This window comes from Triticum aestivum, chromosome 6A (genome assembly GCF_018294505.1).
Source record: "Triticum aestivum cultivar Chinese Spring chromosome 6A, IWGSC CS RefSeq v2.1, whole genome shotgun sequence".
NCBI lineage: Eukaryota > Viridiplantae > Streptophyta > Magnoliopsida > Poales > Poaceae > Triticum > Triticum aestivum.
In genome coordinates this window covers 223,050,665-223,117,186 of record NC_057809.1, presented here as the reverse complement: position 1 = coordinate 223,117,186, position 66,522 = coordinate 223,050,665, and the positions used below count along the sequence as shown (strand labels likewise).

Below are 66,522 nucleotides of genomic sequence, written 5' to 3'. Positions count from 1 at the left end.
GTTCACTGTTCATCCCAGAGGCAGCATCGATCGGCTTAAGTTAGTAGCAGTAGCGAAGGAATCGCTTGATCGGGTGCAGTTCACAGCCATCGATCAATCGCTCGGGTTCAGTAACGCGTAGCCTGCAATGCAATCGCTCGGGTTCAGTTAGAGCCAACGCCTCGCACACACGCGCGTACGTGTACGAGAGAAACGCGCATCGCTCGGCCCCCGACCTCCCACCGTAACCGGGAACTCACCGAAATTTTCCTCCCCCTCGCTTCTACCACGGTTTTTTCCGTCATGGACGGTCCAAAGAATGTCATGCAGCTGCGTCTCCGGCCCACCAAGGAAGAAAAGCCCATTTTTTGTCATGATTTTTTGTCATAGAAGTAGGAGCCCACCACATCTATGATGATGCCGGGTTTTGTCACAATTATCGTCATAGAAGTGTCATATGTATGACAGAGAAAAATTTCGTTCGGCCCAAAATGTCATGGATGTGTCTTTTTTTGTAGTGTCATGACAAGTAATGGTGCCATGTGTGCCCTAATGTAGTAGGAGGTGATACCGGCGAAGGAGGGAAACATCCGGGAAAGTATTCCCGGTGGTTCGCATTTTCGGGTAGATAAACCAAAAAGTTGCGTGTTTGCTATTCTAGAGATGCGTGGCGGACGAACGGGCTGCAAAATCAGATTCGTCTCGTCGTTCTAATCTACTTTCATGTAGAAAACATTTTCATCGGAGTTACTGTTTAATTACTATGATTTTTGCAAGTTTTAACATTTTCTGAAAACCTGGAATTTATTTAATTAAATAGGTCGACGTTATGTGTACATAGTGGCTTACAAGTAGGGTCATTGGACCCTGTTGACTACCCAGTCAGCGGTCAACACTGACTAGTCAACCGGTGAATAGTGAATGGTGGGACCCCTATGTCATTGACACGGGTACAAAACAGAGTAGTTAATTTAGTTTAATTAAAAGTGGGGCCCGTATGCAATAGTCTCATGCCCTTTTTTAGAGGGTGATTATTGTAAAAGGGGGATTAGGCCCCTAATTAAACAGGGGAGGGGGATCCATTGATAGCCGGCCACGACTGGGCTCACGCGCGCGGTGTCTCAGAGGAGCGCCGGCGGCTAGCAAGCAGCGCCCCGGGGTTGGGGGAAAACAGGGAGCGGCCGGCATCGGGCAGGGCCGGCGGCTGGCGGGGCCGACGGCGAGCGGGAGCGGGGCGGGCGCGACCACGCCTGGGGCTGCGACGGCAGCAAGCAGCAGCGGGCGAGGCCGCGGGAAGCAGCGGCGTCACAGCAATACTGCAGCAGAAGCAGTTCAGCGGCAGAGAGCAGCTGCGGCGACCAACAGCGTGGAGCAACAGAGGGCGGCGGTGGCCGAGCGTGGCAATGCGGCGGCGGGCGCGCCACGACACGAGGAGGTGAGGCCAGGGCGGGAAGCAGCAGCGTGGGCACGCATGGGAGGTCGAGCTTAGCCATGGCGGCCACGAACTAGGGGACGACGACTACATCGACGAAATCGAGAGGGGAAGAGGGGGGATTTGGAAGAGGTGCTCAGAATGGTTCCAACGGAAGCGACGGGGAGGCCGGAGGTTGACCGGAGACGAGGCAATGGACGACGGAGGCCGACGATGTACGCGATGAATAGAAGCTCGATGTCGAGCGCATGGGAAGGCTCCGCTCGATTTGATGCTCTGGATGGACGAAGTCAACGGTGGTAGTCCTCCTGGACTAGTCGGTGCGGCGAACGGTGGCCGGTGGCCACGGGATCGACGGCGAGACGGCCATGGAGGCGTTCGGCGAGGCGAACAGAGAGGGCACAGTGCGAGGAAGGGGAAGATGCAGGGGATTTGGGGGCTAGGGTTTGCAAGGGGTTGCGATGCCCGTCTTAACAACCAAGGGGGGCAAGGGATGAACGACACGGCGGCCATGGTGCGGGTGGATGGCTGCCACGCCGCCCTCTGCCTCTCCTGCCGTGAGGTGGGAGAAAGGCCGTGGGGTGCTGGGCCGGGCTGTATTGTGCTGTGCAGCCCCAAGTGCACAGTACCACTTGTGACTTTTGTTTTTCTTATTTTACCTTTTTGTTTTATATTTCTATTCGGTTTGCACTTGTAATAAATAGCAAATGAGTTTTGTTTTGATACAAACCGTGCACATAAATACTAGGCAATGTGATGAGTGAGTACAACAAGTTCCATTTATTTTGGACGGTTTTAAATATTTGTCTAAATTGAAATGGTCCAATAAATGTTGTTGGCCCTGTTTTATATATGTTAAGGCAATTTAAATATTTCAAAAAAATGTGGGTTTCTATATGGTAATTACTTAGTGTAAATTTGTAACTCATCGAACATTTCTGTTTTACTTCCCGAACAAATAATAATTTATCTTTTCTTACAAAAATTGAATTTGAGGTCGGTTTGGAACAAAGTGGTTACCAAAAAATTAATTATGATGACTTGGCACCATTAACAGGAGTTTACTATACCATGACACCCGGGGTGTTACAAATCTCCTCCACTAAAAAAATCTCGTCCCAAGATTTAAGAGGTAGAGTTAGGGGAAACGATTGGTTTCGAAATTCTAACGAATCTTCTCGGTCTTGGTTGCTCTTCTCGAAGAGGTTGATCCATTACATTGACGTATTCATTCCTCTATTTCAGATCAACAACGTACTTACGAATCGGTAAAGGGGCAGCTCGGCTACGACAGAATGCTTATGAGGGAAACAATCTGGGGTTAACCCATGAATGAGCATAAGAGTATCTCTCGAGTTAAACATATAAAATACATCGAGAGTAAGGTATGCAGGTACAATAAGAGGTTCCAAGCGGATAGATAGTTGCTTGAAGTCTGAATCAGAGTGAGAAAGGGGTTCAGAGCAGCGAGAGTAAGTATTGCGTCTCATACCAGAATAGAGCACTAAGAAGGTGGATCGTGAATTAAATACGAAGCCAAGCGCGAGGAATAACCATTAGAAACAGGGTTGTACAGGAGAGTCAGGTTTCGATTCTGTGGACCTATGGGTTATGGGCCCACCATGTGGGTTAAAAGTAGGAAGGGCGGAGACGTCTTGCGTGATCATGTAAGCAAGGCATGTCAGAGGATAGCATGTCATTTATGTCGGCAACAATATCGGTACCAAGGGCGAGGGACAAAGAGAACCATTTTCCTGCTCGTCGAAATGAGGCGGACCAATAGGCAAAGTTCTCGTCCATCCGTGGTTACCGGAATATCATCAACAATAGTAACAGGGTCTTACTGACCGAGTTGTACACCATGGTGTTTACCTAAGCAGGGAATTATCACTGCTCAGCTAAGTCAGATTTCAAGAAAGGTTAAACAAAATAATGGAATGGAAAATGTGTTTAAACACATATTTCATGGGTATATCCTTCTAAAGGACAAGTAGAGAATGATGTCCATGACAGGGTATAAAGTAGTAAACCCTTTAGGTAAGGGGACAGAAATTTCTTGGCATTACCCATACAATGATGTTTGAATAAGTGATAAAGAAAAATTAGCATTGTGCTTCAGATGCTCTTATTGAAGATCGGAGTACCACATACATGCTTCGAGATAGTATAGACATCGTATTTAAGCAAAGATCGAACTTGGATACACAATGGATTTATCAGGAACAACATATAGAATAAGTCTTACGATTTCCTCATGGAAGAATGGTTAACCTTGCTAAATAGGAAACTATAACAATAGGTTCTCCGGCCAGGTGTGCTAGGCATGACATAACCTTACCGAGTCATATAAAGACCAGTGTTATAACTCTTGCAAATATGTTCCAATCATCATATCTGACTAAGATTCAAATATGATTGGTGTCAGGATACCTCAGACTCAGGATGCCTGAGAAGGAAGGGGGTGCAACACAATTTGACGAGATGTAGTTGCAAGATTCTGAAGGAAATATGCCCTAGAGGCAATAATAAAGTTATTATTTATTTCCTTATATCATGATAAATGTTTATTATTCATGGTAGAATTGTATTAACCGGAAACATAATACATGTGTGAATACATAGACAAACAGAGTGTCACTAGTATGCCTCTACTTGACTAGCTCGTTAATCAAAGATGGTTATGTTTCCTAACCATGGACAAAGAGTTGTTATTTGATTAACAGGATCACATCATTAGTTGAATGATCTGATTAACATGACCCATTCCATTAGCTTAGCACCCGATCGTTTAGTATGTTGCTATTGCTTTCTTCATGACTTATACATGTTCCTATGACTATGAGATTATGCAACTCCCGTTTGCCGGAGGAACACTTTGTGTGCTACCAAACGTCACAACGTAACTGGGTGATTATAAAGGTGCTCTACAGGTGTCTCCAAAGGTACATGTTGGGTTGGCGTATTTCGAGATTAGGATTTGTCACTCCGATTGTCAGAGAGGTATCTCTGGGCCCTCTCGGTAATGCACATCACTGAAGCCTTGCAAGCATTGCAACTAATGAGTTAGTTGCGGGATGATGTATTACGGAACGAGTAAAGAGACTTGCCGGTAATGAGATTGAACTAGGTATTGAGATACCGACGATCGAATCTCGGGCAAGTAACATACCGATGACAAAGGGAACAACGTATGTTGTTATGCGGTCTGGCCGATAAAGATCTTCATAGAATATGTAGGAGCCAATATGGGCATCCAGGTCCCGCTATTGGTTATTGACCGGAGACGTGTCTCGGTCATGTCTACATTGTTCTCGAACCCGTAGGGTCCGCACGCTTAAGGTTTCGATGACAGTTATATTATGAGTTTATGAGTTTTGATGTACCGAAGGAGTTCTGAGTCCCGGATGAGATCGGGGACATGACGAGGAGTCTCGAAATGGTCGAGACGTAAAGATCGATATATTGGACGACTATATTCGGACATCGGAAAGGTTCCGAGTGATTCGGGTATTTTTCGGAGTACCGGGTAGTTACGGGAGAAGCAATGGGCCTTGATGGGCTTTAGTGGGAAGAGGAAAAAGGGCCAAGGGGCTGCTGCGCCCCCCTCCCCTCTAGTCCGAATTGGACTAGGGAAAAGGGGGCCGGCCACCTTTCCTTCTCCTCTACTTCCTTCTCCCTTCCTCCCCTCTTGGTGGACTCCTACTAGGACTTGGAGTCCTAGTAGGACTCCACATCCTGGCCGCACCAATTGCCTTGGCCGGCCTCCTCCTCCTCCATCCTTTATATACTGAGGCAAGGGGCACCCCATGAACACAAGTTGATCTTCGTGATCGTTCCTTAGCCGTGTGTGGTGCCCCCTCCACCATATTCCACCTCGGTCATATTGTAGCGGTGCTTAGGCGAAGCCCTGCGATGGTAGTACATCAAGATCGTCACCACGCCGTCGTGCTGACGGAACTCTTCCCTGATACTTTGCTGGATCGGAGTCTGGGGATCGTCATCGAGCTGAACGTGTGCTAAAACTCGGAGGTGCCGTAGTTTCGGTGCTTGATTGGTCGGGCCGTGGAGACGTACGACTACATCAACCAAACGCTTCCGTTGTCGATCTACAAGGGTACGTAGATCACACTCTCCCCCTCTCGTTGCTATGCATCACCATGATCTTGCGTGAGCGTAGGAAATTTTTTGAAATTACTACGAAACCCAACAGATTCTTGGGAAATGAACTATGGAAGCAAGTTCTGGAACAAAAGTTCGTCATTAAACCAAGGAGAGAATGAGGAGGTGGCTGATGAACTCAGCGACAATCCATCGAGATTTCCAAAAGATAGATTTCCACCATTATGTGATCAAGGAGATAACATTTGTCATATCAAATGTTATAATGATGTATGCTTGAGGAAAAAAATACACAATTAAACATTGGTTGAAATGAGCACCTGAAGTATGGGCTTAGGTAGCATGATCAGTGTTAGAATGGTGATTCAATAACCAATAGTCTAAGAATGAACAGTCGGCCATTAACTTCAAAGCAATAGGGTTGTTATAAGTTTTTAATCCACACATCATAGTTCAACTGTTGGTATCCCGGTTACAAACAACACAGGGACCAAGAAATGAACGGAAATGATGGGAAGTATTACTTGTATCAGGAATTTCTTAACCGATGATGAAATTCCCACGACATTCTTCACGTAAAATATGGTAATACTCCAAGGTAGAACATAACATAAGGTAGATAGAAGAGAACTCAATGTACTACACAAAACATGAACATGTTTGTGTTGGAGGGAGGGCAATAACATTGTCGATGGTAATGCAAACCATCGGGAGGCAAGGATGGTATTCCTCATCAAGAATTCGATAGATATCTTGGAAGAGCTCAGAATGTTGATGACGATCACGAAACATTTGCCGAGAGAGTTCATGAAGATGTAATCGATCGGCGATGACACCAAGTCAAATGAATGATGAAGCGAAAGGTTATCAGAACCAAGGGCACGACACAAACTCAAACTCAAGCTTGCTGTTCAAGTTGAATGATATGACGAGGAAGATCGACGTAAGCTTAGTTCTTTGTCGAAAGCTACGAGGACCAGGAAGTACAGTTAAAATCATCATGATAATGATATAGCCAAACAGGCAAGGAATGGCGTGATCGGGTACAAACTCGTAAGTAAAGAAGATTACTAAGAGTTGTTGAATTGTAGTACGGAAACGATTTAGTTATCGGTGTCCTTGAGTGTTTAACCACTCAGAACTCGTGGAAAATCTAGAATCGGTGAGAAGTAATACTAGATGAAAAATCATAGGAAGCAACATAGTTCTTTGATATTCTAGAGATACCAGAGGGTAATACTCAAAGGAGGACCGAAATAGGGATTGCAGAGATGTATTGATCTACAGAAGGCAAGTGCTTTGACTTGTATGAGAAATGGAATCGAAGGAGAACAAAAATGGTTGAAACCACATATGTAAATTATCAAACCACAGATACAAGATGAACTTATAACAAGGGGGTAATTGTATTTTTATGAGAAGCTTCCATGATAAGATATGCATTGTGTCCATGGGCATGAACACAAAGTTCAAGGTCGACTACCACTTCTTTAATGCATAACCTTTCATTCAATTCTCGTCTTCAAAGAAGTTGCAGGGTAGAAAATTATCTGGTAAAACACCAGAAGGGTATAACTTGTGAAAACTTTCGGGTTCATACGGTTTTAGGGAAGGTATAGGTTCAATCCATCAGGGCATCTTAGGAACATATACCACGAACTCCAGGAGTAAATAACACAAGCTCAAAATAGAGCATGGTTGAAAAAAGTAGAGGATACAATTTACTAAAGGCATTATGTATCATGTAAAGAACTCACAAGAATTTTGGTTGTGAAGGACATTGTCGGGTAATAGTCCATTAATGGGTATGGCGGTCCACAACAGGGCTGATGTGTGTATGGGTTCTCAATCAAAGAAAGAAGGAATGCAAAGGCATCATAATATAGAAGCAATTGAGTAATTCAAAGCTCGATGCAAAGAAACTTATGATTTCCAAATCAAGGGATAAGAAGCAATCGTCTGACTGAAAATGAATAAGTTCAATAGACTTAGAAGCACAACCATTCAAGCCATTTATTGGTCAAAAACCAGCTCATACCCAAATGACGTCTGAGCCGGAAGGATAATCCTAGGATTCGACTGATGATTGTGAACATTCACAACATATTGAATCAATAGACTCAAGAATGATAGTGACAAAGGATGCCAATAAGATTACTATACTTATGGGATTAACCATAATGCAAGCAAGCAAGAATTTCAAGAACAATAGGTTGTTGAGGATTTTCGAAAGATCAAATAGTATTTCGAAGACGTTGGTGAAACACATGAACTGGGGAGAAACAAATCCTCAGTGTGTGTGTGTGTGTGTGAGAGGATTAATTTGTCGGCGATTCAGGTGACAAGGAACTGCAAGGCAGTAGGCACAAGGATTCTCGGAACAACGAGTATTTTAGGGTATCTTGTAATAACAAGAGCAACTAGGGACTAATGTAAGAATGGCAAGTGCATGTAGTTACCCATAACGATATAATAGTGGTAGGAAATTTGCAAAGGCGGTGGCACAAGTGTCTTGAGAGAACGTCGGAGATTATCTTCGAAATCTTCTGGTGCAACAGACGATCATCGGTAATAAGGTGCTCTCTAGGTGAAAGTGATCACGAGATCCTAATGTTAGATTAAGTAAAATTCATTTAACCCGAATAGAGAGAGAGAGAGATCAGAGTCCCATAGTATAGATGAGGAATAAAAGATCCTAATACCACCCAATGGCGAGGAGGGCCCATGGGCCGCACAGCCACGTTATTAAGAGTTTTCATCGACTAGACTCAACTTCGGCCAAGGAGTGTGGAGGGGGATTCATATAGGAAGTTGGCTCTGATGCCAACTTGTGACGCCCCCGATTCAATCGTACACTAATCATACATGCAAACGTGTACGATCAAGATCAGGGACTCACGGGAAGATATCACAACACAACTCTACAAATAAAATAAGTCATACAAGCATCATATTACAAGCCACGGGCCTCGAGGGCTCGAATACAAGAGCTCAATCATAGACGAGTCAGCGGAAACAACAATATCTGAGTATAGACATAAGTTAAACAAGTTTGCCTTAAGAAGGCTAGCACAAACTGGGATACATATCGAAAGAGGCGCAGGCCTCCTTCCTGGGATCCTCCTAAACTACTCCTGGTCGTCGTCAGCGGCCTGCGCGTAGTAGTAGGCACCTCCCGAGTAGTAGCAGTCGTCATAGACAGTGGCGTCTGGCTCCTGGACTCCAACGTCTGGTCGCAACAATCAAATATAGAAAGGGGGAAAAGGGGGAGAAAAGCAACCATGAGTACTCATCCAAAGTACTCGCAAGCAAGGAACTACACTACATATGCATTGGTATCAATGAAAGGGGGTAGTATATGTGGACTGAACTGCAGAGTGCTAGAATAAGAGGGGGATAGCTAGTCCTGTCGAAGAATACACTTCTGGCCGCCTCCATCTTGCAGCATGTAGAAGAGAGTAGATGGTAAGTTTACCAAGTAACATCGCATAGCATAACCCTACCCGGTGATCCTCCCCTCGTCGCCCTGTGAGAGAGCGATCACCGGTTGTATCTGGCACTTGAAAGGGTGTTTTTTATTAAGTATCTGGTTCTAGTTGTCGTAAGGTCAAGGTACAACTCCGGGTCGACCTTTTAGCGAGGGACACGGCTATTCGAATAGATCAACCCCCCTGCAGGGGTGCACCACATTTCCCAACACGCTCGATCCCCTTTGTCCGGACACACTTTTCTGGGTAATGCCTGGCCTCGGAAGATCAACACGTCTTAGCCCTACCTAGCCACAACAGAGAGGTCAGGACGCCGGTCTAAATCCTATGGCGTAGGGGTCTGGGCCCATCTCCCATTGCACACCTGCACGTTGCGTACGCGGCCGGTGAGCAGACCTAGCAACCTCCATTACAAAGGAAGTTGCATTACGTGGTCCAACCCGGCGTGCGTCGCTCAGTCGCTGACGTCATGAAGGCTTCGGCTGATACCATGACGTCGAGTGCCCATAACTGTTCCCGCGTAGTTGGTTAGTGCGTATAGGCCAGTGGCCAGACTCAGATCAAATTCCAAGATCTCGTTAAGCGTGTTATTTTAAAGTAACCGCGGACGCCGACCAGGGCCAGGCCCACCTCTCTCCTAGGTGGTCTCAACCTACCCTGTCGCTCCTCCACAAAGATCCACCCAAAGGGCCATCGGGATAAAGGTCTTTTCAGCCCCCAATTTGTGAATCACTCACGGGTACTCTACGAGCCGACCCGTCTTTAGTCATCACATGTATCATGTATATGTATATAAGTATATACCCTTGATCACCTCCCTAGTGATCACGGCCCGATATATAGCACGGCAGACGGACAAGAATGTAGGGCCACTGATGATAAACTAGCATCCTATACTAAGCATTTAGGAATGCAGGTAAGGTATCAACAACTGTAGCAGCAATGATAGGCTATGCAACAGAATAGGATCAACGGAAAGCAGTAACCTGATACACTACTCTAATGCAAGTAGTAGAGGGAAGAATAGGCGATAGCTGGTGATCAAGGGGGGGCTTGCCTGGTTGCTCTGGCAAGTACGGGTCGTCAACAACATAGTTGATTGGGGCACCAGCAGCGGCGTCAGTCTCATAGTCTACCGGGGAGATGAGGGGGGAGAAACAATGAATACAATGCAAACAGATGGATATCGATGCATGACATGACAACTAACAGTGCCATGTGTTCCCTAACGTAGTAGGAGGTGATACCGGCGAAGGGGGAAAACATCCGGGAAAGTATCCCCGGTGTTTCCCGTTTTCGGGTAGATGAACTGGAGGGAGAAAGTTGCGTGTTTGCTATTCTAGGGATACGTGGCGGACGAACGGGCTGCGTATTCAGATTCGTCTCATCATTCCGATCTACTTTCATGTAGAAAAAAAATTCATGACAGTTACTGTTTAATTACTACAATTTTTGCAAGTTTTAACATTTTTTGAAAACCTAGAATTTATTTAATTCCAAAATTAAATAGGTAAACGTTACGTGTACACACTGTGAGCTAGCCATAGTGGCTTACAAGTGGGGTCATTGGACCCTGTTGACTACCCAGTCAGCGGTCTACGCTGACTAGTCAACTAGTGAATAGTGAATGGTGGGACCCCTATGTCATTGACACGGGTACTAAACAGAGTAGTTAATTTAGTTTAATTGAAAGTGGGGCCCGTATGTAATAGTCTCATGCCCTTTTTTAGAGGGTGATTAGTTTCAAAGGGGGATTAGGCCCCTAATTAAAAAGGGGAGGGGGATCCATTGAAAGCCGACCAAGACTGGGCTCAAGCACGTGGTGTCTCAGAGGAGCGTCGGCGGCTAGCAAGCAGCGCCCCAGGGTTGGGGGGAAACAGGGAGCGGCCGGCATCGGGCAGGGCCGGCGGCTAGCGGGGCCGACGGCGAGCGGGAGCGGGGTGGGCGCGGCCACGCCTGGGGCTGCGACGGCAGCAGGAAGCAGCGGGCGAGGCCGCGGGAAGCAGCAATGGCGCAACAATACTGCAGCAGAAGCAGTTCAGCGGCAGAGAGCAGCTGCGATCACCAGCAGCACGGAGCAACAGTGGGCGGCGGCGGCCGAGCGCGGCAAGGCGGCTGCGGGCGCGCCACGACACGAGGAGATGAGGCCAGGGCGGGAAGCAGCAGTGCGGGCACGCATGGGAGGTCGAGCTCGGCCATGGCGGCCACGAACTAGGGGACGACGACTACATCGATGAAATCGAGAGGGGAAGAGGGGGGGTTTTGGAAGAGGAGCTCACAATGGTTCCAACGGAAGCGACGGGGAGGCCGGAGGTTGACCGGAGACGAGGCAATCGACAACGGAGGCCGACGATCTACGCGATGAATAGAAGCTCAATGGAGAGCGCATGGGAAGGCTCCGCTCGATTTGATGCTCTGGATGGATGAAGTCGACGGTGGTAGTCCTCCTGGACTAGTTGGTGCGGCGAACGGTGGCCGGTGGCTACGGGATCGACGGTGAGACGGCCATGGAGGCGTTCGACGAGGCGAACAGAGAGGGCATAGCGCGAGGAAGGGGAAGATGCAGGGGATTTGGGGGCTAGGGTTTGCAAGGGGTCACGGTGCCCGTCTTAACAACCATGGGGGCGAGGGATGAACGACACGGCGGCCATGGTGGGGGTGGATGGCCGCCACGCCGCCCTCTGCCTCTCCTGCCGTGAGGTGGGAGAAAGGCCGTGGGGTGCTGGGCCGGGCTGTACTGTGCAGGCCCAAGTGCACAGTACCACTTGTGACTTTTGTTTTTCTTATTTTACCTTTTTGTTTTATATTTCTATTCGGTTTGCACTTGTAATAAATAGCAAATGAGTTTTGTTTTGATACAAACCGTGCACATAAATACTAGGCAATGTGATGAGTGAGTACAACAAGTTCCATTTATTTTGGACGGTTTTAAATATTTGTCTAAATTGAAATGGTCCAATAAATGTTGTTGGCCCTATTTTGTATATGTTAAGGCAATTTAAATATTTCAAAAAAATGTGGGTTTCTATATTATAATTATTTAGTGTAAATTTGCAACTCATCGAACATTTTTGTTTTACTTCCCGAAGAAATAATAATTTATCTTGTCTTACAAAAATTGAATTTGAGGTCGGTTTGGAACAAAGTGGTTAGCAAAAAATTAATTATGATGACTTGGCACCATTAACAGGAGTTTACTATACCATGACACCCGGAGTGTTACAAATCTCCTCCACTAAAAAAAATCTCGTCCCGAGATTTAAGAGGTAGAGTTAGGGGAAACGATTGGTTTCGAAATTCTAACGAATCTTCTCGGTCTTGGTTGCTCTTCTCGAAGTGGTGGTTTGTTTTGTTATACTAACGGAGCTCATGAGATTTTCTGTTGATTTTTGTGTTGTGAAGTTTTCAAGTTTTGGGTAAAGATTTGATGGATTTTGGAATAAGGAGTGGCAAGATCCTAAGCTTGGGGATGCCCATGGCACCCCAAGGTAAAATTTAAGGACAACCAAAATCCTAAGCTTGGGGATGCCCCGGAAGGCATCCCCTCTTTCGTCTTCATCCATCGGTAACTTTACTTGAGGCTATATTTTTATTCACCACATGATATGTGTTTTGCTTGGAGTGTCTTGTATGATTTGAGTCTTTGCTTATTAGTTTACCACAATCATCCTTGCTGTACACACCTTTTGGAGAGGCACAAATGAATCGGAATTTATTAGAATACTTTATGTGCTTGACTTATATCTTTTGAGCTAGATAATTTTGCTCTAGTGCTTCACTTATATCTTTTTAAGAGCACGGTGGTGGTTTTATTTTATAAAAATTATTGATCTCCCATGCTTCGCTTATATTATTTTGAGAGTCTTATAGAACAACATGGTAATTTGCTTTGGCTATAAAATTAGTCCTAATGTGACGAACATCCAAGTTGGGTATAATAAAAACTATCATATAAAGTGCATCGAATGCTATGAGAAGTTTGATTCTTTATGATTGTTTTGAGATATGAAGATGGTGATATTAGAGTCATGCTAGTTGAGTAGTTGTGAATTTGAGAAATACTTGTTCTAAAGTTTGTGATTCCCGTAGCATGCACGTATGGTAAACCGTTATGTGATGAAGTCGGATTATGATTTATTTATTGATTATCTTCCTTATGAGTGGCGGTCGGGGACGAGCGGTGGTATTTCCTACCAATCTATCCCCCTAGGAGCATGCGCGTAGTACTTCATTTCAATAACTAATGGATTTTTACAATAAGTATGTGAGTTCTTTATGACTAATGTTGAGTCCATGGATTATACGCACTCTCACCCTTCCACCATTGCTAGCATCTCTAATACCGCCCATCCTTCACCCGTATCATACACCCACCATATACCTTCCTCAAAACAGCCATCATACCTACCTATTATGGCCATAGCCATTCCGAGATATGTTGCCATGCAACTTACCACCGTTCTGTTTGTTATGACACGTTACATCATTGTCATATTGCTTTGCATGATCATGTAGTTGACATCATATTTGTGGCAAAGCCACCTTTATAATTCTTTCATACATGTCACTCTTGATTCATTGCACATCCTGGTACACCGCCAGAGGCATTCACATAGAGTCATATTTTGTTCTAGTATCGAGTTATAATTTTTGAGTTGTAAGTAAATAAAAGTGTGATGATCATCATTATTAGAGCATTGTCCCAAGTGACGAAAGGATGATGGAGACTATGATTCCCCCACAAGTCGGGATGAGACTCCGGACGAAAAGAAAAAAAAAGAGAAAAGAGAAGAGGCCATAAAAAAGGGAAAATGCCCAAATAAAAAAAAAGAAAAAAAAGAGAAATGAGAGAAAAAGAGAGAAGGGACGATGTTACTATCCTTTTACCACACTTGTGCTTCAAAGTAGCACTATGATCTTCATGATAGAGAGTCTCGTATGTTGTCACTTTCATATGCTAGTGAGAATTTTACATTATAGAACTTGGCTTGTATATTCCAATGATAGGCTTCCTCAAAATGCCCTAGGTCTTCGTGAGCAAGCGAGTTGGATGCACACCAACTTAGTTTCTTTTGTTAAGCTTTCATACACTTATAGCTCTAGTGCATCCGTTGCATGGCAATCCCTACTCACTCACATTGATATCTATTGATGGGCATCTCCATAGCCTGTTGATACGCCTAGTTGATGTGAGACTATCTTCTCCTTTTTTGTCTTCTCCACAACCACCATTCTATTCCACATATAGTGTTGTGTCCATGGCTCATGCTCATATATTGCGTGAAGATGAAATTTTTTTGAGAACATCAAAAGTATGAAAAAATTGCTTGGATTGTCATCGAGGTTGTGCATGATTAAATACTTTGTGTGATGAAGATAGAGCATAGCCAGAGTATATGATTTTGTAGGGATAACTTTCTTTGGCCATGTTATTTTGAGAAGACATGATTGCTTTGTTAGTATGCTTGAAGTATTATTATTTTTATGTCGATATTAAACTTTTGTATTGAATCTTTTGGATCTGAACATTCATGCCACAATAAACAAAATTACATTGAGAATTATGCTAGGTAGCATTCCACATCAAAAATTCTATTTTTATCATTTACCTACTCGAGGACTAGCAGGAATTAAGCTTGGGGATGCTTGATACATCTCCAACGTATCTATAATTTTTGATTATTCCATGATATTATATTATCTGTTTTGGATGTTTAATGGCCTTTGTTATGCATTTTTATATTATTTTTGGGACTAACCTACTAACCAAAGGCCCAGTGCAAATTGCTATTTTTTGCCTATTTTAGTGTTTCGCGGAAAAGGAATACCAAACGGAATCCAAACAGAATGAAACATACGGGCGAGTTATTTTTGGAACAAACACAATCCAGGAGACTTGGAGTGGACGTCAAGGAAGCAACAAGGCGACCACGAGGTAGGAGGGCGCGCCTAGGGGGTAGACGCGCACCCCACCCTCGTGGCTCCACCGACCTACTTCTTTCGCCTATATATACTCATATACCCCGAAAACATCCGAGAGCGCCACGAAACCCTATTTCCACCGCCGCAATTTTCTGCACCCGTGAGATCCCATCTTGGGGCCTTTTCCGGCGCTCCGCTGGAGGGCGAATCGATCACGGAGGGCTTCTACATCAACACCATAGCCTCTCCGATGATGTGTGAGTAGTTTACCATAGACCTTCGAGTCCATAGTTATTAGCTAGATAGCTTCTCTCTCTTTGGATCTCAATACAAAGTTCTCCTCGATTCTCTTGGAGATCTATTCGATGTAATTCTTTTTGCGGCGTGTTTGTCGAGATCCGATGAATTCTGGGTTTATGATCAAGATTATCTATGAACAATATTTGATTCTTCTCTGAATTCTTTTATGCATGATTTAATATCTTTGCAAGTCCCTTCGAATTATCAGTTTGGTTTGGCCTACTAGATTGATCTTTCTTGCAATGGGAGAAGTGCTTAGCTTTGGGTTCAATTTTGCGGTGTCCTTTCCCAGTGACAGCAGGGGCAGCAAGGGACATATTGTATTGTTGCCATCGAGGATAAAAAGATGGGGTTTATATCATATTGCTTGAGTTTATCCCTCTACAACATGTCATCTTGCCTAATGCATTACTTTGTTCTTATGAAATTAATACTCTAGATGCATGTTGGATAGCGGTCGATGTGTGGAGTAATAGTAGTAGATGCAGAATCGTTTCGGTCTACTTGTCGCGGACGTGATGCCTATATACATGATCATGCCTAGATATTCTCATAACTATGCACTTTTCTATCAATTGCTCGACAGTAATTTGTTCACCCACCATAGAATTTGCTATCTTGAGAGAAGCCACTAGTGAAACCTATGGCCCCTGGGTCTATCTTCCATCATATTATTTTCCTATCTACTTGCTATTTCTGCCGCCCTCTATTTTGCAATCTTTATTTTCCAATCTATACAACAAAATACAAAAAATACTTATCTTATTATCTTTATCAGATCTCACTTTCGCAAGTGGTCGTGAAGGGATTGACAACCCCTTTATCGCATTGGTTGCAAGGTTCTTATTTGTTTGTGCAGGTACGAGGGACTTGCGTGTAGTCTCCTAAATGATTGATACCTTGGTTGTCAAAAACTGAGGGAAATACTTACGCTACTTTGCTGCATCACCCTTTCCTCTTCAAGAGAAAACCAACGCATGCTGAAGAGGTAGCAGGATCCCTCCCCCCGCCTCCTCCCCTCTCCTCCCCTCGAGCAGCTGCCATCCCCGCCTCTACCGGGACTCGCCGCCGGCGACCGAATCTAGCTCCTCCGCCACCGTCCCCTCTACCACCGTTGCCGACCAGATCGATCTCCGCCCCCTCCATCTCCGCCCCCTCCATCTCCACCTCTTGTCCGACAGCCGGGCCGGGCGACCGAGCGATGATGGACGTCGGTGCGAGGGAGCCCATGTCGCCTGGAGCCGGCGAAGCCGCCAGATTTCTGTGGCGAACGACCGCCATGGACTTCTGGAAGCCTCCTCCTCGGTCCATCCTCACCGCCCAATGGCTTAGCAGAGCTCGCGATGACCAAGGCGCAACCTATGGTGAACGGCGCGGCCAAGGAAGCATCTCGGCGGCCGAGGCCGCATCAGCGGCACCTTCAAATCTACCAACGGTACATGAACTTCCTCACTCTTCTTGCCTTCTCCTTCAATCTTGCCTTGCCCGTACTTCTTGCTTCGTGCAGATGAACTTCGCGCCCTCTGCAAGACATGGATTGCCATGGAATTCCTCTCCTAGCTCCTCGACGAATTGCTCTCAAGGTGGCCTATCTACTGCTGGAAAAAGGTTGGCTGAACTTCTAGCCAGGGTATGGTTGAACTTCCTTCTGTCTATTATTTTCTTATGGCCAGATGAAGTTCTGGTGGTGTGTGAGCCTCAGTCCAGGCTACAAACATTAGAAAATCTGCATGCATTCATATGTAGAAAACAAATGTGAAGTTCAACTGGTAAGTCTGCTAGAGTTCAGGTTAGTATGTATCTGGTTTTGTGCAAAATATAAAAGGAAAATAAAACATACAAATGATCACATGAAGGTCAGTTTGGTATGCAGTAGTGGTTCAACCATTCAAACTCATGAAGGTCAGATTTTTTAACTGTATGTGGAGAGTGCTCAGTTCAGGTACATAAGAAAATCAAAAATAGTGTAGAGTGCTCAGTTCAGTTTGTGGAGAGTGCTCAGTTCAGGTACATAAGAAATCAAAATAGTGTAGAATAAATAATTGTGAGGTTTATTCTGTGAAGAGTGATCAGTTCAGGTACACAAGTATGGGCAGATGCTCACCTCAGTTCAGGCTGTACATGAACACCACTTTTATATGAGAAGTTCAGGCTATGAATAATGCTTAGTTCAGTACAAAGGTATAGGTAGATGTAACTTGTGTGCTAATAAACATTTTTTCTTTTATGGCAGCAAGACGAGAGGCGCATGAAGAAGCTTAGAAGTTCCCAAAAGCAAGTACACAATCCTAAGCCTATACGCGTTGCACCACCCCCTCAACGGGTCACACCTCAAATGCACCAACAACATCACCAACCTGCTCCACACCAAAATTGGATGACACCCGAAACATATGGAGACTTCGAAGATGCTGGGTCATGGCCCTATCCGCTCAACTTTGCGCCTCCACCTAATTGGGTGACGCCGGAAATCCCCCGCGGATTCTTTGTATCCACCAGCAGACTCCCAAGCATGCCGATGGAGGAGGGGGTTAGCTCAAGTCCTGCATGTAACTCTGGAGGTTATCCTGGTGTGCCTCGTCAATGCCAAAGGGAAGCAACTAAACCGGATCCTAGAAAAAATCCAACAGGAACACACACACACACACACACACACGAAGGAGAGTGCTCTGCACTCTACCGCCGTTGGATGCTGCAGCTACAACTTAGAATTGTACGGGACATAAGGTAGATGGATTGCTTCACAAAACAAAAGAGCAAATCGAAACCAGGATCGCAATACCTCCACAACCAGCTCAAGCAAAAAGGACGCAAACAAGAGAGAGGCCATCTTCAGCCCTCCTTCCTCCTCGTGATCCACTCCTGCATCCTGCTATGATAACTCCGCTGTGCCCCATCCCAGAGGGCCAGCAGCAGACACCGGTGGAGTTGCGATCATACATGCATGTAATTGAAACAAAAATTTAGGTATTTATATATGCATCTTGTATTATCTGCAAATTTTCCGCTCCCTCCAGGATAACAAGTTCATAAACTACATTTTAACATGACGTTTGGATTATTTTTTATTTTTCTATAGATGCCGGATCTCCCGGATTATCTAATACCAAGACTAAAGATGGGATTCCAGAATGTAGAGAAAGCAAGGGTATGTTATAACAGATATGCCAGACACGTTGGTTTTGGAATCAGGAAGACGGGAGGGAATGACAATCACAAGTAGTTTGTTTGCGTGTTCCAAGGGAAACACACAACTTCTGTTTCAGAGGCTGACAGGAAGCGAAACAAAACATCACAGATGACAGGCTGCAATGCAAGAATGAGTGTGAAGGTGCAGGAGGATAACACATGTGTGGTAGTGGACATTGAGTGCAATTGTAATCACCAGCTCATGCAGAATGATGACATGCTGGTATTCTTGCACTCACACAAGAATTATGACCCACTATTTTGGAGTACGTAAAGCTCCTACAGTACCATGATGTCAAGCATACAACAATCATGTCCGTGCTATCCGAAAATGAAGATGGAAGCACTTCCTAAGCATGGCCGGCCGAGACCTACTAAACTAGTAAGTATTCAAAAATGCACATACTACAAATGTACATAGCATCCTAAGTCACCACCCTTTGCTAGCAAAAATAACAAATGCATGTTTGCATATAATTTGCAGGAAAGCCATGAATGCAAAGAAAGATGATTTGGATGATGTATTGAAACTTGTATCTTTCTTCAAAGACATGAAGGCAATCAATGATGAGTTTTTCTACGACAAAAAAGTAGACAGCGACAAAGCAATTAAAAAAATCTGGTCCAATGCAAGCTGTCGAGGAGCATATCAAGGCTTTGGTGATTGCGTAACATTCGACACAACTTACAAGACCAACAGATTTCATATGCCGCTTGGAGTGTTTGTTGGAAAAAAATCATCATTTGCAGTCAACGATATTTGCTATTGCCCTGATCAGAGACGAAGATGCAAAGTCATTCAAGTGGCTGTTCGATACATTTGTCGTGTGCACGAACAACAAACACCCAACTTGCATTCTAACAGGTAAGTTAAAAAAACTCTACAAGTTTCATCATCTTTTCAGTCCATGGATCTGTACTCGGTACACTGGTTTTATCTAAAAATAATGTAAAGCAAGCAGTTCAACCATTGTTAGCACAGAAGTCCAACAAACAGTATAAGAAGCAAAATTATATGTCACATGTTTAGAAAAAAAATATAGTTCTGGATGTGAAGTTTAAATAGAGGAATCATATAAGTTCAAGCACACTGCTGTAAGAAAAAACATATGAAACATGTTCAGGAAAAATATAGTTATGTATGTGAAGTTCAAACACTGGTACCACAGAAGTTCAACAACACTGCTGTAAGAAAAAAATGGGTTACATTATTAGATAGTCCTACTGCTACCTGTGAAGTTCAAGTACTTGAACAACATAAGTTCAACAACACTGTTGTAAGGAAAAAAATATGTGACATTATTAGATAGTCCTAATGCTACCTCTGAAGTTCAAGTAATTGTACAACATAAGTTCACCATCAGTGAAAATAAGCAAGTTTCATTTTTTAAATTCATGCAGACAAGTGCCCATCGATGGCGAAAGCTATACCACAATCATTCCCAAGCACCGTCCACAAGCTATGTCATTGGCATATCCTGAAGAAGTTCAAGGAATACCTCGCGTTGCTATACAAAAAGTATAAAACATTCAAAGAGGAATTCATAACAATCTTAAACTGGCCGCTAATGCCAACGGAGTTTGAAGCTGCCTGGCCTGAACTCGTGCAAAAGTACAACCTGCGGAATGACCAGATGATGATGTAGTTGTGGAATGATAGGAAAATGTGGATATCAACATATTACAAGAACAATTTATGTGCTAGAATGACTTCTACATAACGAAGCAAGAGCATGAATCACGCGCTCAAGAGAGGGTTTGTCAAGGGGACCCAGAACCTACACAAGTTTTGCTAGGCGGGTAAATGCTTGCATACAAACTTGTATGCAGAAGGAGAACGAGCAAACAATGACCAGCATGGTATTAAGACAAAAAAACACCCCCATCATATAGTGACTTCCTTCAACATGTGCACACTATATTTAAAAAAATGAAACCCATGACTCTGCTTTGACTAATACTCCCTCTGTAAACTTTTATAAGAGCGTTTAGAAATTGTAGTTGAAATTTCGTAACGCTACGAAAATGTTGTTGTTTCCCATTTTGCCCCTCCGCAGTCTGCGCTCACTTGTCGTGACTCTCCACACTCACTGTCTCACCAGTCGCTCCCTGAATCCCTAGCTCCTCCGACGTCGCCGCCCAAATCCCTAGCTCCTCCGACTCGTCGCCCAAATCCCCAGCTCCTCCGACGTCGCCGCCCGCATCCCTCTCGCCCGCGTCGCCGCCCGCATCCTTCTCGCCCACGTCGCCGTAGCCCTCGTCGCCTCTTCCGCTCGCCCCGCGTCACCTCTCGATGGAGTTAAAGGTGCCTTTTTTAGTCAAGCCGAGAGGAGCGTGGGCACCAACGGCGGCGAGGACCAGCGGGAGGAGCTATGCTGCTGGCTGGATCTGAAGTTGTTGTATACTCAGCGGGAGTATGAAGTAGGAGGCCGTCGCCCGTCGCCGTGAGCTGGAGCAGGAGGAGCGCAGGCACGGCGGCCTGGTCGACGACGACAACATGTCCAGCCCGTGCAAGGCCAGCAAGGGCATGTGAATCAGCAGGACGTCCTACTCGACGACGGCGGCAACGAACACCGGCGTTCCTCGCCGCCCTCGACCCCAGCATATCGAGCGCGTGGTGAGCTTCCCCTATATCCCCCCCCCTTATCCTAGTTCCTGTAGTCGTCAGGCATACTCCATGGTTCAGTATGTGGATTTGTTGATTGCCGAATCTACATATTCCATGGTTCAGATTAAAATGACACAATCTTCAGTTTATTTGCATGACACAATCTACATGGTTCATACTGTCAGCATATACTGCTTGTGTACAGTATGTTTACTCCATGTTCAGATTAAAATGTGTCTCCATATCTTTTTTAGCCACAAGCAGATCTTAGATGTAAGGTTAGCATTAGCTGGCCCTTATTCTTTTTTAGCCATTCATCTTTGTATATGCTCTGCTTGTCTAGAGGGATTTGAATGCTTTGCTTGTCTGTCAGCATATTTGGAATACAGAGATGATTGTGGCTGTACTCCATATATGTAGCCCTTATTTAAAGCAGGAGTATGTATGTAGCCACAATATATATGTAGCCCTTATTTAATGGCTTGTTCACTGGTTTAAAAATTCATCTAAATTGAGCACTCCATGTGCAGATGTTCGAGTACATTTTTCAACTGAAAGTTTACAACTCGGAGTAAATTGAGTACAAATTCCAGTTGCTTCTATCAATGTTTACAGTTGAATAAATTGAGTAGATGATGGTTTTACAGTAAATTATTGTATATTTGAGAAAGTGTACAAAGTCCAACTGCCTTTGGCAATGTTTCCAGTTGCTTCTTTGAGTAGTAACTGAAGTGTTTGTGTGCTTGTAGACCACTGCTTGAATTTTTGCAGTACTCCATGGTTTTTGAATTTGCACTAGTTGGAGTATGAGTATGAGTATGAATTTCTACTGCTTGGAGTAGTTCCTGAATAAACTGGAGTATGAATTAATTCAGAAACTTCAAACAACACCCAGAAACTTACATATAAAATTCAGAAACTTCCATAAGGTTCACAAACATTCCATGAAGTTCAGAAGCTTGCATATAATTTTAGAAACTTGCACCCCCATTTCAAACAACACATATGGAGTACTCCATTTCAAACAACACAATATAATCCATTTCATACTTACAAATAATCCATATCCACAAACAATATAAGTCTCGAGAATGCATTTCCACAAACAAGTTTCATCATAGCACTACAAGTCTCGACATACTCCACAACAAGGGTTGCAAGCATTGCAAGTCTCAACATACTCCACTACTCCATGATATCTTGCTCTAGAATCTCCATGGCATTTTCATAAACTTCCCGGGGAAAGTGAATCCTAGGTGGTAGGATTCCTTGCCTTTCCAATCTATCCTTGCGCAAATGTGGAATTTTGTATGAATTTTCCCCTCCATGGTTCATCACTTCAACCATGACGGTCTGAAGTGTTAGAAATATTCTGTTGAGTTTCCCGGCATCATACTCATCAAACTCTTCCTGCACACCTTGAATCAGTTCTTTGATAGTCGTGGGTGCTCTACAGTCGGTCAAAGACTCAAGGGATCTGAAATATCCAAGATCAAGTGCGTTTAGATCAGGAGAATTTGGAGGCTGGTTTATTATTTTAATGTCCAGACCAGTTGTAGCCACAACTTCTGCAAACTCTGCATCACCAGGAAGAATGTGCGTTCTTGCGTTATCTTGCTGGATCAATATTGGATTAGTATCATCTGTGGGCCAGACTTCCTTTATTCCAGGAACCACTTTTTCTATCATATACCTCCTCATTACCCGTCGGTTCACGTTGACGGACTTGATTTCAATGGTCCCTCTTGCTCTATACTCACTTCTTCTAGCAGCGGGAATCTCTTGCACAAAGGGCCAGACACCAATTTTACCTGAGAATGTCATATTGCCTTCAGTGTCATATCTGGGTCGAGCAACAGCGGTCAGAAACATCACTTTCCCAATACAGTTCTTGTTTCGAACAGTTCTGACCGGGTCATCTTCCTCGGGGAGGAGGTAGTAGCATCTGTTCATTTTTGTCATATAGAACCACTTTTCATCAATATGCACAATGTTGTGCATACTGATGAATTTAGGTCTTGGAGCTGCTAAGGTGGTCTCGTCAAGCATTGACAAACAAAACTTGATCCTTTCTCTTCTATTATTTTCTTTCAAGAATGGCTTCAAACGATTGGAGTGCCTCCTAATCTTGCGAAGCTTCAGTTTTTTGTAGAGTGTAGTATGACTGACACCCAGTTGGCGAGCAAGTGACCTGAGAGTCGACCTTCGATTCAAAGGAACTGTGGGGATTTTGGATAGAGTATCATCCTTTCCTTTTCTTCCGCATCTTCCTTTCCTTCCAGTGGACACATTCACCTCCTGACCAAGTGCTTTTTGTCGCTCTGCTATCGTCCAGATTTTTCGAATATGTTGAACACCAACTTGAAAAATTTGAGCAACATCCTTCTTGTCATTTCTTTTGAATTTGCCACCCCTAGCCAGATTGAGGGTATGTAGTGCCATGTAGGCAGCATATCTCTGCTCATCTGGCATTGACTGTCTTTGCCTACGTAACTGCTGACCACCTACAGTAGCAAAAGGAAAAAAAAGTTTAGGGAAATTGTGGTACAATAAGAAAACTATGAAAATTGGAGTATGAAGGAGTATATCAACTAGGAGTATGATCAAAACTGTACCTGTTGCTTCTTGTAGCATACTGTCATCTTCTTGGAGCATATTGTCATTATCATCAGCTTCTTCTTCGAGCATATTGTCATCATCATCTGCTTCTTCTTGGAGCATATTGTCATCATCATTTTCTTCTTGGGGCATATTCATGGAGTAATTTCTGTTGTTGTGCAAGGGGCGAGGCAAGGAGAACCTGCCTGGAGACCACGTGCTGCGTAGTGACGAGTCAGGTGGGCTGGGCACGGCGAGGACCAAGCTGAGGGGGCGGCGACCAAGCTGGGCGCGGCGGCGACCAAGCTGAGGCGGAGGCGACCAAGCTGAGGCGGAGGCGACCAAACTGGGTGCCTGGGCGCGGGGCCGAGCGCCTGGAAACAGGGCCGAGCGCCTGGATGATGGGGACGATGCGTGCTCGTGGAGGAGGGGGACGACGCAAGCTACTGGAGGAGGGGGACGGCGCAAGCTTCTGGAGGAAGACGACGACACGAGCTCCTGGAGGAAGACGACGGCACGAGCTCCTGGAGGATGGGGACGACGCGAGCTCCTGGAGGATGGGGACGACGCGAGCTCCTGAGGGATGGGGACGGCGCGAGCTCCTGGGGGAAGGGGACGGCGCGAGCTCCTGGGGGATGGGGACGGCGCGAGCTCCTGGAGGAGGAAGACGACGCGAATTCAAATCGAGGGTAAAAAGGTCTAATTCGCCATTTGTCGGCTGTGTCCTAAAATTGTAAACGCTCTTATAAAAGTTTACAGAGGGAGTATCTTTTTTTTACATGTGCAGACCAATCCTGTGACAAAAACAACTTACGGGTACGAGGAAGACATGGCTATCAAGTACACGAGAGCCGTGTACAGCGAGATGAGGAGTAGGATGAGAAAAGCCATGCTATTTCGCGCAAAGCCTATAGTTGAGCCCACTAAGTACCTTGTGTACTACTACAACAAGGCTGGCCATGATGATGAAGAAAGATTTGCCTGGTCAAAGCATGAATTCCAGGTTGTAGCTGACCCAGATAATGAAATATACGAGTGTGAATGCAAGCTTTGGACACACACAGGTGAGCGTAAAAACAAACTCATTAAATACCTAAACTAGTAGTATCATATCAAATATATGAAACCCATTGTTGGCTCACAGACTATGAATTTTGCATTCATCACAAAAATGCAGGCCTGTTCTGCCCTCACATCGTGAACATAGTGGACTACCTGAAGCCTGACAAATTTCCAGACAAGTATATCCTCAAACGGCACACAAAGACTGCAAAATCACAACCAACATTTGATACAAGGGACTACAACACAACTTCATCGGATGGCAGCTCAAGACTATCGAAGCAAGACATCTTGCTGCAGCTAAATTTGATGGTTAAGAAGAAAGCGATGAGATGTGACCAGCAATATGATAGAGCCTTGTATGTTCTCAAGAGGCTCGTGGAAGAACTTGATACAATACATTCAGCAAATCAAGCGGATGCTAGCGAAAGGATGGCTGAAGAGGATGCTAAAATTGAAGATGACATTCAGTATTATGAAGTTGAAATGCTCCAAACCGCTGCTCAAGACAACCAATGCAAGCAGGGAGTTGACCAATTAATGCAGCAACGGCTGCAAGAGACGATGAAACTGCCACTGTACTCTGAAACAAAGGGTAGGAAGAAATTTTCTGCTGCAAAGAAAAGTGACAAGAGAGCTCAAATAAAGCCACCATCTGCAAGTAGAGTCGTCGTGCTCGATGAGAACGGAGTGCCACTTGGACACATGCAATGTAGTGTGTGCAAAAAGGTTGCAAGACACAACAAACTCACTTGTCCAACACTCTTAGAAAGAAACAATGCCGAGGAGGTCAAGCAACCCAAAGTTCAAAAACAGTAGCCCAAAGTTATAGAACAAAACAAGGGACCACACCCATAGAAAGCTAGCAGCGGGCTTTGTAGCATATGCAAGGAGTACAAACCACACAATGCAAGAACATGCCCAAAGCACACGGATGCTTAAAAGACAGGCAAAAAGCTAGAGAAGAAACAAAAAGCAAAACCTAGAGCCAGCAACAATAAAGTGGTGGAAGATGAAGAGGAAGACGAAGAGGAGGAGGAAGTGGAATACCAAGAGGAAGAGGAAGAGGATGATGAATAGGAAGATGAAGAGGACGATGAAGAGGAAGAGGAAGAGGAAGATGAAGAGGAAGAGGTACATGTCAAGCAAAAAACCACTACAACCAAAGCCTAGGAGGAGCGCAAGGCTGATGAACAATTAGACTAGGTCAATTAAACAAAGCAAACTTATGTCATGTCAATGTGTAGAATGTTATTCCACTTTTGAAACAATATTTTAGGAGAAGCTTACTTGAACTTCTATTGTTGAAATTTCAAGGAAATTGTACGGTAGAAGTTCAAGTAAGCTTACTGCAGAAGTCCTGATATATTATGAGAGAAGGTGTTGGTGATGTATTGCATGAAAGAGCAAGCAGTAATAAAAATGAAAATATACATTGTGAAGTTCAAGTAATATTACTGCAGAAGTCCTGGTATATTATGAGAGGAAGTGTTGTGTTGGTGATGTAATCCATAAAAGTGCAAGCAGGAATAACATGGAAATATACACTATGAAGTTCAAGTAAGCTTACAGTAGAAGTTCTGGTATGTTATGAGAGGAGGTGCTGGTGTTGTATTCCATAAAAGAGCAAGAAGCAATAAAATGGAAAGATATATAGTCTGAAGTTCAGGTCAGCTTACAAAAGAAGTTTTGGTATATAAATCGATGTAGGAAAAAATATGCTTAAAAAATAAATATTGCCGTATGAACTAAGGTTAGTAAACCTAAGACAACACGTTCAGATATGAAGTTCTGTTTGGATACATGCAGAAGTTCGTGTAGAATGCCGACAAAAGATAAAGAAACGTAAAGGAGTGTATGAGAATATTTTTGCATGATATTATAGTTGAAAATCATTCGCAGTTGAAAAATCACAAAAAAACACATATAGATTTTGTGCAAAAGGCTACATATTGGTTGAGTTAAAAAATAACAATACATTACACAACATAGAAAATCCTCTCCATCTAAAACCAGCAACCTAGCAAGATCTCAGGCAGAAGTTCAAGTCAAAGATCATATGTTGGGGCCCAAAATTAAAGAACACAAAAAAACTAGCAGTTCAACCATAGCCCAGTGAGAAGTTCAAGTACATATGTTGAGGAAAAAACATACAACACATGGATACTGAAAACGATGCAGTACATTCACAAGCCAAATCATCCTATCACTAGATACATTTGTCCTCAATATCTTAAGTAATAGGCTGCAGCAATAGATACAAAAATTACTAAACCATTCTTACAACCAAATCTTTACGAAATCATTCCAATCATTATCAAACCTAAATCTTTACGAAATCAAATCTACACTGAAACTAATGCTTCGAATTCATAGGCTCAATGACCGGATCTCGGCAGGAAGCTCTGCACCCACAATTTCATTCTTCTCACTAAAGACTAGAGTGTTCATGAACTCGGCCTTCCAGTCATCTGCAGCAGCCTGCAAACAAGAAACAAAATTATGGTTTAGTAAAGGAAAACTAAAACCACATCAGGAGCATCTTAGCAAAAACACACAAGAAAAATGAAAGGGTGATGATACAAGAACAAGGACAAAACATACTTTCACATCACCGATATCTTCAACAAGCTCATCGCCATCATACGTAGAGCAGAACTTCACGGTGAAGAAACCACAATCATTATTCACTTGCTTTGGAACATCGATAAAAGTCGGCCTCTTTGCAATATTCACCCTGTTAGGCTGCTTGCTCGCTTTGTACGCAGCCTTGCCATACACCTCCTCGAGCAACCCAACAAATCTCTTGATCTGCCAGAAATGACAAATAAGATGAAATCAAAAACATGTTAACCAAAATAGTTAAGTTCAGTTACATAAAAGCGACACTTGCATAAGATCCAGCTAAACAATACTAGAAGTTCAACTGACAAATGATAGTCAGTTCAAGCAGTGTTACCAAAACAGAGACATAAAAAAAATTTGTCAACAGAAGGCATAATAAACTTCGTGTTAAACAAGAGAATATGAAAGGAGGTACAGGCTAAGAAACACTCACGATATTTTGGCAGTCTCCATGGAAACTTGTTCGTGACATTCCCATATTAGTGTAAGGAAGTGAATCGAGGATGTCAATGCTCCCATGATATCTATTCAGCACATGCACACTGTAGTGCGCTATTGTGTTAATTGGCTTGAATAGTATCAAAAAAACCTGCCAAGAATGAAAGAAATGGTGAACACAAACTATAAAGCATAGGTATGGAAACTACCGAGATGAACAAAAACTTCATGACAAACTCAGCAAAAGGATGAACATAAAATTAAAAAAGCAAGAGTTATGAAAACCTAACCAGCTTTGCGTTAAGAAGATCTTATTCCTTGCGAACAAACATTGGGAGGAGTTTAGTTGATTTTTTTGCATCGAATTTTGGAACTGTTGCAGTGAAAAAATCATACTCCAGGCAGTAATGCATTCACAAAAACAGAATTAAAACACCTCCCAAATGCCAGTACACCAAAACTAGAGCAAAAAAGGGAGATAGGGGTGCAAAGAACTAAAATCTGTATGAAGTAGGGACTAAGTACGTCAGCATAAGAGAGGATCTCAGAGGTCTTTGGCTTATACTTCACAAGTTTATGAGATAATCCATTACATCTCCTTCCATCTGTTGCCCTTCACCGAAAAGAGTATAAAGGACACGTCATGTGATGTCAATCACATTCCCAGGGATGGTAAACATGTAGTAGCTTGTGCTGCGGATTTAAAAGGATGGGGAAAATATGAGAAGTGCAACTCCAAGGCAAGGAGAAATGAATAGAAGTTCAGATACTATAACAACAGAAGTTCAGAACAAAGTAGCATCTCTAGTAGCAACAAAAATAAGAAGAAGAAAACTCAATCATAGTACTTCTTCAGACCATCTTCACTAAGCACATACTGTCTCAACCTCCGGGCCTCAGATAGATGAGGGTAAATGTATTTATTTAGGGGAGCAACAGCAGAACACCACTTCAAAGGCAATCTTGATGCTCTCTTTGAGGAAGTTATGTTGCCAGACTCAACTATCGGTTTCCTCCTAGTGATGATAGCATTCTTCCCACCTCTCCCAACAATAGTACCAGCAGCAGATTTACCATTCTTCGGGTAAGCATTCTTCTCAAAATCATCATCCGACGAAATCACATCTGCTTCGACTGCACCAACCTTCCTGGAGCAAGGGGTAATTGGAGCAGCACAAATACTGACAGCTTGCTTCCCCAACTTGGAAGGAATAATGGTTCAAGAGCTATCATCTTCTCTCAGAGTTGTACTCATCGATTCCTCCCTAGGCTGGTATTCCTGTGACCCGAGGAATGAGTAGTGGTAATCGGTCAAGTCCAACGGGTCCACTGTCAAATAAAAGGAAGAGAAAAAAGACCATTAAATATAATTGAAGTTTAGGTACATCACAATGTACAGTCCAACAAATATATATGACATGGTTACTACTCAAGCTGACCTAAAAAAATGTGTTGCATTTAAAAACTAAATGAAGTTCACGCACAACCCAAGGCACAGTTCAACATAAACTGATGAATTGGAAAACATTCAACTATAGCTAACAAAAGCATAAAAAGGTATCATCTTTGAAGTTCAAGTAGAAGAAATGCTCTTGTCCAAGTAAGCAATGAATGGAAAAAAAATATTGAAAAAAAATACACAAGCAAAATAAAAATGATAAAAATGAAGTTCATGTAGAATAAAAGATGCAGTACAAGTAAGCAGTCCAAGTTTCAAGGCTTACATGTATAGTAGCCAAACAGACCTTGGAAGTATGTTTCAAATAGGTTAGAAGAAGCAATTGAGTACAACCACGTCTTTCTGATATCTGCGATATTATCATGGGAATAGTTTGCAAGAACCTCTTCATGAAACGAATTAACTTTCGTAAGCATGAAGAATCCGCAGTCGATACTGCCATCAAACAAAAAGAAGAATAGTGTTAGTACAAAAAAGAAAGCCAACGAATAAAAGACGTTGCAGCTTATGTACAACTACAGTTAAAACAAAAGTGATAAAGAGAAAAGTGGAGCTCATACTTGTTGGTTTGCTGGGGGACATCAATCCAATCCAAAGGGAAATGGTCAATAGAAAGAGGACTGAAGGGTGTCTCCCTGTCGTTGTTGGCATTGTTCCAAAGCTTCTTGATGTTATCAGTCATCCGCCGAAACAGACGTACCGCACAATCATCGTTTGGTCCATAGTAGGAGTTGAGAAGCTGGAACCTTGAATTCTTCAGGTCAAGAAATATTGAAACCCAATGACCAACACCACCCAAGTGAGTAGGAATGTCAGGTGGGTCAAAAGTGGGGAAAACAACCTGAAGCAACAGAAACACACAAATCATGAAAAACTGAAAATTAATATCAAACAGTACAAAGAAAAATAAAACAATATAAACAGAGTGGATCACAGTGCAAACTAATACAGAGACAAAGAACAAGATATTGCTTACAGAATCATGTGCATCCATGCTATCTGGACTAGTCGCCAAGAAGTACTTCCTCACACGGGAATCAAATTGACCTCTGAAAATCTTGTCGTAAAATAATGCAGACAACAGCAACATATGAAAATACAAATGAGACAAACAAGTTTTAAATAAAATGGTAAGGAACAAAACAGAAAAGAAATCACTATAGGGTTGACTTACACGAACCCAATACGGCAGGATGATTTTATCCGATCCCTGGTATTTCACACATAGACAATACAGTGCAATCTCAGCTACATTAGATCGAAGCATTCTGCGAGCAGAAAAAGATAGTGCGACATCTTCAACAGTAGATTCACACTCATTGTTTTGGAACATAATCTTTGATCTAAAACAAGCAATAGAAAGTAAAAGAAGTTCAGCATCAGGAACTCAAGAAGTTCATCACACATATAAGCACAGAAGTTCAGCTAGATCACAACATGCAGTACAAAAGGCTAGATGTTCAGCACCAGAGAAGTAAAAAGTTCAGCAACATAGAGTAAAGAAGTTTAGGTATGAAACCACAGGCAGTTCACACTACAAGAGGACGGAGCTTTTGTAACACCATATTATGTTACCACAGACCCAAAATAGTGTTACTAAGTCACATAGTAACACATTTTGGAATGTGTTCCATTAGACCGTGTTACTAGGTGGTGTCCACTGTCACATATAATAGTTGTCACTATACATTAAAAATTGTGTTACTATTATGTTATAGTAACATGCATATTATGTGTTACCAAATGCATTGGTAACACATTTTTATAACTATAGTAACACTAGTAGTAACATATTTTCATATACGTAGAACATGGTGGTAACATGTTTTCATACCTAGAGTAACACAAGTTGTAACATAATATCCAATTATCATAGCACTATAATTTATATTGTCAACTATGTAGTAACATATTTTGTAACTACAGTAACAACATCAGTAACACTACTATTTTAGTATGGAAACATAATTAATGTACTTAATTTTTAATGATTAACCAAAAAATTAGGCACCCATTTTATGGAATATACATTTATTTAATAAAATTGTTGCAATTGCTCAAATAGTCAATTATTTTATTTTGATGATTGGCACCATTAAAATGATAGAGAAACTGAAGCGCGAGACATACACAAACTGAAAATATCAAGATATTTATGATGAATATACAACAGTGTTGGATACATATGCATTACAATAAACAAATACCAATATTATTGGTGCAACATATCATTCATATTAATTTGACTACAAAGAACATATCTCCAGATAATATTACAACATAGCATTTGCATCAATTCTAAAAGGGCAACCTGGTGCATGTAGCTCCCGCTTGCGCAGGGTCCAGGGAAGGGTCCGACCACTTTGGGTCTATAGTACGCAGCCTTTCCCTACATTTCTGTAAGAGGCTGACAAAGAAAAAGATCTCGTGTATGATATTACATTTTTTTTCATCTATCAACAGAAACTACGGTTATTGCAAAGTACATTTCTCTAATTTTATTTGCTTCTTGATCCAACCAAAGAATTCAGCTGCAACTCAATTATCCTTCTTTTTAATCTGCAAAAGAAAATTGGATCTTATAGTTATGTGATTAAATATACACAAATATTATTTTGAAATATGCAAAAGAAAATTGGATCTTATAGTTAGGTGAAGACTTTTGACTTACAAAAGCTCGAGGCGAGGCGATTAAGTATCCTCAAGAAAAAGCATCACCAATCAGAAACTTCAACTTTCCCAACACCTCATTATCCAGAATAGTTTCATCTATGCACACACATGCAAAGTCGGTACCTAACTCAATATCACCAGCCCTAGTTTCTGGATCAGTGCACCGAATAGTAGCATATGCAACATTCCACTTGTTTGGATATGTTGAAGTCTTTGAAACTACTTTGGAAGCAACCTATATAATGATAGTAGAATTTGCATGAAAAATAGGTCAATGGATACACATGGTCATAGTTCAGGAAGATTGTCATGACCCTTCACTTTGTTAGGGATACACATTCAAGCTACAAGCGGGACTAATAGCAGGATGCCCACATCTGCACGCATCTGTTATGTGGGTGTTCATAGGCAACCCACAATCAACATTGTTGCGTCTACTTCCCACATAATCCCATTTAATCTCACATAGTAGTAAACTGTTGCGCTATTGCATTTAGAGTTCTGACAGTCACCACGTGGCAGATGTGTGGTAAGTAAAAACCCAAAATAAGAGTTCAGACAATTCTACTTGGCTCCTGTACAAATCAAGACTAACTTGTTGTATCTGGACATTAGTTGAAGAGAGACAACTATCAATCAGGTCACTGCATGAGCAAGCACATGCAAAGTAAGTGGCCCCCATTGCAAAAATTTCAGAGTGGTAGAGCAGATCAAAGCAAAGCATCAGCATACTATTGACAAATCAGGAGCAGAGCATGTGTGTTGTGTTGTACGTGCGTGTGTGGACGCGCATGCTTGCTAGTACCTAACCAAAGTACTCGTAAGAAGATTTTAGATAGTAGGACATAAAGGGGCGCGTTGCCACGCTCGGCAATGTTTTAGAAAATAACGGCAATGTTTTTCAAGAAAATTCGGCTATTTACCACATTTAACATAATTTGAATGGTTCAAATTACAGTGCCTTGATATAGTTGGTGGATCATATTTAGTGAAAACTGATATTGCTCCACTTACATAGTTGTTTCCTGAATTATATTTCTCCATATAAGATTCATGAGAAGAGAAGATGCAAACATGCATATGACACCTTCACCTGCCTCCATAGCTTCGCAGACCCCACGAGCATCTCCATCTCTACTACTCTTTGGTGCATACGGCCCCTTCTATAAGTTGAATCAACCCTCCAAACCCAATAGCCTGGCTGCACACTGGAAAACAAAGTTACTTACCGAGAAAGAAATTCATTTCTCACCATTTTTGTAGCATACCGTCCACTATAGATTTCCAGTAGATTTATTTAACTGTTGTACGAAGATACTAGAAAGTGTAGTCAACAAAATATGATACATATAATTCAAACAAGTACATTTTCAGAAGTACATCAATATCTGTGCCGTGATGAAGCTTTTGAAACACTACCTCATGTCCTCATCTACATCCAAGCTCTACTAAAATGTTCTTGCACGTTTTTTTGACAAAGTCTGCATGTATACATCACGCTATACCTTTAGAAAAAAAGTAGGACAATAAACAACATCATAGAATTGCCAAAATACCCACAATTGATTAATACTCCCTCTGTAAACTAATATAAGAACATTTAGATCACTATTTTAGTATTCTAAACGCTCTTATATTAGTTTACGGAGGGAGTATATATTATCATTTCACAGGACAGATTAATATTTTCAGTTTTGACGGAACAAAAGTTTTATCACCAAAGCATTGCTGCTCCTATCAAACTCGCATATCAAAGCACGAAACAAAGCTTTAGTGATAATTACTAAAAGCGGTGTGTAGTGAAATTTTTGCTTGCTGGGACAACCTGCCTATGTACAACAACATCATAGAATTGCCAAAATACCCACAATTGATTAATATATATTATCATTTCACAGGACAGATTAATATTTTCAGTTTTGACGGAACAAAAGTTTTATCACCAAAGCATTGCTGCTCCTATCAAACTCGCATATCAAAGCACGAAACAAAGCTTTAGTGATAATTACTAAAAGCGGTGTGTAGTGAAATTTTTGCTTGCTGGGACAACCTGCCTATGTACATGGATGTTTTTGTGCTGTGTAAATCATCTGGACCAGGAACGAAATTGACAAACGTTAATTACCATGCTTAGGATAGTTTGACATAATATTAGACTAAGATTTTGATTCATCCCTACCATAAAAAGGATTTTGATTCATGACTGAATGCTCTAAATATTGCAGTACGCTGAGTATGTACCTCTCCTAGTGTTTCGGCAGCTTGCACAACACATGATACTGCTTTGTGAGTCGTGAGCACAGCCCAGTAAAGAACACTAAAACCTAACCTTGATCTAAAAGATATGTGGTAGGCTACACTGAATCTGTGATACTCACATTCCTAAAAGATATGTGCTAGGCTACGCTGAGTCTGTGATACTTACTTTCCTGAAATATATGTGCTAGGCTAGACCGAATCGGTCCCAGATTATTATCACTAGACGAACTAGAAAGACACATACAATAATGATTTGCACTAAATTAATTGTGTGCCCAATTAATTTAATTCTGAAATTGCTAATTGACTGGGAACAGCAGGCAGCCCAGCAGCCATCAGTCATGGGTATTGGGTAGAAAGCACCAGCAACGCAAGAATTCATGGGTATTGGGTAGAGAACTTACATCTATATGTTGCTGAGCACATAAAGCTGGTGGTTCTTGGCTTGTTTCCAACATCTGGAAGAGATGGTGAACAAGCAGAAGGTGGAACTGGAGATGGGGGGGTTTCGTTGATAGGCACTCCTTTTTTAGTTGCCAAAATCTGCAAAAGAATAGGGAAACACCAAGTGGTTAGTTCCAAAGGCTAGCAAGTACGTTCATAAGCTCAAACTACATAACATCACCTCAAGAAGCTCCTTCATGCAAGAGCCTGAATTAGATGCTATTATGCATCAACCATCAGACCTGACCACCGGTAAGAACATGTTCCTGCAGATAAAGAAGGCAACTCGATGATAAATAAAGGGTGAAAAACTAATGGTTTCCTTTGTGCAAACAAAGCAAAAACGTAATCATCATAGTATACAACTAGAGATCGAAATCACATTGACATAATAGTAGATACTAGATGGACATAGTGGTCAGTTTGCACAACATATTCTTCAGTACAAAGTTCAATTTCCTACATTTTGTTGAAATTGAGGCACTGAGCGACAATGGTGCATACTTACATGGCACTAAGATCAAAGGGGAATGCCTAGTTGGAGAGAAATTACAATTTATCAGACCTCCTGAATTCCTGATACAACAAGATCACAACTCTGCTAACTGCATTAATAAGATGCCACTATCTGTTATATAGACTCAAAGTGGTACTTTAATAACAAGAGAGGGTTAATCTACTTGCAGTGTGTCCATAGATACATTCACAATCATGTGAAATTCAACAACTCTAATTGAGTTTCTCTATTTGCTGTTCATGTCAATCTATTTCAGGACTTACTCTTTTTTACCATTTAGAAATTACTCAAATTAACACTAACTACTACTTGATGGTTCAAAAATAATTTGACATGATTATCCCCAAGTAATCTATTGATCTCCTGAATACACAGATTTATAGTGAAAGAAACATATCTCTCTACAATGAGCAAGCATTGACAATATGTAATATGAGCAATTCTTGATGGAAACACGAGCTGTGGCACAAAAGTAAAACCGTAGAGTGAGAGAGACCTGTTGGAGAGGAGGGGATACGATGTCAGGTAGATCCGGTGGTCATCCAAACTATCAGCCGGGGTAAGGTCACCATGGGTCACGCGTCGCCATCATCCTTGCTGTCATGGCCATGGTCAGCGCGGCCGTCACGACCATGCTGGGGGTATACGAGGGGAGGAAGAGGGGGCACGACAGGGCAGTGCGGCGTGGGGCGGCCGGGCGGTGGTGATGCAGGGGACACGGCGGGACGGAGGGGAGGTGGGGCGACGGGAGGTGGTGGGACACGACAGTCTGGTAGGGGACACGGCGGGGCGGCTTGGATGCGGACGGCAGTGGGAAACGGCGGGGCGGCTTGGATGCGGACGACGGTGGTGAGCGCATCTGGATCTTTGGATAGGAGATGCTTCGAGAGAGAAGGGGGATTTGGGCTTCTTGAGGCGGAGGGATTTGAGGCCTTGAGGGAGCGAAGGAGACCTAATTGACCAAAATATTGCCACGTACGCGCGCTTTCTCTCTCTTTATGTGTCTTTTTTTTCACTAGGCAGCGGGCCCAACTACACGAAAAGGAGAAAAACGAGGGCGCAAGCCATCAAAATAAGTAGTGGGAAGTCCTTCATCAACTCAAAAGAAAAAAAGTAGTGGGAAGTCCACCAAAGTTTTTTCTTTCTCGAAAATGATTCAGATCTATTCTTAAAGTTCATCGGAAGTGCAAAGCACGTCAAACATTAAAAAGATTACGTCAATATTCCGAGACCACCGAGCGACCACTACGTCGTCAACACGAGCCACTGACACGCCGTTGTCGCCGCTCCCCTTTGACCTTGTCCATGACAACAGGAAAGTCTTCGTGCACACCCCTGAGGACCAACGCCCTGGAGGCGCGTGAATCATTGAACCCTTGAATAGGTCTGAAGCACATGAAACCAAATCTCGCCACATGACGAGAAACCCTAACCTCACCGTCCCAATGAGACAGCATGAATCTATGCTGGAGCTTCGTCAACTACGTTTAGATGGACGAACTCGAGGATGATCGAAAACTGGAAGAAACTCAAAAAAGAAGTGTCGTCGTCCGCCCGAGCACGGCACCTATAACGACTAAAAAAACATGGCCTAAACTACTAACCGAAGTGGAGGGATCCTCTCCGCGCCACCGACCACCGGAGCGGCAGGTAGAGGAGAGTTTACCCTAGTCATCAAGGGGAATGGGGGAGATAAACCCTAGATTGGTTTCTCAACTTGATGAAATCATCTCTCCAGTATCAAGGAGTAGTAGCTAGTGATAACCCTTTGAGAGGCCGTTGTAACGAGATGTTGGTGATGTTTGTTTCCAACAACTCAAGGGGGGTGTTTGTTCTTTAGACATCGTGGTGTCCGGCCATAAACTTGCTTAGGAGTTGGAAGCAAACTCATGGCATGCCAACATGCTTCATGCACGACCATCCCATGCGACTCTTCCATTGCAATTTTGTCCCAACTCTGGTCGTTGAGTTATTAGACGCTCCAATCAAACTCAAAGAATCATGCATATACTACTTGTAAGGGTGGGAATTGTGCACCAGTCACACACTTTCATAGTGATCATAACACTCGTGCAATAACTTTTATAGTAGGTCCATGTGACAAAGACATCAACTTGTGAGGGTGGTAAAAGTATAAACATGTTTCAGTCTTCGGGAAAGAGTAGGAGGCCGGTGACGCAGTGGCAGGGGAGAAAAACATTGGCACGTCATGGCGGGGACAAGAGGGTGCAGGCAATGCCTTGGTAGGAAGGGGAGGCAACAGCGATGGGCTTCGCCATGGCGTGGAGAGATAGCGGGGATAGGAGGGTGCGGGCCATGCCATGGATGGAAAGGAAGGCGACAAGAGCAGGCTTTGTAGTAGTGTGGAGGTGAGATGGCTGGGGCAATGACATGAAGGGAGAGGGGGTGGGCTGGCGATGGCATGGAAGAGAAGGAAGGCATCATGGATAGGAGTATCCTCTTCCAATACATTATGTACATCATAGACAGACATCATGAAAATATTAAACTGCATGTGTCGTACACTAGGTTAGGTGTGCAATGTGCAGGGATGGCCGAGAGGAGATCACCAATTTAGCGACACAAATATCATAAACGTAAATTGTCACGCGATTCGACAGTCAGGAGGTAGCTGATTGATTTTGTTCTGATTGACCGACTCCTAGAACCGACCTTGGTTAAATGTTCTGAACCTTCAATAATACTAAATCAGGAAAAATCATAGTTTTAAAAACCGGATCAAACCAGTGGTTGGACTAAAAAGAGCTAGAACCGATGACCTTAATGGTTGGTTAAGTTCTGCGGACCGTTCAAACTATCAAACCATGAAAAAGCCGGTCAAACCGAGAGATTTCAAAGAAAACGGGCTAATTCTGCCGGTTTGCACAGAACCGAGCGGTTCAATGTCGATTCCCCAAACACTGTAAATTCTTTTATTTTTCTGTGTGAAAAAATGCCCTCCCGTTCCCCCGAATTAGTCCGGGCCATAACCCTATCCCTTACTAGTAAAAAGCCCGTGCGTTGCCACGGGCATTTAAAAAATCTACAGATAGCATGTGTAAACATAACTGCGGGGCGGCCCGCGCATTTGTGCGGTTAGATTTTAGATGTACTACCATACATGTTCTTAAATATATGATTTTGACAAATATTTTTTATATGAACATGCAATATCATAGATCATAGCACCGTGATGGACACTCCGCGAAAGAATAAAGGTATTATTTTATTGACAAATTTATTACACTTTGTATATTGATACAAAACATTGGATTTTTTATTGCACATTTTGTTCTAATTTATGTGCTTTTGTGACTCGTGCATCATAGATAATTAGACACCGGTATAATTCTTTTTAAACATCATTTAAAATAGATTTTATGAAAACTTAAATTAAATATACATGGGTTAAATCTAGACATTTATCCATTTGTTCACCTATCTCACAATTAGTGGTATTGCTATTATACGTTACTCAGTTAGTGTGATGCCATGCATCCATATGGTCCAATACATATTCGTATGAGCGAAAGAATGCGTGGTTGGATGGTTAAGAGGACAATGACTTATAGTTGTATGGTTAGGAGGATAATGGTATTTTAGCCCACCAGTGTTCAAATCCTAGACTTGACACTCGTGCTTGCATTTTTTAGATTTATTTCAGGCCTTCTAGTGATGTGCGTTCAGTAGGAGAAGACGCTCCCGTAGTCAACGAAGGTGTCTGTAGCGACTTCGTCAATCTCAAAACAATGTGCAAGCTTATAAGTCTCTCAAAGATGCTCATATGGACAGTGTTCCAAGAATTTCCACTTGGTGTTTGTTGCTCTTTGTTACTTTTCTTCATGATTTCAGAGCATCTACTGACACAATGAACAAATTTGGCCCCTCAAACGTCTGCAGACGCACCCAGGTGCATCCACGGATAGTGTCCTCTCGTGCCTTAAATTTTCATTTGCAATCACAAATCCTATTTTTCCAAACATCAAATACATGCAAACACATGCACGTCGATCATTTTGGATTTGCATGTCAGTTCTAGTGTATACGATTACGATCCGAACCCACAGTCCATGTTGCGCCGACGGGGTTGTTTAGATTTGCAGCAATGTTGGGGATATCACTTATCGGGAACTTATCGGTCGACCCATGATCGATAAGGGGTAAATCGGCCAGTTTATCGGCATATCGGTCGATTTATCGCCATATCGGCTGATTTATCGGTCGATTTATCTTATCGGCCAGACAATGGTAAGCGATAAATCGGCCGATTTATCGGAATATCGGAAGATATCTTGAACAGTGATTTGCAGTGAAGATTAACACCCAAGTTGGCCTGGCGCGGTAGGAGGTTTAATTCCACCTTGCCGTGCGAGGAGCGAGTCGACCGACTTAAATAACCGTGTCGTCCGAAAGTGATAGGCATTGATGGCTGAAGATTATTGCGTGTCATTATTGTTAATATTCCTCACAAAAGGAGCATTGATGGCTGCCCAGCACTTTTTGCTTTGTAGGTGCAGCGTGTAGTCCGACGGTAGAGGGCAAGGTCCGGCGCAAGGGTGGCGGCGAAGGTAGCAGACGTCCGATGGGAACACGATCATAAAGAAGTTTTTAAAAATATATATGAAGTTCTAAAGGAGTATGCATCTGAACTTGTGAGCATTGTACATGCATTTCCCCCTTTACTTCCTTCACTATACACTTAGATTAACATCTCTATGCTACAAATTAAGAAAATTAAAAAATACTTTATGTAAACAAAACAAATTCACGACATCTATCTTGGGTGGTATAGTAGGACACTACATGGAAAAATATCACAAATAAACATCTTTGTTGCTTCACCGAGAAAAATAGAATGGCCCTCTTGTCTCGTATGAAGAATGTAAGTATATAAGTCAATACATAAGATAAGAGGGCCATCCTATTTTTCAAAGATTCAAAATTAGGAATTTACAAGAGAGTTACAACCCTAAGGCGAAAGGGGAAAATAACAAGAATATTTTGTATAGGGTGTGGTGCCTCTCACAGCCATCTTCGAACTGCTTAATGTCACCTTTTGTTAGGAATGTGCTAAGAAATCGCAATGCAAAATTACATGTTCAAATTTATCAAAAGAAAGTACTCACGGGACTTCAGATAAGAGCAAAACCTAGCATGAAAATACCAAAGGCATATTCTTTTCCATCGACAGTTCATGCTAAACTCTCGAGATTCTTGAGTGAGGCTCCCCTCCCTCCCTCCAGTTCCTCCACCTCATACTAACCCCCTCTCGCCGCCGCCGGCGTGCACCGTCGGGCCTTGCTCGCGTGGTGTCAGCGGAGGCAGCCCTGACATTCCCCGCGCATGGCGACCCTGCTCGGAGGTGGCGGCTGGCGGCGATGCTCCTAGTTCGTCAACGGGTCTGCCGGCGGCGCGCTGTCTTGGGTTGTGCAGCACTGGGTGGTAAGGTGGCAATGGCGCGACTGATTGGCTGCCTATTTCGGAGGAAAAAAGACAATTGCTAGACCAGATAAGAATTTACTTACTGCTCACTCTCTTCCTCGAGTACTCCTCTTCTTCTCTCGTCTCGCTGCAATCAGTGAAGCTCGCTCGCCGCTGTGCCACCCGATGGCTCAACCCCCTTCGTCACAAAACCCTATACATGAAATGATATTGAGAGTACACCAAACTACACAGCAGAATTCCAAACTGAAGCTTTATATCTAGCATATCATATATATTCCATATTTCAAAATGCAGGAATACACTGCAACTCTGCAGCACACAACACCATGTATTTGCTCTGTTATGCTACATTGCCATTTACTCTTTACATGGCCTTCTGTTCAGCAATAACTAAACCGTGCCCTAAAGAACTGGATTTCTTTTAATTCACAACATGGCAATCCCATGTAATGCTTGCATTACTGAGATAAGAAAGCAAGCAATCGACCCCCTTAATTAATTAGTAGGACCTTGATCCGGGGCTTAGAAGCTTGCATACTGCGATAAAAATAAAGTCAGCGAGCATGTTGTATTCACAAGAAGCAAGCAAACAACCAGCTTATAATTAATTATTAGGACATCCATCGCTAATAATGGTTCACAGTACAAACAACTCTTGAACCATTTGTTATTAATCGGAGGAACCTGGTTCAATGATGAACCTTGTAAAACCTGACATACTGTTACTGTGTTACATATAGGAAAACCATGGGAAACAACATAATCGAAAATATTCATAGATGAGGCCCAATATAGAAAACCAAAGGTGACAAAAAATATGGCAATGAAAAATGCTCTCTAAACTGAACTAAATAACCCCACCTATTCTGATCCATGAACATTTTGCCAAAGAACCAATTCATGCTATAATAGTATGCACCTACAAATTGCTTCTTCCTCTTCCTCTGTCACCTGGAGGAAGTAGATAGTGATACTTATAAAAAATTATCATAATATATCAAGAAATAAACATGAATAAATATACGTAAACAGAAGGTATGTTAACACAATCATAAAATGATAGGTATGGTTCTTCATTTATTTTCTATCTGCTTTGCTCCTTGTGTCTTCTTCCACTATTGCCTCACCCCCATCCGTCGTTGTTCTGTCATCACGTTCCTCAGTAGCGAGGGAACAAAACACAAACAAGTAATCTGAGAAGAGTATTTTTTAGGGAGGCATGCGGGCATTGACATATTAGGGAAAACATCAATGTCTAAACATTCCTATCAAGATTTCTAGCTTTACTCTTACAATGTTGGAAGTGGGTGTTGAATGAAAAATATATACTGTCTCATAAACTCCTTCATGTTTTGTTCAAGGATTTACCTTCATCAGCTATTGAATTCAGATTCAAACCAGCCTACCCAAAGCCACCAACACATAAATCAGGCAACATAGCCTAAATCACTATGTTCAACTCGGGGTGGTGATTCAAACTGCATGTACTCATTCAGGGCGGTCCGATTCCAAGTTTCTAACAACCAAAAAATCATTAACGTGCAACTATATATCACAACAACCTACAAATGTTCAAATTTCATATTAATCGAGTTCCATGCAGACCTTGTCATGCTGCAAGCAACGCAATAAATTTGAAATTAATCTGATTGGAGTTCCACAAATCTCAGCCACGCACAACCAAAACTAAGAAGCAATGAAAGCTCATCGGGAAAAGGACTGAGGAAGAGATCGCACCCGAGCCCGCGGCACGAAGCTGCCCTGGCCGGCAGGCACCGGTCTTTCCGCCTCCCCATCATGCACAACCATCTAAGCACGCTGCACAGAGTATCGGGTCCGGGGCCTCCGCGTCTCCTCCCAGCTCCAACAGCACGCCGCTAGCATCTCCCCGCCCGTAGCAGCTCCGGCGGCGTCCGTTCTTGTCGGGGACCTCCACACCAGCGCCCAGTTCGAGCAGCAAACGCACAGCCACCACACGGGCGTCCCCGCCACGACGCACGCAACAACGTCGACGGTGCACTTCTTGTCGCCTACATCCTCCTAACCAGGCGAGTGCACACATGCACCCCTCGGACCACCCTACCACGAACTGGATCGTCGTGCGCCCGAAACTCCCGCCCACCCTCCACATCAGACTTCTTGGCGTGAAAGCTCTGCATTCGTGAATATATCCGTGCCCACAATATGTTTGTGGGACAGAATCGGATTCTCCAAATCAGTGGATCGAGCACCAGACCCGGCAGCTGAAAAAAATCATTGGCATCAGTGGATCATTGTGTTTGCCCGCCAAATTGCCGATGCTGCGGCGGCGCACGCTTCCCTAGTCCGCCCAAATCATGGACGCCGTGCACGGCGCTCTTCCGCTCGCGACATCCACTGCACCGCCTCCGGTCCCGCGGGTGTGCTCACGCCGCTGATGCCCGTTGGTCATCGCTGCTTGTCGCTGCTCGCCGCGCAGCCAGGGAATCGCACCACCACCGTGAAGGATTCAAACCATTCCAATACTACAATATGAGCGATCTGGGAGCAGTACGTACAGGAAAGCTGCCCTTCCCGTTCGAGGATTACAAGGAGCGATTTCTGGTTCGGGCAGGTACAGGGAGAAAATATGATTTCACCTATCAGAAGATTGATGAGTATAGGGTTTGCATCTACTTTTGTCAGGCGTTGGTGCATCAAGGAAAGAAAAAGATTGTGTTCCAATTTTTGCAGGAAAGATGTGCCGTGAATTAACTCAAACTATGGTAAATGGGGATTGCATGCCGATTTTACCTGTCTTCTAAGGAAAGAGGAGGGACAACCGAAGTAAGGAATAAAATCGTTGGGGGTTGACCTGATCGATCGATGGGAGGGGCTGCGAACGAACGAACGACTTACGGACTGCTGCATTAGGAGTAGAGATTTCGCCGCCGTCCTGCGCGGGTTCCCCCTGGCCGGCCGTCCTCCGCCCTTGCTCTATTCGCGTTCGTCCAGGTAGACAGGATGAAGCGAAGAAGGGCCGTATCCGACTACGGTACCTAGCAGAGGTGGACCATGGGCAACGCATCTCGCCGGCGACCAGGGGAATACGGCTGTGATTCAGACAGGGTCACGGGCCGCCGCCGGCGCCGCTCGAGTACAGAGCCCACACCACCTACGCTCGGCGCTCAGTTCCACGCCCACCGTCAACCGCTGCCGCCGCGGCCATAACCTGGGCTTCGCCTGACCCATCTAGCGGCTGGCTCTGCTTCTTCTCCACTGATCCAATTCCAATATCTACCTCTCGATACCTAGGCAACTGAGGTATGTCACTGTCCATTGAGTCAATTAATCCATTCTCCCATGTTCCGATTTTTTTAACGCAGATTTAGATTAGGTGATGTGGTCTGATTACTGTGATTATGTGACAATTTTGGTTCAATATACCAGAACTGCTATTGACACTCCATGAAATACAACAGCATCGAGAGAAAATCAATTGATGATTGTACGTACATTATACACAATTGTGCAATGATGTTAAAAACAACAGTAATGCATGATGATTTTCAGAATTTCACACGTAGAGGTTGACTTTGTTGTTAGTTTGTCACAATACGACACCAACAATACCAATGCATTTGTATTTGTTGTAATAGTACTTCAATTTCCATTTTTTAATCTGACCCTGGAGGAAGAATGATTCCCCAATACCAGGTTCAGGTCGGAAATCCAGTTTTTGGTCGGGTTCTAATACCAAGGGTTATTTGTACCAATGCAATATGATTCTAGCTTCGTTCTGAACTTGTAGTACTTCATATTCAAACTATGAATTATTGTCTCCGACTGCTTACTCTTTAGTGCCTTGGGAGAACAAAAATACCATTCCATTTTATCTACACTCAGTGATCTGCTATAGCTTGCTTTTCCATAGCCAACGTATTGACCCGATTCCCCAAGAAAGAGTTGATGGCGTAAAATACCAAAAGATATTATGAAGTGCAGATAAATAGATACAATATATTCTTGAAATAGACAACACGCGCACAATCCATTTCCAAAAAAGCAGCCTAATATGCATTTTCTGCAAGTGGCTACATATGAACTCTTGGGCACCATACTAAATCTTCAGCAAGATAGTTCTTAAATTTAACAGGGGAGGTAGGGCAAAATTTCAGTTGGAAACTAACGAAGAATATCTAACATAGGCTCAGTAAAACAGTTCTTGAATTTACCAAAGGTGCAGCACAAAATTTCAGTGAAAACATAAGGTAAAACATCTTGCAACCTGGATGTGACGGTTTTCTTTGTTTTATTCTGTTACCCCTTGATAATGGAACATGATCCCTTTTTTGGATCGAATGAAAAAAATGAGGTAAAAAATCTTAAAACATGTCTCTTTTTTGGATCCGTAAGTGACACACAGGAAAAACACCACCTATTTGTAGGAGGTTTATGAGAGCTATTGGTTTGATTCTGTTATTAGCATATTAGTTGATCATCTCCTTCTCTTAAAACATGTCTCTTTCTCAAGTTATGTTACTTCTTTATCACTCCCACTGCAGAACAGAACCTCATTGCCAAGTGCCAACTGATTCATAGTCAATTCTCCTGATCTAACACCCAATAGAATTGGTTATTGGTTTTTTTGTTTCACCAATGAGTTGTTTTAAAACAAGCAAATATCAGTTATCAAATGAATGCAAGATTTATACTTAGACTGATGTATGATACTATTTTTGCTGGCCCTCTTGTGTTTCTGTCTAGTTCATACAGTTGAGCATATATGCGCTGGATCATACATGTTATCTCTACCATAAAGCACTAAGTTTACATTATATTATAACCACAGACCATATATGTATTGAGTTTAACTTGACTCTTCTGATTTGTAATGGCCTTCTGCTCAAGCGTTTCGTTGAATCTTATTTTTCAGGAAATTCTGCAAGTGGAGCTTAGAAGGATTGTTCTAAACTGATGAAGAAGCTATGTGCCTTTTAGCAAATTTCTATATGTTTGCATAGTATTTGCTCTTCGAACATGAACCTTAGAAAATTTCAGAAAATTGTTACTAAGTTATGTTTCATGTATGACAGATTGTAATTGGGAATAGGTACACTTATGTCAAAGAAGTATACAGATTTACCATCTTGTAAACTGAACTTATATATTTTTGAAATTGATGTCTTGATTTATGTGGGATGTCTGTTTGCTGTCAAAACCTGGACGTCCGATTCAAACTTTTTTTTGTGAACCAGTTTGTGCATGTGTGACTTCTGTGGCTTGCACTTGTAGCCAGGTGCTAGCTGTTGTGCGTGTATGACTTTTTTAGCTTGCACTTGCAATTGGGCGTTGGCCGTCTTGCCGCCCAGTCAGCTAGGCGATGTATGTTGCGTGCTTGCTGCTTGTTTGCTTGGTGCCACTCTTGTTGTAATGTTGTTGTTGTTCGAGTGATGTCGGTTACTGCTGGTGCTATGGATGATTCTTGTGATGTACCGGCGGGAGTGTGTGGCTGTTCTTCAAAAAAATTACTAGCACACGAGCAACTTTCTTTTCAAGGATTCATGCTAGTACATCGCTGGTGTACTAGACTGCCAATTAGTGTTTGATTGGTGCTATAGTTGTACCACCGCTCCTTCGCGAGTATTGAATCAAATACTTAATTATACATTATCATTTTAAAGTATGTGCATTTGGCATGTATGGTTGTTGAGACATCCTAAAACTCCCGTAAAATATGGTTTAATATGTATTCACTTCAACCATACTGAAATAGTTTGGTACGTACCAATGTATTGTTTTTTCATAACATATTGACCAAAGAATGAAAGTTGTATTTACAAAGAAAACGTATTTATACAATACTCATGTTGACATGTGGGCCTTATCTGTAAGGGTATTGGTGATCTAGGTATGTACTCACTCCGTTCCATAATTTTGTCATGTTTTTAGTTCAATTTTTTTAACTAAAAACATGACAAGAATTATGGAACAGAGGGTGTAGTTCATTTTGGATTTTCTATTTCTCCCTATAATAAAGTTTGTAGCGTACTAACCCATGGTTATGTGTTACTATTACTAAAAGTGTAACACATCTGCACCAACACATAATTATATGTTACTACCTCGATATATATGTAACACATTGACTCCAACATATATTGTATGTGTTACTGATGTCGTTCCACACAAATGATGTGTTACCGTAATTTTACATGTAACATATATTTCTATCTGTTACATGATTGTGTTACTTAAAGTATGTTTTGTTGTAGTGTCATGGTGGTACATGGATGTAAATTCTAACCAGCTGCACTCACCTCTTAGAACGATCATTATTAAGCCTAGTTACACTGAAATAAAAGTCATCAACCTTCTTTTGGACGACATCAAGTTCACTATCTGCTCAGCAAAAGAAATAGAAATTAAGAGCAACATTCAAGCACATAGATCACAACAGGAGCAACAAACAAACACAAGCACATCTCAGCTGCTACACCAGAAAAGATAAAACCACATGATTATAAACATCACAACCCATGCATTACAAATCTTCCCCCACATAGAAACATGTTCACTTAACTTTATTTACAAACCACATGACAAAGCACAAACCAGAAGTTCAACTTGCACCATACAGGCAGTACACAGGGATATCATGGACCAAAATCAACAACAAAAGGGGCGGGGATGGGGAAAGAAGAGAGAAGCATGCTCCTCTCCTTATGGATTCTTGCCTAGACCATTCGCAGCACTGGAATGATCAACCTCCTCTCCCAAGCTATCGCTTTCAGTCTCTTCATCGTCATCTCCAGTAGACGTTGTAGTGTCATTGGCAAGGACACCAGCAGCAGCTGGAGCAACTGGAGAATCTGAAACAACAAAAACGGTTGGTTGTGTTCCACTAAGAAGAGTTGGAGAAGCAGCATCAACAACAACTGGTAGCTATGCTGCAGGAGACTTCTCCAGGCCTGCAGCAGCACTACCACTAGTCTCACTAGCAGCCTCGACGAGATCTTTCTCCAAAATGATATCTCCAGCTATCTTGCCCTCCTCAGCATCAAAAACCACAACGCCAATGGACGACTGAGGTTCAGTTGGGTCCAGCCCGTCGAAGAAGCCGGTGCCTGACACGACCTTGTCTGCAACCTTCTCTGGAGGAACACTAGCATCATCATTCTCCAGCAAGAACAGAAAGTCATTACAAATGGGCACATAGTGATAAAATGCACAAACAGGTAAAATAAAAAAATGAGACAAATGGACAAGAAAAATGGTACTTTATCTTCACTACCATGAACCTCATCAACTAATACATCACTTGCGGGAGCAGGTTCATGCACAGGGGCAGGTTCATCCATAGGAGCAGGTTCATGCAGAGGTAAAACATCCTCCTCAACCCTAGCACCATCATCAACATCCTACAAAAAAATCATGTAGAACACAAATGACTAATCAGCAAAAGTTCAGATTACATAATTAGAGAAGGTTAGCTATGACCACTGACACATAATGGAAGTACAAATACTATGACATAGAAGGTTAGATACCAAACTACTCTAATACAAAAGGGAACATAAAGGGCCAGTTATGGAAATACCAGAAGTTCAGGTGATGTAGCCCCTAAAATTCAGGTACTGCAAACAGACAAGGTCACCTAGGAAACACTAGTAGTAAAAAGAAAAAGTTTAGGACACATGAAATCAATAAGGGCCACCTATGACCAGAAACAGTAATAACTGCAAGCTAACAATGAACATTAATGCAAAGAACTATCAAAAGCCAGCATAAACAAACCTCTTCGGTATGCTCCATGTGGCCTACTTCACGACCCAAATGAACAGAATCTTGCCTCTTTATCTGTCTGACAACAACACTAGCCTCATCTTCCAAAGGCTTGCAACGAGCATCTTGCATTTACTTGAACAGCCAAAGCTAGTCCAGAGGTGGGAAGTGCTCTGATGAAGCTCATCAAGACATCTAGCTTCAATTGACAAAACCTCCTTCGAAGACTCAGCATCAAAACCGTGGCCGGGAGGAAGAATCCCATCCACGCGACTAAGACGCTCAACAGTTGTCGGAACACGGGCCATCTCCCCACAAACAGTTTCAAGAAGACCGTCAATCCTAACCAGGGAAAGATTGGCAGCATCAAACAAACCCTTGGAAGACACGCCACCTACAGCACTCACACGGGCAGAAGAACCTCCTGGATCTACAGGGGGCACCAGTATTGACATCCCAGGAGAATTCAAATCTTGGGGAAGTTCCACTCCCTAGGCTGGTGGCATGAGGCATAGTAAGAACAGGACATTCGATATGCCTAAAGAAAACAACCTCATCATGTGTCTTCCACTACATTCAAAACAAAAGTCAACGCATCAGAAAACAAATGAAGGAACATGGAAACAAAAATATAGAAGATGGTACCAGAAGTTCAAGTTAAACTACACAAGAAAGAATGATGCATAGAAACACTCACACGCAGTTTCCCAAACACCCAGTTGGCTGGGTCATCATCACCCTTCTTGACCAAGTTAGCCGCAACAAGCTCAAGAAGCTTCGCCTGATCCATGAAATTGATGCGAGGGGTCCTCAAGTCAGGATTAGACGTCTTGCCAATGATAAGGCAGTCCAGATATATAAGAAGAGGCGTGATGGCACAACCCATGACAACTTTTCCTCTGCTAGTCCCTTGTTGATACCTAACAACAGCCCTTCGAATATCAACAACAACCAACTGGCAGTAGTCCATATCTACCATATCTTCAAAGACAAGATTCTCAGCCATTGCTGCCTCCTTGGACACTCATGTAGACATACCAGGAATAACCACCTTCATGAAAAGAATCAGGTAAAACACCTGCAGATCCAGATCATCCTTCGTCTCATCCTTCACAAGTTCCCCGAGGATATTCCGCATATCCTTTGTCTTGATGTCATCACTCCTAGCGTAGCCAAGTTTGGCCTTCAGCCTCATAACAACATCATCAAACCCATCATTCGAGGGCCTAGGAGGGGTATGATCACCTTGAGGGAATCCAAAAAGATGGTGAATAGCATCACTTGTAATACGCAGAACCTTGTTCGCCTCACCCATGTCCAGAATCATAGTTGTAGGGTCAATCCTCGTGTAGATGTTGCCCATCAAAGGACGAGAAATGTTGGAATGAACCTTCAAGTCAAACACACAACCCAAACCAGCCTTGATAACCCTCGTCTTGTGCCTAAGTTGTAGAAATTTCGCGCACGTCTTGACCTATTTCAGTGAGCAGCGAACCATCTTCTTAAAACATTTTGCCCCATTTCCTCCTTCGACACCTTCTTTGGCTGCTTTGCCTCCTCTCTTCCTCCTCTCAGGTCACTCCACAAGCTGATACTGAAAAAATACAATGACAATGAAAAAAAGGCAGAACAATGAGAAAGACAAACTACACCAAAATTCCACTAATGCCTACATAGCCAGTACATTTCAGAAGTCCAACTATGTCTACATAGGCAGTAGATACTGAAAAAAAATACAATGACAATGAAAAAAAGGCAGAACAATGAGAAAGACAAACTACACCAAAATTCCACTAATGCCTACATAGCCAGTACATTTCAGAAGTCCAACTATGTCTACATAGGCAGTACAACCATGTATGACCAGAAGTTAACATGCTTTCAAAATGTTAGAAATTTACACAGCAGAAGTTCAACCATGTACACCAAGGCATTAAAAAACATGTATACCAACAACTTAAGCTAATTTCTTCATGTATATATCCAGAAGTTCACCTATGTACACAAATGCAGTAATACCATATAAGCCAAGTAGTTCAGCTAATTTATTCATCTATATGAAGTGGAAGGTCAGCTATGTATGCCAAGGCAGTGCTACAAACACAAAAACTATAACAAATCTACAAATGATCTCAAAAGCAGTAAACATGAGAGATTCATACCTGATTAGCGGCAGCACCATCATCCTCGTCATCCTCGTCATTAGCGTTGAAATCAGCATCATCCTTGTCCTCTAGATTAACATGAGAACGCTTCTTACCACCCTTGTTGACCTTTGCAGGTGCAACCTTGCGCTTAACGCCATATTTCTTCCCCTTACCAGATGCGTCGCAGTGGCAAGCACACGAGGACTATGATGTGGCGTACCACCGAGGGCTAGCCCTTCCTCTTCAGCAAGTTCCACAACCTTTGAAACACGTGGGCTCCTCCGAGGAGTAACATCACCAACTAAATGCTTCCTCGCAGCGGTCTTCTTGATTTTCTTCTTCACAGGAACAACCATGCCATCAGTGCCACACGACATGTCTTCCTCAGCAACAGAGCAATGCCCAACCGTGAGCTCAGCAACATCAACAGATTTAGGAACATCGGGACCTTTCTGAAGGGGGGCCGCAATCTTCTTGTCAAAATCTTCTTGCTTCTTCCTCTTGCGTTGGTCCTCGAGAAGAAGCTGAAGAGGCACATCCTTAGGTTGCGTGACAGGTTCAGTGCCATCAACAGACTGCGACTGCATCTCTGACATTTGAAGAGAGCACAAAGGATCCAGAATGGAATCACAACCTTCGACTGACAGAGCCCCTAGCTCAGCAGCAGCATTGTTTTCCGATAAACCCAACTCAGATAGAACATCGTTGATGGTGTTCACAGCTTCCTCCTCTGTGGACACATATGCAAGAATAAAAAAAGCATAGCAAAAAAGAAAAATAGTCAAGAACAAAAACAAAAACACACGACAGGAACAAGTTAAAAAACATGGCTCGAGAATTTAAAATAAAAAGAAAAGGAGTTGCACATACTTGGTGAAGCAAGGGCTGCAGAAGCAAGATCCTCGAGGCATGAATTATTCTCAAGGCTCTAAGCAACCTCAGCAATCACAGTCAATGGAATAATAGGTGATTTAGCTGCATCAGTATTAACTTTTGAAGGTCCATCTTGATCGCAGGCATTTTTTTCAAAACTATTCAATTCATCACCAACTACAAAAACTGCAAGTAAAAAGGCAATTGAGTTCTAATCCGCAATCCTACACCAAAGGGAGTTCGACTTTTACATCAATGTCCATTACCCAAAAGTTCAACAATGCCTAACAAAGCAGTAAACACAATGAACAATCTGTTGGGGAACGTAGTAATTTCAAAAAATTTCCTACGCACACGCAAGATCATGGTGATGCATAGCAAAGAGAGGGGGAGAGTGTGATCTACGTACCCTTGTAGATCGACAACGGAAGCGTTAACTTGGTTGATGTAGTCGTACGTCTCCACGGCCCGACCGATCAAGCACCGAAACTACGGCACCTCCGAGTTCTAGCACACGTTCAGCTCGATGACGATCCCCGGACTCCGATCCAGCAAAGTGTCGGGGAAGAGTTCCATCAACACGACGGTGTGGTGACGATCTTGATGTACTACTGTCGCAGGGCTTCGCCTAAGCACCGCTACAATATGACCGAGGTGGAATATGATGGAGGAGGGCACCGCACACGGCTAAGGAACGATCACGAAGATCAACTTGTGTCTATGGGGTGCCCCTTGCCTCAGTATATAAAGGATGGAGGAGGAGGAGGCCGGCCAAGGCAATTGGTGCGGCCAGGATGTGGAGTCCTACTAGGACTCCAAGTCCTAGTAGGAGTCCACCAAGAGGGGAGGAAGGGAGAAGGAAGTGGAGGAGAAGGAGAGGTGGCCGGCCCCCTTTTCCCTAGTCCAATTCGGACCAGAGGGGAGGGGGGGGGGCGCAGCAGCCCCTTGGCCCTTTCTCCTCTTCCCACTAAAGCCCATCAAGGCCATTGCTTCTCCCGTAACTACCCGGTACTCCGAAAAATACCCGAATCACTCGGAACCTTTCCGATGTCCGAATATAGTCGTCCAATATATCAATCTTTACGTCTCGACCATTTCGAGACTCCTCGTCATGTTCCCGATCTCATCCGGGACTCCGAACTCCTTCGGTACATCAAAACTCATAAACTCATAATATAACTGTCATCGAAACCTTAAGCGTGCGGACCCTACGGGTTCGAGAACAATGTAGACATGACCGAGACACGTCTCCGGTCAATAACCAATAGCGGGACCTGGATGCCCATATTGGCTCCTACATATTCTACGAAGATCTTTATCGGTCAGACCGCATAACAACATACGTTGTTCCCTTTGTCATCGGTATGTTACTTGCCCGAGATTCGATCGTCGGTATCCAATACCTAGTTCAATCTCGTTACCGGCAAGTCTCTTTACTCGTTCCGTAATACATCATCCCGCAACTAACTCATTAGTTGCAATGCTTGCAAGGCTTAAGTGATGTGCATTACCGAGAGGGCCCAGAGATACCTCTCCGACAATCGGAGTGACAAATCCTAATCTCGAAATACGCCAACCCAACATGTACCTTTGGAGACACCTGTAGAGCTCCTTTATAATCACCCAGTTACGTTGTGACGTTTGGTAGCACACAAAGTGTTCCTCCGGCAAACGGGAGTTGCATAATCTCATAGTCATAGGAACATGTATAAGTCATGAAGAAAGCAATAGCAACATACTAAACGATCGGGTGCTAAGCTAATGGAATGGGTCATGTCAATCAGATCATTCACCTAATGATGTGATCCCATTAATCAAATGACAACTCATGTCTATGGTTAGGAAACATAACCATCTTTGATCAACGAGCTAGTCAAGTAGAGGCATACTAGTGACACTCTGTTTGTCTATGTATTCACACATGTATTATGTTTCCGGTTAATACAATTCTAGCATGAATAATAAACATTTATCATGAAATAAGGAAATAAATAATAACTTTATTATTGCCTCTAGGGCATATTTCCTTCAGTCTCCCACTTGCACTAGAGTCAATAATCTAGTTCACATCGCCATGTGATTTAACAGCAATAGTTCACAGCACCATGTGATTAACACCCATAGTCCACATCGATATGTGACCAACACCCAAAGGGTTTACTAGAGTCAGTAATCTAGTTCACATTGTTGTGTGATTAACACCCAAAGAGTACTAAGGTGTGATCATGTTTTGCTTTGTGAGATAATTTTAGTCACCGGGTCTGTTATATTCAGATCCGTAAGTATTTTGCAAATATTTATGTCAACAATGCTCTGCACGGAGCTACTCTAGCTAATTGCTCCCACTTTTAATATGTATCTAGATTGAGACTTAGATTCATCTAGATTAGTGTCAAAACTTGCATCGACGTAACCCTTTATGACGAACCTTTTGTCACTTCCATAATCGAGAAACATATCCTTATTCCGCTAAGGATAATTTTGACCGTTGTCCAGTAATCTACTCCTAGATCACTATTGTATTCCCTTGCCAAACTCAGTGGTAGGGTATACAATAGATCTGGTACACAGCATGGCATACTTTATAAAACCTATGGCTGAGGCATAGGGAATGACTTTCATTCTCTTTCTATCTTCTGTCGTGGTCGGGCTTTGAGTCTTACTCAATTTCGCACCTTGTAACACAGGCAAGAACTCTTTCTTTGACTGTTCCATTTTGAACTACTTCAAAATCTTGTCAAGGTATGTACTCATTGAAAAAAAAAACTTATCAAGCGTCTTGATCTATCTCTATAGATCTTGATGCTCAATATGTAAGCAGCTTCACCGAGGTCTTTCTTTGAATAATTCCTTTCAAACACTCCTTTATGCTTTGCAGAATAATTCTACATTATTTCCGATCAACAATATGTCATTCACATATACTTATCAGAAATGCTGTAGTGCTCCCACTCACTTTCTTGTAAATGCAGGCTTCACTGTAAGTCTGTATAAAACTATATGCTTTGATCATCTTATCAAAGCGTATATTCCAACTCCGAGATGCTTGCACCAGTCCATAGATGGATCGCTGGAGCTTGCTTATTTTAGCACCTTTAGGATTGACAAAACCTTCTGGTAGCATCATATACAACTCTTACTTTAAGAAATCCATTAAGGATTGCAGTTTTCTTATCCATTTGCCAGATTTCATAAAATGCGGCAATTGCTAACATGATTTGGACAGACTTTTAAGCATCGATACGAGTGAGAAAATCTCATCGTAGTCAACACCTTGAACTTTCTCGAAAACCTTTTGCGACAATTCTAGCTTTATAGATGGTAACACTACTATCAGCGTCTGTCTTCCTCTTGAAGATCCATTTATTTTCTATGGCTTGCCGATCATCTGGCAAGTCAACCAAAGTCCATACTTTGTTCTTATACATGGATCTCATCTCAGATTTCATGGCCTCAAGCCATTTTGCGGAATCTGGGCTCACCATCGCTTCTTCATAGTTTGCAAGTTCGTCATGGTCTAGTAACATGACTTCCAGAACAGGATTACCATACCACTCTGGTGTGGATCTCACTATGGTTTACCTACGAGATTCGGTAGTAACTTGATCTGAAGTTACATGATCATCATCATTAGCTTCCTCACTAATTGGTGTAGTAGTCACAAGAACAGATTTCTGTGATGAACTACTTTCCAATAAGGGAGATGGTACAATTACCTTATCAAGTTCTACTTTCCTCCCACTCACTTCTTTCGAGAGAAACTCCTTCTCTGGAAAGGATCCATTCTTAGCAATGAATGTCTTGCCTTCGGATCTGTGATAGAAGGTGTACCCAATAGTCTCCTTTGGGTATCCTATGAAGACATATTTCTCCGATTTGGGTTTGAGCTTATCAGGATGAAACTTTTTCCATATAAGCATCGCAACCCCAAATTTAAGAAACGACAGCTTTGGTTTCTTGCCAAACCACAGTTCAGATTGTGTCATCTCAACGGACTTAGATGGTGCCCTTTTAAACGTGAATGCAACTGTCTTTAATGCATAACCCCAAAACGATAGTGGTAGATCGGTAAGAGACATCATAGATCGCACCATATCTAATAAAGTACGTTTATGATGTTCGGACACACCATTATGCTGTGGTGTTCGAGGTGGCGTGAGTAGTGAAACTATTTCACATTGTTTTAACTGAAGACCAAACTCGTAACTCAAATATTTGTCTCCGCGATCAGATCGTAGAAACTTTATTTTCTTGTCACGATGATTTTCCACTTCACTCTGAAATTCTTTTCAAATGTTTCAGACTTATGTTTCATCATGTAGATATACCCATATCTGCTCAAATCATCTGTGAAGTTCAGAAAATAACGATACTTGCCGTGAGCCTTAACACTCATCGGACCGCATACATCAGTATGTATTATTTCCAATAAGTTAGTTGCTCGCTCCGGAGAACGAAGTCTTAGTCATCTTGCCCATGAGGCATGGTTCGCAAGCATCAAGTGATTCATAATCAAGTGATTCCAAAATCCCATCAGCATGGAGTTTCTTCATGCGCTTTACACCAATATGACCTAAACGGCAGTGCTACAAATAAGTTGCACTATCATTATTAACTTTGCATCTTTTGGTTTCAATATTATGATTATGTGTATCACTACGATCGAGATCCAACGAATTATTTTCATTGGGTGTGTAACCATATAAGGTTTTATTCATGTAAACAGAACAACAATTTATTCTCTTACTTAAATGAATAACCATATTACAATAAACATGATCAAATCATATTCATGCTTAACGCAAATACCAAATAACACTTATTCAGGTTCAACACTAATCCCGAAAGTATAGGGAGTGTGCGATGATGATCATATCAATCTTGGAACCACTTCCAACACACATCGTCACTTCACCCTTAACTAGTCTCTGTTTATTCTGCAACTCCCGTTTCGAGTTACTAATCTTAGCAACTGAACTAGTATCAAATACTGAGGGGTTGCTATAAACACTAGTAAAGTACACATCAATAGCATGTATATCAAATATACTTATGTTCACTTTGCCATCCTTCTTATCTGCCAATCACTTGGGGTAGTTCCGCTTCCAGTGACCAGTCCCTTTGCAGTAGAAACACTTAGTCTCAGGCTTAGGAGCAGACTTGGGCTTCTTCACTTGAGCAGCAACTTGCTTGCTGTTTTTCTTGAAGTTCCCCTTCTTCCCTCTGCCCTTTTCTTGAAACCAGTGGTCTTGTCTACCATCAACACTTGATGTTTTTCTCGATTTCTACCTTCGTCAATTTCCGTATTACGAAGAGCTTGGGAATCGTTTCCGTTATCCCTTGCATATCATAGTTCATCACGAAGTTCTACTAACTTGGTGATGGTGACTAGAGAATTCTGTCAATCACTATCTTATCTGGAAGATTAACTCCCACTTGATTCAAGCGATTGTAGTACTCAAACAATCTGGGCACATGCTCACTAGTTGAGCGATTCTCCTCCATCTTTTAGCTATAGAACTTGTTGGAGACTTCATATCTTCAACTCGGGTATTTGCTTGAAATATTAACTTCAACTCCTGGAACATCTCATATGCTCCATGACGTTCAAAACGTCTTTGAAGTCCCGATTCTAAGCCATTAAGCATGGTGCACTAAACTATCAAGTAGTCATCATATTGAGCTAGCCAAACGTTCATAACGTCTGCATCTGCTCCTGCAATAGGTCAGTCACCTAGCGGTGCATCAAGGACATAATTCTTCTGTGCAGCAATGAGGATAAACCTCAGATCACGGATCCAATCCGCATCATTGCTACTAACATCTTTCAACACAATTTTCTCTAGGAACATATCAAAATAAACACAGGGAAGCAACAACGCGAGCTATTGATCTACAACATAATTTGCAAAATACTACCAGGACTAAGTTCATGATAAATTTAAGTTCAATTAATCATATTACTTAAGAACTCCCACTTAGATAGACATCCCTCTAATCCTCTAAGTGATTACGTGATCCAAATCAACTAAACCATGTCCGATCATCACGTGAGATGGAGTAGTTTCATTGGTGAACATCACTATGTTGATCATATCTACTATATGATTCACGCTCGACCTTTCGGTCTCCGTGTTCCGAGGCCATATCTGTATATGCTTGGCTCGTCAAGTATAACCTGAGTATTCCGCGTGTGCAACTGTTTTGCACCCGTTGTATTTGAACGTAGAGCCTATCACACCCGATCATCACGTGGTGTCTCAGCACGAAGAACTTTCGCAACGGTGCATACTCAGGGAGAACACTTCTTGATAATTTAGTGAGAGATCATCTTATAATGCTACCGTCAATCAAAGCAAGATAAGATGCATAAAAGATAAACATCACATGCAATCAATATAAGTGATATGATATGGCCATCATCATCTTGTGCTTGTGATCTCCATCTCCGAAGCACCGTCATGATCACCATCGTCACCGGCGCGACACCTTGATCTCCATCGTAGCATCGTTGTCGTCTCGCCAATCTTATGCTTCCACGACTATCGCTACCGCTTAGTGATAAAGTAAAGCATTACAGCGCGATTGCATTGCATACAATAAAGCGACAACCATATGGCTCCTGCCAGTTGCCGATAACTCGGTTACAAAACATGATCATCTCATACAATAAAATTTAGCATCATGTCTTGACCATATCACATCACAACATGCCCTGCAAAAACAAGTTAGACGTCCTCTACTTTGTTGTTGCATGTTTTACGTGGCTGCTACGGGCTTAAGCAAGAACCAATCTTACCTACGCATCAAAACCACAACGATAGTTTGTCAAGTTGGTGCTGTTTTAACCTTCGCAAGGACCGGGCGTAGCCACACTTGGTTCAACTAAAGTTGGAGAAACTGTCACCCGCAAGCCACCTATGTGCAAAGCACGTCGGGAGAACCGGTCTCGCGTAAGCGTACGCGTAATGTCGGTCCGGGCCGCTTCGTCCAACAATACCGCCGAACCAAAGTATGACATGCTGGTAAGCAGTATGACTTATATCGCCCACAACTCACTTGTGTTCTACTCGTGCATATAACATCAACATATAAAACCTAGGCTCGGATGCCACTGTTGGGGAACGTAGTAATTTCAAAAAAAATTCTACGCACATGCAAGATCATGGTGATGCATAGCAACGAGAGGGGAGAGAGTGTGATCTACGTACCCTTGTAGATCGACAACGGAAGCATTAACTTGGTTGATGTAGTCGTACGTCTCCACGGCCCGACCGATCAAGCACCGAAACTACGACACATCCGAGTTCTAGCACACGTTCAGCTCGATGACGATCCCCGGACTCCGATCCAGCAAAGTGCCAGGGAAGAGTTCCGTCAACACGACGGCGTGGTGACGATCTTAATGTACTACTGTCGCAGGGCTTCGCCTAAGCACCGCTACAATATGACCGAGGTGGAATATGGTGGAGGGGGGCACCGCACACGGCTAAGGAACGATCACGAAGATCAACTTGTGTCTATGGGGTGCCCCTTGCCTCAGTATATAAAGGATGGAGGAGGAGGAGGCCGGCCAAGGCAATTGGTGCGGCCAGGATGTGGAGTCCTACTAGGACTCCAAGTCCTAGTAGGAGTCCACCAAGAGGGGAGGAAGGGAGAAGGAAGTGGAGGAGAAGGAGAGGTGGCCGGCCCCCTTTTCCCTAGTCCAATTCGGACCAGAGGGGAGGGGGGGCGCAGCAGCCCCTTGGCCCTTTCTCCTCTTCCCACTAAAGCCCATCAAGGCCATTGCTTCTCCCGTAACTACCCGGTACTCCGAAAAATACCCGAATCACTCGGAACCTTTCCGATGTCCGAATATAGTCGTCCAATATATCGATCTTTACGTCTCGACCATTTCGAGACTCCTCGTCATGTCCCGATCTCATCCGGGACTCCGAACTCCTTCGGTACATCAAAACTCATAAACTCATAATTTAACTGCCATCTAAACCTTAAGCGTGCGGACCCTACGGGTTCGAGAACAATGTAGACATGACCGAGACACGTCTCCGGTCAATAACCAATAGCGGGACCTGGATGCCCATATTGGCTCCTACATATTCTACGAAGATCTTTATCGGTCAGACCGCATAACAACATACGTTGTTCCCTTTGTCATCGGTATGTTACTTGCCCGAGATTCGATCGTCGGTATCCAATACCTAGTTCAATCTCGTTACCGGCAAGTCTCTTTACTCGTTCTGTAATACATCATCCCGCAACTAACTCATTAGTTGCAATGCTTGCAAGGCTTAAGTGATGTGCATTACCGAGAGGGCCCAGAGATACCTCTCCGACAATCGGAGTGACAAATCCTAATCTCGAAATACGCCAACCCAACATGTACCTTTGGAGACACCTGTAGAGCTCCTTTATAATCACCCAGTTACGTTGTGACGTTTGGTAGCACACAAAGTGTTCCTCCGGCAAACGGGAGTTGCATAATCTCATAGTCATAGGAACATGTATAAGTCATGAAGAAAGCAATAGCAACATACTAAACGATCGGGTGCTAAGCTAATGGAATGGGTCATGTCAATCAGATCATTCACCTAATGATGTGATCCCGTTAATCAAATGAACAACTCATTGTCTATGGTTAGGAAACATAACCATCTTTGATTAACGAGCTAGTCAAGTAGAGGCATACTAGTGACACTCTGTTTGTCTATGTATTCACACATGTATTATGTTTCCGGTTAATACAATTCTAGCATGAATAATAAACATTTATCATGAAATAAGGAAATAAATAATAACTTTATTATTGCCTCTAGGGCATATTTCCTTCAGTCTCCCACTTGCACTAGAGTCAATAATCTAGTTCACATCGCCATGTGATTTAACAGTAATAGTTCACAGCACCATGTGATTAACACCCATAATCCACATCGATATGTGACCAACACCCAAAGGGTTTACTAGAGTCAGTAATCTAGTTCACATCGCTGTGTGATTAACACCCAAAGAGTACTAAGGCGTGATCATGTTTTGCTTTGTGAGATAATTTTAGTCACCGGGTTTGTTATATTTAGATCCGTAAGTATTTTGCAAATATTTGGGAAGTATTTTGCAAATATTCAGATCCGTAAGTATTTTGCAAAATGATCACAAAAAAACAAAGATATACACTATAAAATATGAAACATTTGGGAAGTCCAACAACATTTGGTGACATAGTTCACCAGCAATTCATCAAATAAAAATTAAGCAACACTCAACTAACTTAAACTAAGCATAAAATGCATACACATGACCTTTGTTAGAAGTTCACACTTTTAAGAAAGGGTAGTCCAACAAGACTACTAAGTGAAGATATGGGCAGACATATATAAGAAAACTGCTATTTAAAATACAAGATCAAAGTACATTAAAATACCCGAAGAAGGTTTTGAAGCCATGACAACACAACCCCTTGATGAATGGAACTCCAAACCCTAGAACAACCTACTAAAAATAGGGGATAGATTGCATATAGTTAGCAAGTAGAAAATCATACAACAAATACAAAAAACAACTAAATCAAACCCTAGGATGAAACAACTAGAACATATCAACAATTATGAAAAGATGAACAGTAGCACATCTAGGAAAGCACAACAAAAAAAGTATCCATAAACTAACTAGCATGTGACAAACACAATCTAGACTACGAAATCAACAACACTAATGCAATTAGATACATCACATCCAACATCAACAATCACACCACACCCTCTCTTACATGCATCTGACTACTGAAATCAACAAAGGGGAAATGAAATCCACACAAGTCTGAAGGGAGGAATAACACACACAAGCATCTCACAAACAAATCTGACCATGGGGGAATGGAATCCACCCACCACACGCGCAAGAATCCTACCTAATCTGCCACCCAACCATCAGAAGAAGGGGTAGGAGGCGGATGCGAGAGCACACAGAAGAAACTGATAGGCCTCGACAGATCTGGCGAAACTAAGAGCAAACATTAGGGGGAGGAAGCATTTGTACCTCTCCAAACGACCCCCGCACACACGAATCCGCGTCGGTTCTTCCACCCCCACGATGCCACGCACACTTTGGAACCATGCAGGCAGTTGCGGCTTCGCTTCAAAGGAGAAGAGCGCAGGCTGGGCGAGGGAGAGCGGGGCGTGGGGGAGAAATAGGAGTGTGGCATGCAGCGGTTACTCCATGCACGAGCACAGCTGACAGCGGCGGAGAAGTTGGGGGAGGTTGGAGGAGACAAGAGCTGTGGAGCGTCAGAGAGGGAGAAGAGAGCGAGCGACAGGGGGAGGGGATTTCTGACAGGTGGTGGCGAGGGAGACACACACTTAATGCCTCCCTATAGTGGGGTGTTGGAGCATCGGGGTAATTACAGTTCTACCCCCCCCCCCCAACAACTAAAAAAGTAAATGCATCTATTAATAAATGAATGCACCATTTGAATGCATCTATTATAAAAAGATAAGATCACACAACAACACTACTGGTATCCTTAAAACTAAAAATTGATGGCAAATACACTACCAAGGGAAGAAAAATACATACACAAATAAGCACCTACAAAACCAAAAGAAAGAAGTTCACAAAATAAAGAACATAAGTTCAAGTACACTAATCAGGCAAGTCAAGGCATATGAATAAATAAACATTAAGAAACAATAAGAAGAAGTTAAAATACAGAAACAGATGAAGTCCATATCTAACTAAAATACACAACTTAGAAACAATATAGAAGTTCAAAATTCAAATACACACCAAGTACACATGCGGCTCGGCCTCGCGCTACCGCATTACTGCGTGCTAGGTTTTAACAGGACAAAATGTGGTTATTCTGTTTCCACCCCCACCGCATGCACCCCAGATCCACACCCCTAAGATAGATAGTGGGGTCACGGATGTGACGGACTCGCCTTCGCATGCAACGACGCGGCACGTCGCGTCGTCGCCTGCTCTGGATCGTTTCTGTCTCGGCCTCGCAGGGGGAGGGGAGGGGGGGTCCCGAACCCCCCTCCCCCTGCTCGGCCTCGCACTACCGCATTGCCACGTGCTAGGTTTTGAGAGGACGCAATGTGGTTATCAATGATTAAATGTTTTAAACCCAAAAAAATCATCAAAAAATATTGATGAAGTTGAAATTGTAAAGACACAAAAGTTTGGGGGTTTGAAAAAACATCATATGTACATGTCAAAAAAAGCAAATTATACAGGACCAAAATTCTACTAAGTTCAGGTTAAATACATACCATAGTTCCACCACTGTTCGAAGTATGCAAACATGTTACAAAAAATAAAAAAGTATGCATGCATACTTGGGACTAATCCCATGGTTGCACACGGGACAAACTCAAAACCAATTCAAAAAATTGAAAATTACAAAAAAAGCAAACATAGAAATATAGAGCACAATGCTGCACCGCCTTCGAATGTGGAAACCCAGAAGTTCAATCACTGGTACCATAAAAGTCCAACTTATACTACAGACCTTGGATGATCCAAAAAACTATCCCCGAAGATAGATTAAAATAACAAACATAATTAAAAATAAAGAAGTTCAAATAGTGATGTTATAAAAGTCCGGGGTTTTGTAAAACCTCAAATTAACATGTTAAAAACAATTAGCATACATAAGTTCAGGATAGATATTAAGTGAAGTCCAAAAAACTATTAGAAGTACAAAAACAAACTACAAAAACAGAAAAAATATATGAATATCCATTGGCCAATTAATTCCATGGTCGCTCATGGGACTCAGTCAAAAAATCAAAACCAATGCAAGAATGAAAAATGACAGAAAAAAGGAATGAAGTACAGAGGACTTGCTGCATTACCTTGCAATGAAGGAAAAACAGAAGTTCAGGTATGACAACGCAGAAGTCCAGCTTGTACAACGACCATTAGATGATCTAGAAAAAATGAACGAACGAATTCGTCTGAAGCATAAAATCATCTGCGCAAGATTAAAACATGTCTGCACCCCCTTGAAAATGATCTGGCAACTCCCTTTCGGCAACTAAAATGGCCAGAGCGCAAATTTCAAAACCGCAAAAATAACCTGTGCAAAAAGTCACGGGAGTGCCAACATCAAATCGCTAGAAATCAAACCGTATGGACCCTCCCGATCAAAATTGATGACTTAGTAAGCCTTGAATTTCACTAAAGTACGCAAATTAGCCAAGAAACTTTACAAAAAAACAAGAAATCAACAGAAGCGCATGTTGCATCTCGCGCATATGAAGAACACGGGCGATTTCAAATTTGTTTGAAATACCAAGAATTTGTGCACCAAACTCGTATGAAAACCTAATTCCCATCGTGCTAGAGGTTCGACAACATCCACATCGTGCATTAAACTTGTAATAGACGCAAGTTCATCACGACCCGAGAAAAATCCGCCAATGACCAGAATTCCTATTTAAAACGGGCATTTAGTTGCAAAAAATTGTTTGTAGATTACACTTACATCGCAAACAACACGGCCGGCCATAATAATTCATGGGGGAAGGCACGGTTGTGAATATAGCACGAAGGTCGGGTTCGTACAGAGGGAAGTTCAGGCGCGTAACTCGGGCAGTTCAGGTTGTGATCAGAATAATATTCTGATCCCGTGATCAGAATAGTGTTTATGTATGTATGTATGTGTATATATATATAGGTGGGTGAGGGGAAGCGGCCAGGGTGCACCCCAAGGTGGCCGACCGACCCCTTGGGGGCCTGCCCTATGGCGCCCCCTTCCTTGTTTGCACATGGGGGGAAGGAAAGGGGAGGAGAGGGAAGGCAGGGAGGCGAACTCGCCCCCTTCCTTTTCTCCCCAAGGCATGTGGCCATAGGATGGGCGCGCCAGCCCCTTGTGGGCTGGTGTGCTCCCCTCGTTTGGCCCATATGGCCCATTAACCTCCTGGGGCTTCCCGCAACCACTTCCAGTGATATGATGATTACCCCATACATTCTGAGACCTTTTTGGTGACGAAATAGCATTGTCCTATATATATATCAATCCTTACCTCAGGACCATTCTGAAGCTCCTCTTCATGTACGTGATCTCATCCGGGACTCCAAATGTTGGGGGAAACGACACCTATGGGATCTCGGGGAATCCCTTTCTACGGTTGGCGGGGTGTGGAGCTGCGCAAAGAGCAAGTCTAAAAGATCAGCGCGAGGGGATTTTTACCCAGGTTCAGGCCACAAACGATGCGTAAAACCCTAGTCTTGCATGTCTATGTTTATTTGGTGTTCTTGAGTTCTTGAACTAGCTGCGGTGCAAGCCGAGTCCAAAAAGTCCGAATCCTTCCACAATACGCCTCGGGGTCGCCATAGTGGCACACAGGAGGTGGAAAGTATCTACAGTGTACAAGTTTATCGCTTGACACTATAGGACAAATGCATTTAATGCGCTGCCTATGTGCCCTCTTGCTTTATCGGGACGGCAACAAAGCGCGTCCCGTCCGTCGCCGCCTCTCCTTGCTTCGACGCGCGTCCAAGCGACGAGGCATGAAGTGCCATGCTGGATGGCTGGTTGCTGAGCTAGTGCGGTGATAGGGTCTTCACGAAGATCTGCATGTCACCACGCAGGTGCTTGACTAGTTGGCCTAGAAGCTGCATGCTGCTATGCAGGGGATTGCCTAGTTGGCGGGCGGGTTGCAGCGTCAGAAGAATGGTCACGGGGTAGCGAGACGTTGGTGGGTGCGGGCCTAGCCGTGGCCCCGCAGATGCCCCCAGCAAGGGTCTTACCCGGGCCTCGTGGCCATCCCCGGCAAGGATCTTGCCGGGCGTCTTCATCTATCCCATTTGTCAATTGAGAGTAACCCACCTCCAAAGCCTTTGAGCGAGAGAATCCTTGCGAGGACAAAGCCAAAATACCCAGAGCCAAAGAGTGTTAGGGACCACTGAAGTATTTCTGTCCGCGTGACCTGAAGACTTGTTACACTTGAGGACTGTGCATCCTCTAGCCGGTTAGGCGTCACGTTTTGAGGATCCAAGAGTCATTATGGATCACCAGTGAGGGGAGTCTGTGAAGGTTTGGAAGTCTACCTTGAAGACTTGCCAGAGTGATTGGGCGAGGACTGGGTGTCCTTAGGTCAAGGGGAATAAGGTGAAGACATGGTCTTCTGAGTTCAATCTAAGCCTCTCTAACTAGCCGTACAGTTGTCACAACAACTGGAACTGGTCTACCAAATCCTTGTCTTCACCAAGCTACTGGTTCTATTTCTCCACCTCCTTCACATTTAAGTTTGTCTTCGTGAAGTCATTGCTTATTTGCCTGATCTATTTTACTTCACTGTGCGAAGACTATTACCTGTTTGGCTTCATACTGTATTCCATTCTGATTTGTACTTCCTAGCTGCTATTAGTCTTCATGCTTTCATTATATTGCTTACTTGACTATGGCCTGTCTAGAGTAGTTTATCTTCCGTTGCATATCATATAGGTTCCATTTGATTATCTGCCTTCAAAGACCTCGTGTTTTGAAGACTTTAATAAAAATCGCCTATTCACCCCCTCTAGTCGATAACTAGCACTTTCAGTCCTGCCATCATCTTTTGAAAGTTCTGAACATCAATGACACTGAGCTTGGCCATGTACTTCTTGAAGAGAGCTTTCTCATGATCAATCTTGTTCTTCTGCTCAACTACCTTCTAAGCAACGACAAGTTCTTTGGCTATGCAGCCCTGGAATGTGACGCTGATGTCAATTGGCAGCTTTAGATCATCAATGGTGATAGATGTATATTCAAACCATTCATCGATGAAGTTGTTCAGAATGTCAGCATCAAACAGAGGCAGATATCTGAATATTTTCAGCATCCTGTTTGCTCTTGATTAGCATTTCAAGGGCATCATTAGCAAGTTCTTCATTGCTTGATAGATCAATGACACCCTCTTCATTGCGCAGGATGCTTGCAGGTGTAAGAGCTTGCCCAGAGACCCTCTTAGTCTTCATGGATGTTCGTGACATGTCTTCAGACTGCACACTGGATTCAGGAGGTGCAGATTTCAGTGGCTTCACTTGTGAAGCTTTTAGTGCAACAGAAGATTTTGAAGCCTTTGCCTTCTTCACATGCTTCGGGGGCTCTGGAACTTCAGTTTGTTCCCCATCCTCAAAAGTGACTTCAATGCTGGCCCTCTGTGCTGCACAATGTGCCAGAAGTGAGTCGAAATCATCAAAGGGGCCAACAAGATTT

General features: G+C 42.9%; 2 protein-coding genes and 1 long non-coding RNA gene across 6 annotated transcripts; all 3 read right to left on the bottom strand.

Moving 5' to 3' along the window:
• Positions 1-22,222: 22,222 nt before the first annotated feature.
• LOC123129578 (uncharacterized) lies at positions 22,223-23,794 on the bottom strand. The gene is made up of 2 exons (XM_044549687.1): positions 23,653-23,794; positions 22,223-23,541 (listed from the first exon to the last, which is right to left on the bottom strand). The coding sequence occupies exons 1-2, from the start codon at positions 23,792-23,794 to the stop codon at positions 22,223-22,225; spliced, it is 1,461 nt and encodes a 486-aa protein (XP_044405622.1).
• Positions 23,795-28,583: 4,789 nt separating this feature from the next.
• On the bottom strand, positions 28,584-30,242 carry LOC123130579 (uncharacterized). Its single transcript, XM_044550447.1, has 4 exons — positions 30,196-30,242; positions 29,780-30,060; positions 29,485-29,654; positions 28,584-29,089 (listed from the first exon to the last, which is right to left on the bottom strand). The coding sequence occupies exons 1-4, from the start codon at positions 30,211-30,213 to the stop codon at positions 28,980-28,982; spliced, it is 579 nt and encodes a 192-aa protein (XP_044406382.1). The 5' UTR covers positions 30,214-30,242; the 3' UTR covers positions 28,584-28,979.
• Positions 30,243-31,346: 1,104 nt separating this feature from the next.
• LOC123127323 (uncharacterized) lies at positions 31,347-36,061 on the bottom strand. Of its 4 annotated transcripts, none has more exons than XR_006462265.1 (5): positions 35,609-36,061; positions 35,104-35,200; positions 34,777-34,861; positions 31,891-34,694; positions 31,347-31,778 (listed from the first exon to the last, which is right to left on the bottom strand). It is a non-coding gene; the product is annotated as an uncharacterized lncRNA (long non-coding RNA). The 4 variants fall into 4 exon arrangements; XR_006462264.1 differs by lacking the exon at positions 35,104-35,200 and having other exon boundaries at positions 31,891-33,717; positions 33,943-34,694; positions 35,609-36,060; XR_006462266.1 differs by lacking the exon at positions 35,104-35,200 and having other exon boundaries at positions 31,891-33,373; positions 34,556-34,694; positions 35,609-36,057.
• Between the last annotated feature and the right edge of the window lie 30,461 nt (positions 36,062-66,522).

Excerpts from the sequence above, each read along its gene's own strand:
- LOC123129578 (XM_044549687.1), bottom strand. The coding sequence starts at position 23,794 with ATGAATATGCCCCAAGAAGAAAATGATGATGACAATATGCTCCAAGAA. Across the intron at positions 23,542-23,652 it reads TATGCTACAAGAAGCAACAG|GTGGTCAGCAGTTACGTAGG; the intron begins GTACAGTTTTGA and ends TTGCTACTGTAG.
- LOC123130579 (XM_044550447.1), bottom strand. Across the intron at positions 29,655-29,779 it reads GTCCCCCAGCAAACCAACAA|TATCGACTGCGGATTCTTCA; the intron begins GTATGAGCTCCA and ends GTTTGATGGCAG. Across the intron at positions 29,090-29,484 it reads TCTGTTTGGCTACTATACAT|TGGACCCGTTGGACTTGACC; the intron begins GTAAGCCTTGAA and ends TTTATTTGACAG.